General features: G+C 42.3%; 2 protein-coding genes across 2 annotated transcripts; both read right to left on the reverse strand.

Moving 5' to 3' along the window:
- Positions 1 to 36,395: 36,395 nt before the first annotated feature.
- On the reverse strand, positions 36,396 to 40,652 carry LOC139783903 (uncharacterized). Its single transcript, XM_071723064.1, has 5 exons — positions 39,776 to 40,652; positions 39,566 to 39,669; positions 38,887 to 39,423; positions 37,798 to 38,743; positions 36,396 to 37,024 (listed from the first exon to the last, which is right to left on the reverse strand). Exons 1-5 carry the CDS (start codon positions 40,650 to 40,652, stop codon positions 36,396 to 36,398), a joined length of 3,093 nt encoding a protein of 1,030 aa, XP_071579165.1.
- A 9,643-nt stretch (positions 40,653 to 50,295) lies between these two features.
- LOC139783904 (uncharacterized) lies at positions 50,296 to 57,463 on the reverse strand. Its single transcript, XM_071723065.1, has 2 exons — positions 56,047 to 57,463; positions 50,296 to 54,068 (listed from the first exon to the last, which is right to left on the reverse strand). Exons 1-2 carry the CDS (start codon positions 57,461 to 57,463, stop codon positions 50,296 to 50,298), a joined length of 5,190 nt encoding a protein of 1,729 aa, XP_071579166.1.
- Between the last annotated feature and the right edge of the window lie 14,226 nt (positions 57,464 to 71,689).

A 71,689-nucleotide genomic window follows, 5' to 3' on the forward strand; every position in this document is an offset into this window, starting at 1 on the left:
TTTCGATAGGAATTGACCTTGCGTCGGTGAGCATTTCTCAATTGCTCCTTTAGCCATTAACATATCAATTTGCTTCTTAATCAATAAACTCTCCTGATCGGACCAGCTGTGCTCGACCGGGGGACATTCCTGTCTTGGAGGCAATGTGAAGGTATTTTGTAACCTTGAATCCATTTTTGGATAACCGGATCTTTGGTCACTTTTGACCACGCGTTGAGAAAATATTTCAACCTACCCGCTGGTCTACCTACATTTGATAGTCTGTCTATCGACGTCTCCTGTAGTGGCGGATCGGTTCCTTGCGGTGTGATGACTTTTTCGCTTCCGAAATGTTGGGCGATGACCTGCGTTGTTTGCCCGTCGTCGCCGTTTGACCCCTGTATGCCGGCTGGCGCGGCGACCCTTCACGTTTTTTGCATTTTTATGCGGAAAATTCTTCTGCGGAAGTTTCGCCGGAGGTTTCAAGATTTGCAATGTCTTTTCGAGATTTTTTGCCGATTTTAACTTTTCTTCCAAATTATCACCGAACAACCACTCGTCGACCGACGTGTTTAAAAGTGTGGTCTTCAAGGATAAGTTTAGATTAGCCAAAATAATACTTTTTCTAGTCAGAGAATCGTCTCTGTGAATCGAGGCGAGAAGTCTGCCACTGTCGCTTAAACTTTCAAGCAATTCGAGTTTTCGTGGGTCCTCCATCTTGAGTGTGATTGAAATTGCTTTTCCCATGGCACCCAGACATGAAGTAATACGCTCTTGTCTTTCTACGATGCGCTTGTCTCTCTTAATTGCCGACTCCTGTACGGCCGCGGTAATATCTGCATTTAACTTTGGAACCGTGATAAAATCACAATTCTCTCTGGGGTCGGATATTTTTCGAACAATGACTTAACTTCCTCTGGGGGAAGTCCTTTCTTAAAAATTTCTGACCAGCGAAGAGCTACATCTTTATGAACCGCAGCTGCCGTATTTTTGTCCAAATCTAGACGAGCCCCAATTACACTTAATATATCCTGTTGAAGGTCTATTTCATGTTCTGGTATTATCTGTACATCCTCGATCAGAGGCACCGTCGGTAATGTTGTAGGCACCGTGTGATCCGTATGTTCGTCAGGTGCAGTCGCCATTCTGGGCCTCCGCGTGTCCTGGTCTAAATCTGAGGCCATGTTCTTCGGCCGTGCACCACGGAATTCATCCTTTGATTTTGAGGGAGCTAGGATTTGGATTAAGAATTCTATGAAGTACCTGGGTGTCCACATCGACAACAAGTGGGCTTTTAACACCCACTTTAAGTATCTGGCGGAGAAGGTCGGTAGGGTCGGGCGAGCGCTGTGCGGGATCCTCCCAAATCTTAGGGGACCCATCGAATGCAAGCGTCGACTCTATTATAGTGTTATAACATTTATTATCCTGTACGCCGCCCCTATTTGGGCTGACGAGCTGCGAAATTCTGGAAACAAACAACGTATCCTGCAGCGCGCTATTCGACTCATGGCCCAGAGGACCATAATGGCCTATAGGACGGTCTCGTACGAGGCGGCTACTCTGCTTGCGAGAATTCCGCCCATTCATCTGTATGCCTCTTTTATTAGCCGGGTGTATTATCGTCTCAGGGAGCTTAGACGGATTGGTGCCTACACAGTGGATTCTCCGTCGGACGTGCGTACGGAGGAGGAGTCCGTTCTCAGGAGAGAATGGGCAGCACACTTGGAGCGCGACGTATTGCCTGGAAGAAGAACCAGAGATGCGATATTGCCTAACCTGGTTGCTTGGCTTGATAGGCGGACTGGGTTTCTGACTTTTCGTGTTACTCAGCTGTTGACTCGGCACGGCTGCTTCGGGGCCTTCCTTCACAGGATTGGGAAGGAGGAATCCCCGATCTGCCGCTATTGCGACAACAATGTGCCTGATACTTCGGAGCATACCCTGTCGGATTGTGACAGATGGAGTCTAGAGCGTGGCGAATTGACGGTTGCCCTCGGTCAGGATTTGTCCCTGGCAGCAGTCATTAAAGAGATATGCGGCTCGTGCGAGTCCTGGAAGGCCCTTTCGACCTTTGCGGAGAGGGTCATGTGCCGCAAGGAAGAGGACGAGAGACTTAGGGAGCAACAGCGACTTTATCAGGATCTTGCGGCGGAGGACGACGACCCAGACCCTCCGACTTAAATTTGTATTTCCCCTGCGAGATTTATCATTGTAATTCGTTCTTTTGCGCTCTGTAAATGTCTGTTATATCATGCGGCGTGGGTCCTTCGTGGGCTCTCCCGGGTTTTTCTTTTGGGGGGGCGTGCGCCGGTCGTTCTTTGGGCTGCTTCCCTCTCGGGGTCCGATGTGTCTCCTCTGGCGACGTTCCCGGATCTCTGGGGGGGGGGGGAGTTCGGCCCTGGGGCGGCCGGCGGTTGCTCCCTCTGGGATGCCTGGGACTCTGCGTTTTCCCGCGAACATTTTCTCTTGTACCGGGAAGCCCGCCCCTCCTCTGGTCGTGGGTCCTCCCTTGGGGTCGGCCGGCCGTGGGTCCGTCACCTGCCGCTGTTTGGGCTCTGGACTCATTGCTCGCCAAGGGGCTCCACGAGCCTTTTGTGGTGTCGGGGCGCGGTTGGTCGTCCCCTGGGGGGGGGGGGGGATCGCTCGATCTGGGACGGTGACTCTTCGTTGCGTTTTCCTTCGCTCCCTTCTCCCGGTTCTTTTGGGGTCGGGGAGGGTGAACGATTTTGCTGTGGCCGAGCACTGCGATGGTTTGGCTCGGACAGGGTTGGTGTACCTGGTGCCTTCTGCTATTGGTGATGGGTTCTTGTGACTTTGAATTCTTTTGCGCGGACGGATCGATCTTCAATTCGTACTATTGGTGGTGGGTCGTTGACTCTTTTGCGCGGACGGATCGGCTTCGATTCGTGTATTGGTTTGTGAAATTCCTCATCCGGATGAGGAATTTCTGTTAATTTTGTCCTTCGTCCACCTGGTGCACGATCCCGATCCTGGATTTCGTTTTTCACTGGAGGAATGGTCTCGTAACCGATGAAGAGATCCCGCAATGGTGTGGTTACCCGCAGCCACTACCATGCGGTTTCTCCGAGGTGGTCGAATGACGACACTTGTGCCAATGTCATTCGACTAGAGAGCCCTTCCCCCGGGGTTCGCGAGTCTGGTACCGGTAACCTTTCGTTGGTCTTCGTCTGGTTTACGTTTTTATTGTCGCCTCTGCGTGAGGACTGTTGCGTGATGTGAAGTGTACCTCCGGTGTTCCATGTCACGTGACTTGTGTCCCGAGTGCTTTGTTTAAGGAAGAGGATGTTTAGTGGGTGCAAGCCCCACATATCCTGACGGCCGGGGTCAGAAATGCGCGAGGCATTTTACCTCTTCCCACGGAAACAAAAAAAAGGTGCAGTCGCCAGAGCTGCTGCATCGTTCGTCGGCGGGTTGACGAGAGTGTCTTCCGTCTCTAATCTCCCTCGGACACTCGACATCGAGTGCCTCAATAGCGAGCGAGATGACGCCCGACTTCCCGAACCTGAACGACTATTCAATGGGAATTTCGTCGGTGAACGCCTTGGCGAGTAATCCGACGGTGCGTAACCCCGATCCTGCAAAAACCTCGACCGGCCTCCGGTCTCTGCACGTCCTCGAGACGGTGAACTTCTCAACGAAGATCGAGACAATGACCGCTTACCTGTAGATGGATTGATAACCATTAGAATTTTTTATAAACGCAGCGAGCCATGGTAGACCAGACTGAGCCGTCTATCCGCGTGGTATAACCAAAAACATAGGCACAATGCCTAACGAACTATGGGTCCAACCCTAGTCGTTATCACAACACGCTGTTTTTTAACGAAGACGTGCATTCTGGTGAGCGCCAGACGCCCGTGCATAACGAGCCATGCGAGTCAAACTCGAGCCGTCAGCGTGCTGCATTCCCTCGTCAAACGAAGGCATGCATACTGTCCATATCAGGGTGCTGTGTTCCCTCGTCACACAAAGGCGTGCATACTGGTAGGAGCCAGAAGCACACAGCACGTGTTCCCTCATCCAACGAAGGCGTGCATCTGGTAGAACCTAAAGCACAATCAAGCGACGAGGCGTCGCTTGATTGCGGACAGACCAGTGAGGTTAACCTCAGACTTACAATGCTTATCCTTCTCACGATCCAGTTTCCTTTCCAATCGTCGAATCTTTTGTCTTAGTCTGCAATTCTCCTCCTCTTCTTCCCTTGAGCCTGCTCTTCTTTTCCTTTCTTTTCTCATTTTTACCTGTTTACGCAATCTGTAAGTGACGACACTGATACAAAGCGAAAGAATGAAGATGGTGGAGCGAGTACGAGAGAGGCGCGCGGGAGCGGCGCCGCAGGGAATTTTTTCCCTAGCTTTAAAAACTTGTGGCGACACTGAGAGAAGTGAGAAGTACTACATCTATGAACTCGAGAAAGAGGCGCGAAATACAACCGAAGTTAACTCTAAAGCCCAGTTCCACAAACGTCGGTTAACTTTTAACCTTAGGCTAACTCATTCTTCGTCTTTTTCTAAGAAGCATGAGACACTTTTTAATTACCGGTAAGCGTTACTATCTACGGATAACAATAATTTGAAATGTCTAATATAGCATGACACACGTACGCCAGAAACGAGTTAATCAAAATGTCTTGTCAATTTACTTAAGTTTATTTTTACTTATGAAATACAGTTTGGAAGAAATCAAAATGTTATATCAAAAAACTGAAAAATGAAACTATACCTTATATCTATAACGTTTTCGATTTGTCGACTCGACCCGACTCGAGTCAAATTAAAAGTTCGGAAAAATGATAATAAAAAATATGATATTATATATGCCGCCATAATGCTAAAAATATGTGATGGAAGTTAAGAAACGTTTTCTGTCATGATTGTTTAGAGTCATCGAGTTTCAAACTGAACTTTCGATCTGACTCGAGTCGGGTTAAGTCAACAAATCGAAAATACTAATAGTTTCAACGCTGTTCAGTCGAATCGACTAGAGTTGGTCAAGGAAGAGTTAAGCCAATGGTATTCCTTTCGCTGATTGGCTCCGCCATTTCCCGATCAGCGCTTCCGGTTCTTTAGTAGAAGTGAGACAAAGTTATAAGTGGGAGTGAGACAAAGCTACGGTATTGGCACAACTCTACAGGAACTCTAGAATCGACTGTCATACGGCGCCACTCAGTCATGACAGTTTACGAATTAACTTAGTGTTGCCAGCCTAACTTACACGAAAACAAATATACCTGCATTGCGCACTTTTGTCCCACTGCATGCGCACTTTTGCCCCACCGGTGGGGCAGAAGTGCGTTTTTGCAATCAGTTCAAGAAAAGTTTATTACATGGAATGTATGCAAAATATAAACATAAACCCTAGTGAACTTTGAAAGAAAATGTTTGAAGATTTTACAGTTCAAATTTCAAGATTCTAGCTATATCTCAATGGTAGATATATAGGATCAAAAACTAAGTGCGTACTTTTGCCCCACTCTACTCTATTATATTATTACTATTTTCTGTAACATTTTTTTTTTAGAAAATAATAAAATATTAATAATATCACTTTTATATCACTTTTATAAATTTGTTAAAGAAGTGTACTTCATCACAGCATTGTTTTATGCTTCTATTATTTCTATTCTATATTTACATAATTGCTTTATTTAATTTTTATTTATGAAATTGTTATCTACCTGCTTATCAGCGGCTCAGATGTCAAATAAAGAACGTTTGCAACTTAGGGAGAAATTTAGGTCATTTCGATCTGAGCATGCGACTGTATTTGCTCAAGGGAAGCTCATCAAATGATTCATTCGACCGATTTCTAGAAATAGATACGGGAAGTTCATATACATATAAGTATATGTATATTATTATTATACCTATAAATAATGTCTCGCGCGATCGCGGAGAAACGAGGATGCACAACGTTCGCAGATATTCGCGGCACGTCGTTGCATTTCACGCTTGATCCAACGAATTCGTAATGAGGGACGCTGTAACGCCTTGTTACAGAACGACCGATCACGTAACTTTGGCGCATTAAGTAATACCTTGAATTAGACGTTACAAGAGGTGTGCTTTACTTTAGTGCCCACGGGGAGTAAGAACGGCATACCCAGCTAGGTGCCGTCGAAAAGAGGAGAGAGAGAGAGAGAGAGAGAGAGAGAGAGAGAGAGAGAGAGAGAGAGAGAGAGAGAGAGAGAGAGAGAGAGAGAGAGAGAGAGAGAAGGAGAAAGATTTTGTTCGTGTTACGCCAGAAACGGTGTAGTTATATCTGTCAGTCACACCTGGCAGTTCTCTTAGTTACGCGTAATACAACGGTTCACGGAAACAATATATCTGTAATGCTCAAGCGACATTTCGAAATTCCAAATTTACTCGATTAATTTTGTAAACTTTAAGTGCAGTTTCAAAACCGTAATTGATGTCACATCTATAAAATGCTTTTTAGATTAATTAACTATAATTAGTTAATACAAAAATTTTTGTACAACTAAAAAGGAAATTTTGTAATTATATCTAAAGTAATTTAAATTTGCAGTCATAAAATTATTATTCTTGCTTCGTCCATAAACTATATTTTCTAAAAAAAAATTGATTAAATAAAATCTAAACCTTTTTGTATATCAAACAATTTCTCTTTGATAATGCATTGTATCGATTAACGAGAAATAGAAGATATGTATAAACATATATTTAAATCTTAATAGGATATTATTTATAATTTAGAATAATTTTTAGAATAATCAAGAATATTAAATCAATATTGTTTACACTTATTTTTTATATAAATATAAATACTATTAATAAAATAACATTATTGATCTGTTAATAATTACATATTTTTGTTCCTGCGAATTTTGTTCCTACTTGTTAAATAAGTTAAGATTTTTACTATGTTATAAATTATTCAGGCAAACATATAAACTACTGATCTCTTTCTTTTTGCAAAAAAATATTAGATAAATATGTTTCTTATATTTAATATATAAATTCGTCCACTTCGCGACATCGTGACGATATAACTCGGTACGATATTATGTAAGATTATACAGATCGTAAAATTGTGAGATCGTTATGCAATGGCCATTAATGCGTTTAACGACTCTTACATTGTCGTATATTGCGCGGTTTTGAATTTTAGCATTATAATGAGAACCATCGAACATGATGTCGGATTTCGTTGTAAATTGTCACGATCTGCGACGATTTTTTTGCAGTCCGCCCAGAAAACAGGGAAAAATGACGTGGACAGAGAAAAATGACATTATCTTCTCGTCTGGAAAATCGGCGCTTCATGACCGAATAGTTTTATTAGTCTGCGAGATTTATGAATCGTCGAGTAGAAAGTCCATTGTCAAATTGCCACAACTAACAGACAAACTAATTCTTTTAGCGAGGTATTACGAGGTATTATGTACGCTAATTTTGTAACAACATATTTTTCATGTAACATACGTAATCATGATTTATTTCAACCTGTAAATTGTTATAAGTTAGTCAAATTAGTATTGTTTTTATTGGACATTGATAATCGATAGTTGTTTATTAGTTTTTACACAATTTTTATCTGTTTATTATATATTTTAATACAAAAATTTTAGTTAGAAACTTTTAATAGTAAATAATGAATAAAATTATTGACTTTATAAACGGCAAAGCAATATGTAAAAAAAGGAATCGCGAATTGACGAAACAATATCTTAAAACTACTCGTTTTTCAGTAATCTCTTACAACATGGCACATTTCCGTTGCCGCACGTGGCCGTACTGCAACTGCATTGCTGCACCCGACTAATTCAGTGTTCCTCAACTTTTTCTTACAATTTAGAAAATTTTAAATATATATTTATATTATAATTATTCAAAGAACTGTATATTTATGAAACTGTATATTTTCTTTTTATCAAAAGTCGTTTTAGTTTGACTCAACTGGCCAAATTAATATATTATTCATAAATTGCACAACGTTTCGGCCGAATTCCGGCCCTTCTCAAGTGAGCTTCACGCAATCCATCCGCCAAAACCGCATATAGAAATCAATTACGTCGCTGACGTCGTGCCCTGACTACATCATGCCAACGCAAAGCAAAAAAGTCAACGGTTTACAAAAATAATAATCTCGCGATGGTCAAAAAGATAAAATTTATTACGTTAAAATTAGATCAAAATAAAACTAATTAAAAAGGCTTACATATCTTGTGCGTCTCGAGACAAAATATGAGAACAGTGTCGCGTGAAAATAGAAACGTCGCAAGCCATATCTACGAACACGTACGAACCGTGTAACAGTCAAAGTCGTACTGAAATTATCTACACAATCAACGAATGACAAGCTGTGATCAAATGTAAAACGAACAGAACCGAAACAAAAAGTGCAGACTAAGTGACACCGATAACACGGTTGTAGATAGCTGGCAAATTTTCCGTGTCTTTTTGGAGATTAATTGTGCAGTCATACTTTTTGATAAAGAACATCTCCGAGATTTCTCTTTTTTTAAATTGTTTCTTCTTATATAAAATCTTCGGTTGACGCCAATTAAAATCATGATTGTGTGAAACTAATGAGATTTGCACATTTTTGAAGGAAACTAATTTGCAAAGAAAAGTGTGTCTGGCAGATACTAGTGTGGAATTAACTGATATGATGATAAAAATAAAGTAAAGCAATTTCCTTTTTTGTTTTCGTCTTGTTTTTTAAAGAGTAAGCTATTATATTAAAATAAGCTTTATTTAAATACTAAAGTACATTAAAAAATTAAAATTAATGTAAAACGTGTTAATTTATTTTAAATAATAGAATATTTAAAATCAAAATCATATATAACGATAGGGCACAGAGCCGCAACAAGGTGTTCGCGTTAAATTATTTTATTTATTTTTAACAGATATTTTCCAACCATATTAACTGCGCGCTGACTAATTGTCAGACTTGCAATACAGCTGTGATTGGAGTAAAATTCAATGGAATATTTAAACTTATTACTTTTGTACATAAACATTTACTTATAGAATTTAAAATTTGAATACGGAATTTTCTAATTTTTGTGCGATATTTGAATCTTGTTATTCATTTTTTGTTTAATTCACAACTTTTGTATTAATTTTAACGATATTGTATGTAATGTAATTTTTATGATTTTTTGTAATTGGGAGACACTGTGATTTAACCGCACGCGACTCACGCGCTCGAACGCGATACGATCGGTTGTCGATTTGTCGGATGTGTGGAAATCGCTGATGTCTATTCTACGTCATAATAGTGCATCCGGTTGCAGCGGTGTCGAAATTAAATGGGCGCCGCTTGTTACGTTCATTAATGAAAGTCTCGTTAATGAGAACTTCACCATTGTCATCGCAGTTCTATACAAAGCACGACAGTGTCTTATTCTCATTTTTTCTCGAGCTACGTTATTATCTACGATAATAATTCGTAGAAATACTATTTACATAATATTGATGTAATTTATTAATTATTATTGCAATATGACGGCAGAAAAAAATTTAATGACTTGTGGTCATTGCCAACGTTTTTCCAAACGATGCAATTTATTTCTTATAAAAGAAATAATAATATAAATTATGTATATATGCACTCGACTTTTTACAATTATAAAAATTTACAAACACCAACCGTTTTAAATAATTTAAATAATTTAAAAATTTGTAATTGTTTTAATATAATTCAAGTCAAGCTACATAAACTCTAGTTTATATGATATTTTTATCAAGATATTTTGCTTCAGGTAGCAAGCTAATGATTAGTCAACATATATTATTACAATTTCCAAATCAGTAGAAATATTTTGTTTAATTATAAAATTGTTCAAATACTGTTCTTACTTTTTTTAAAAGAGCTTTTTATGACATATATTTATCTTCATATTACAAAAGCATGTTATACATTATTTATACTTGAGTAGATTGAAATATATATGAATTTATTTGGCACAAGTTATAATATTACGTGTTAGAAACAGTGATATACGCGCGCTATATTCCAGTTAATAGTTGCACAATGCCGCGTAATAAAGCGTAGTCCGGAGACCCTATGATCGTTGCATAAGTGCGCGAAAATAGGCGCTTATATATTAACGAGGAGACGTAACACTTCAAACAATAATAAAGCGCAGAAACGCAGTAGAAGTCGAACAAAGCAACAGACAATTTAGTCGGATGTTTCCGTAGAACAGACATTTTATGGCGGATGTCTCCGAAAAAGCCCGCGCGTTTGCACGAGAAAAATCATCTAAATAACGCGCGTTATGCGCTGCAATTAGAAGTAACACCGGAAATGACGATCGTTAAAAATAACGGAAGTCGACACGTGCGAACGCTATGGACGCTCCGAAATGCTTACTCGGAACGGTGATAAAACGGACATATGCAGTTATATGTATACAAGAAGAGATCCTCTACCATAAACTGGGTTAGTTTAGCCTTCCATTAAACCGTCTAAAAATATTCACAGGTTAAACCAATATTCTAGATATTTTTAAAACTCTTTAGTGTTAATGTAGCTTTCTGCCCAGGTATTGACTTAACTTCGTAACAGTGTATATTTTTTCTAAATTAGAGTTGTTCTATCTTTCTCTTTTGCTTTTCATTAAAGTAAAAGTTAATTTATGTTAAAGGTAAGTAAAGTTATTTATTATTAATGTTACGCGCACATGAGATATTAAAATGTGTTTAACCCTCGTTACCTTACGTTTTCACTACCCGTTGTTACCTCACTAGGGTCTGAGAGACCCCTGTCGTCTTCTCCAGCTTGTATCTTTAAGACAAATGCATCAATTTGACGTCTTTTTTTCTAATCGATACATCTTTTAAAGATCTACAAGACTGTGTAAGATTATTCCAAATTAAAAAATGTAAATGTTTAAAAAAAAAGAAAACTTGTTTTTCTGAAGAAGCGAAAAAATTTGCTTTTTTTTTCAAATTAAGGGGTAATGCCACTCTAGCGCCCGGAAAAACAGCCTAATTTTGACAATTTTTTATGGGAATATAGTAAATGGAATACAAAATCTGTTTAAAGGCCTTTATTGTACATACTTTAAAGTGTGTTCACAATTTTTTTCAATTTTTTTTTTTACAAAATGGCGGCGCCAGAACTCAGCAAAGGAAGCCTCTTCTCACGGATAGTGTTCTGCGGCCGGAAAGATTTCTCCTCCAATTTTTGACCTGGAACAAAAAACCAAAAATTTTTTAGTTTTATATAAGATTAGCTCGGGAAGTACGTACGAAAATTAAAAAATATTATTTTTTGTAAAAATGGTGCACGTTTGAACAAAAATGAAACGTTTTTAAAAATGAAACGTTTTGTTCAAACGTGCACCATTTTTACAAAAAATGATATTTTTTAATTTCCGTACGTACTTCCCGAGCTAATCTTATATAAAACTAAAAAATTTTTGGTTTTTTGTTCCAGGTCAAAAATTGGAGGAGAAATCTTTCCGGCCGCAGAACACTATCCGTGAGAAGAGGCTTCCTTTGCTGAGTTCTGGCGCCGCCATTTTGTAAAAAAAAAATTGAAAAAAATTGTGAACACACTTTAAAGTATGTACAATAAAGGCCTTTAAACAGATTTTGTATTCCATTTACTATATTCCCATAAAAAATTGTCAAAATTAGGCTGTTTTTCCGGGCGCTAGAGTGGCATTACCCCTTAACGTAGTAGGGGAGACCGGGGCTATTCGTGACACATTTTTGTTTCAAATTTTTTTCTCGCTTCGTATAAATGTTTAAAAAATTTTTATTAGTGCGATGTAATCGTCCATCTCTCTAGTTTAGAAGAAAAAAAATATATAGGTTTTTCTCTCACGAGTCTCGAAATATATCAAGAAATGTATCGCTGTGTCATGTGTCACGAATTGCCTCGGGGTCGGGGTAATTCGTGACAGGCCACGGGGTAATGCGTAACACTTTCTCTGATTGAACAAACTATGAATTTCTTTCGTTTTTGCAATTTTTATCTACTTTATACTTTGAAAAAGCTTTTATTTGTCAGAATTTACATATTATATGTATAAAAAATTATGAGGAAAAAAGTAACGCCTGTTCCATTAATCGCCCTCATCGCTCACATTCGATTACGGGAAACCATTTCTCGAAGGCGTCCACGGCCCCTGCGAACTGGTTCTTCCTTTGAACGCTTATTCATGGTTTTTTTTGGTTGTCCCGATTGCTCGTGTCACGAAATGCCCCGGCGTGGTTTTTCCTCATTCATGATCCGTGACTTACAGATAAGAAAGAATACCATAAAATCTACTCATGCATTATGCTTAGTGAAGTCGAGTGACTGAATACAACTTACCGTTTCGGATCTTTTATTATTTTATTCGGCGAGAAAACAAATTTTCGGGATTTGAAAAATTTTACTTTGAGCACTTGAACACTAAGAGACATCTGTGATTGATATTACAGGTTTCTAGCAGCAAGCATTTTAAAGTTAGGCCCGCGATAAAATTTCAGCAGTGTCACGAATAGCCCCGGTCTCCCCTACTGACTAAAAAAAGATACAAGGGTTTTATGAACGTTTTAAAGACCTTGCACGTTTTAACAACGTGCTATTTTTTATCTTGCAATATTTATTGGCTTAAACTTATAACGATTTTATTACGCTTATGCACCACAATTTTTACATCGCGATTTTTTAATCAAATGCTTATATAATTGTTGTCGTAATTTCCGCAATTATTTTGAAATTTACATGTAAGCGACGTCTAGTTGTTGGCGACTAGCCATCAATAAAATACCGCGACAACCGTTCGACTTCCACTCGACATCTTTATGTCGTGCGAAATATTCTTAACCGCTTAATGAGCAAGCACCAAGCATATGTCTGTGCTCGCGTAACACATAAAATGCATAAACATTATCGAAGTATAGCCGCCAGAGCCTGGGAAGGCTGTACTACAGAACCGTAATTTAACTTTGTTTTAGAGTAGAAAATAATTTTAAATGGTTTCTCCTTGATGTCTAAGATAGACAAAGAATATTAAAAACAATTTTAATAATAATAGAAATTTTTTAAAGTTAATTACAAACAAAAACAAAAATATATTATAACTAGCTTGATACCCCGTGCTTCGCTACGGTATGCAAAGGATTCTATATATAAATTCACCCCCGAATTTGTTCCTTTAAAACAAAATCATGAATTATGTTTTTAAGCGTTTGTATGGGTATTATAACCTTTGTAAGAAAAAACCAACTCGATATCTCATCGGGCTTAAGGAGATGCTGGAGTGGCAAGAATTACCGACATTTTTTTGAACAGACTAAACTTTGAATTGGCTTTACGGAATTGAAAAAACTTTTTTACAGAATTAAAGTACTGTTGTAATCTAAAATTACAACGAATAATTATTAAATTCATTATGACGAAATTATAGAATAGCCTTTCGAAAGACTTCGAGGAAATTGTCTTTCGAAAGACTTCTCAATTTACGCCAACGCGGACGCGGAAGTTCATCAAGCTTCCGCGTCAATCGAACTATTGCGATATGCGTAGGAATGCGCGACAACGCATTTTGACCATCGCGGAACCGCGAGAGTACAGCGAGATTGCGAATGCGCTCGGTCACTGACCGACCTCATTCGGGGGACCGTCGAACCCGGCGGAAAAGCGCCGACAGGGCATAACGCAAAACAATATAAGGAGCCGCCGAAGAAGCCGCGACGGAGAGTATTACACCCGAGTCTCTGCCCGTGACCGTTCGCGTAAGTCGTGTCGCGTAACGAAGGTATACATTGTAACGAAGTACGAACGAGTAGTAGTGAGTGCAGAAGGCAAAGCCAAGTGTAAACTAGTAAATGTAAGGAGACGCTGAAATAAAGCTCCAACGTAAGGTAACACGAAGTGAAGTTAATTCAACGACGCCTACACCCCGTTCCACCTACGAACCCGAACCTTTCCTAGTCTGCCCGCTGTGCCTACCGAGTTCCAACTCGTACGGTCAATAGATCCCAGAAATAATAAACGGTTTGCCGTAAGCCGTCACCAACCGGCGACGCGGCATAACATAATTTGGTGGCAGCGGTGGGATTGACCGGAGCACCAGGACATCTAGGAAGGATAAATACCCAACGGCAAGCCTGCCTAAGGTACGCAATTAAAGTCTACCAGTCAACACTGAGTACGACCAACGAGGAAGAATCCTGAAAAATTGAGTAAGGTGGAACGTCTGTGGATTGACCAAGAATCAGATCGACCGGCGGAAATTACCAAGGTACAGAGCGACCAAGGTATCAACCACGGTACTGAGCCAAAAGGGATCGATCAAGGCATCCTCAAAGACACCAAAGGGCGAAAATAAAATAAAAGGCCAACACCCAAGGCCAAGTGCAAGCATCCAGAGGACCGGCAGAACGCGCAAATCAGGAACGTCACCCGATCCGGAGCCAACGCAGAAGCAGCGGACAACGCCAAGCAGCGGACAACGCCAACGCAGCGGATGACGCCGACGCAGCGAACAACGCCGAAGCAGCAACCACGTTCGACAGCTAGCATCCTACTTCACGCCAGGGCCAGCCGCAAACAACGGAGCCTGCGAGCGACTATGCGAGCGGTACTTCTAATGTAAGTCGAGAAAACTAAAATTGTACTACGCGTGAATGTCGGGAGAAAATAGTCCTCCCCGAACGCCGATAGCCAATGCGTCGTGGTTAATCAACGACTTCCCACGGATAAATAGTCCGCGCGCGACAACACAAGCAACCTTAGATAACGTTCGTATAGAAACGCGACACTCGGACGGCGAAGCCGAGTTACCGGGAAACGTTGTTACTGAGCGCGAGTTTCCGTTTGGCGATATCGACGAGAGTTTATTCTCAAACGACCCCATTGACCGGACGGACAAAAAACCGCGTAGAAACAGACCATACGTTAGCCGAACTCCTAGCAGAGTATCCTTGCGACGAGAATTTTCATTAACCTCCTACGAGAGCGATACATTCGACCCTAGCGAATACTAACGGGAAAACGGTGAAAATACGCGAACGGAAAATCCCATATTAGAAGAACGCACTCACACAAACCAGCCACAAGCGCAAATTAAGGGAATCGAAATGGCACAGTCACCATCTAACGCGCAGTACGCACCTTTATCCACGGAAACGCACGACGTAGGAGCGATATACAATTTATTACGGGAAATGCAGAAAATGCAAGAGGAATCGCGTACGGCAATGCGTGACGAAGCGCGCGAATTACGAGAACGGTTAATGATATTAGAAAATAGTGCACGAAACGGCGACCAAGTAGAAGCCGGAAACGGAAGATATTCAAGCGAAAATTACGGACGGACGGAACTCGATATAAGAAATCGGCGTAGTTCCATACCGAATTCTATAACATTAAAAGAAGCACGAAGCATGATCCCTGAGTTCGATGGGATATCGCGACAAAAATTACAAGAGTTTATAAACGCGTGCACATATGCGGTACATAATATACAGCCTACAGACGAAGAATCATTAGTACAAGCGATTTTATATACAAAACTAAAAGGAAAGGCAATGCAAGATTTTGAAACGCGAGATATACAAACATTCGCGCAATTAAAGCAGCAATTAGAAGATTGCTATCAAGCCAAGCAGAGCACTACCCATTTGCAAATTGAATTTAACACGCTCAAGCAAAAGCCAAACGAAAGCGCGCACGCTTTTGGGCAACGAGTCGATCTACAGCCATGAAGCTATATGACGCTATGATAGAAGGAGAAGATCACTCCAGTATGTTTAAACGCGCGATCCAGCAAACAATACAAAAACAAGCTTTAATTAACTTCCAGATAGGATTGCGCGACGAATTAAAAATACTCGTACGTTCGCAACGATATGCGACGTTACAAGAAGCCATAACGGGAGCGAGCGCGGAAGAAAAGCTCATAGGGCCGACCGCGACAAAAACGGGCGTCTCGCCATACAAAAATAAGCCAGGATATACGAGACAGCCTCAAAATCAGAGCGTACAATGTTTTAAATGCGGAAAAACTGGTCATTATGGACGGGAATGCCGAAGTCACGGAAACGCATTACCTAAACCTAACAGACCTGCACAAGTAAATGCACTGCAGAAATACTGCAATTATTGTAAAAAATCGGGGCACAACCGAGATGAGTGTTGGACATTAAAAGGGCGAAACTACACCCCCAACAATAAATCCGAAGAAAACAAAAGGGGACTAAACGAAAAAAGACAACAATTGAAAGTGCCGAACCGAAGGAAGAACGCTGACTCTGCAAGCAGCGAAGACGAACAGGAGGAGGCGAGAGGAAACCAACCACGACCTGCCTCAGAATATCGGGTTACACATATCAAAAGTGTGCCACACGGCCGTACGAAGCCAGAATTGTTATTAACAAGATTACCCATACGAGAGGTAAAACCCGGAGCATCGAATATGCTATATGACTCTGGTTCAACAATTTCACTAATAAAGCTAAACGCATTGAAAGATGACGCCCTAGTTTATGAAGACCGCATAGCCCTCACCGGAATCACGGGACACAAACTACACACACTCGGAAAAGTGTATGCAACCATTAAAACAAATAAATTAAAAATTAAACACGCATTTTATGTGGTAGGAGAAGACATGCCCATAGAATACGATGGAATCCTAGGAATAGATTTCCTACGGAAACACGCCGCATCTTGCGACTACGAGCAAATGCAATTAAAGATAAAAGAAGAAACTTTCAAATTGTACCCGTATGGAAAGGTCACACTAAAGCCTCGCAGCGAGACTATAATAGAGGCAATTACGGATAAAAATGAAGAAGGTATCGTACAAGCAAGAGAGATGAAACCAGGAGTCTATATTGGAAACTGCCTAGTGAAACCGGAGAATCATATTTGCGTTGTAAGCGTAATAAATACTACAGACAAGGAAATTGAAATACCGATTCCACAAGTTACGCTGGAAGAATTAGAAACAGATAACCATACAAAAATACATGCGACAATGACGGGTAAGGAAACTAAACCTACTATATCTCGAGACGAACGCATCTGACTAACATTGCATACGCAGCATTTAAACGCCGAGGAAAAACGATCACTCCAACACATATGCGAAGAATATGGCGATTTATTTCATTTAGAAGGAGAGCCATTAACGTGTACTGCAGCAGTAAAACACGAAATAAATACACGCGCTGACGCCGCACCGGTGAATGTAAGACCATACCGACTCCCAAATAAGCATAAAGCGGAAGTAAATCGGCAAGTACAAGAAATGCTAGAAAACAAAATAATTCAAAGCAGTACTAGCCAATGGGATGCACCGTTGTTAGTGGTACCTAAAAAAGCTGACGCAGCAGGAAATCCAAGGCTCCGAGTAGTCGTAGACTTCCGGAAGCTAAATGATCTAACGATAGGCGACTCATTCCCACTGCCGAATATCACGGATATACTTGATCAGTTGGGAAACGCCAAGTATTTTACTACGCTAGATCTGGCATCTGGGTATCATCAGATACCGATGGGCGAACGAGATAAACACAAGACAGCATTTTCGACACCTTACGGCCACTACGAATTTAATCGCATGCCGTTCGGGCTAAAGAGCGCGCCCGCAACGTTCCAACGGTTAATGACGTCTGTACTAACGGGCCTACAGGGAGTTAAATGTCTTGTGTATCTAGATGACATAGTAGTGTACGGATCTAGCCTGGAGGACCACAACAAACGATTAAGAGAGGTGCTACAAAGACTCCGAAAAAACTGTTTGAAATTACAACCGGAAAAGTGTGAATTCTTGCGCAAGGAAGTAATCTACCTAGGCCACATTATTTCAGAGAATGGAATTTCTCCAGATCCGTCAAAGCTAGTAGCAATAAAAGAATTCCCTACGCCAAAAAGAGTGAAGGACGTGCAGTCATTTATCGGCTTAGCCGGTTATTACAGAAAATTCATAAAGGATTTCTCGAAGATAGCCAAACCTTTAACAAAGTTAACAAAGAAAACGGAAAAATTCGAATGGACCACAGAACAAGAAAGTGCTTTTAACAAATTAAAAGAAAAACTAACAACGGCACCTGTGCTTAAGTATCCGGATTTTACGCAAGAGTTTATCATAACTACTGATGCATCCGACCATGCCATCGGAGCAATACTATCTCAAGGGAAGATAGGTGAAGACCAGCCAATAGCTTATGCCAGTCGAATTTTATCACGAGCAGAACAAAATTATAACACCACCGAGAAAGAGCTGTTAGCCATTGTATGGGCGGTCAAACATTTCCGACCTTACGTGTACGGCACCAAATTTAAAATTGTGACCGACCACAAGCCGTTAACATGGTTATTTAACGTTAACGATCCAGGCTCAAGATTGATTCGATGGAGATTACAGCTGGAAGAACACAGTTACGAAATTATACACAAAGCCGGAAAGGCGAATGTAAATGCCGACGCACTGAGCCGCAATGTAAAACGAGACGAAGCTGTCGCAGAAGAAGAACCGAAAATCCACGCGATAAACGAGGATAACTCCAACGAAGAGGAAGCAAGAATATATACAGAAGAAGAAAAGAAGCAGATATTACATGAATACCATGATGCACCAGTAGGAGGGCACCAAGGCGTCGAACGAACAGTAAACAGAATTCGGTTAAATCATAACTGGCGCGGATTGACGAAAGACGTCGAAAAATATATAGCTAAATGCGAGCTATGTCAAAGAAATAAGTTATCGCGGAAAAATAAAGTACCGTTGGTAATTACGGACACACCCACCAAGCCGTTCGAGAAATGTGCTTTGGATATTGTAGGACCACTTACGATTACAACGAGTGGAAATAAATATTTGTTAACATTTCAAGATAATTTAACAAAATATAGTAAAGCGATACCAATCCCAAATCAGGAAGCAAGTACAGTAAGTAAGCAATTTGTGACAAAAATTGTCTTAGAGCATGGAATTCCAGAAAAAATTCTGACCGATCAAGGCACGAATTTTTTGAGTGAGGTATTCAAAAACACTTGTAAACTCTTAAGGATAAACAAAATCCAAACCACCGCGTATCATCCCGAAAGCAACGGAGCACTCGAAAGATCCCACCGAACATTAGCGGAATATCTGCGACACTACATAAATGAAGACCAAACGGATTGGGATGAGTGGATACCGTTTGCGATATTTGCATATAATACAACGCCGCACACAGCGACGGGATATACACCGTTCGAGCTAGTATACGGTCATCAAGCTGAATTACCGACAGCACTGACAAAACCCCCTAAACTCACGTATAACTATGATGATTATGCACAAGAGTTACGGGAACGATTAAGAGCGACCAACAAAGTTGCCAGGGAACACGTACAAGAGGAAAAGATTAAAGCGAAAAAACAGTATGACACAAAGACTAAAGAAACAAGTTTTCGTGTAGGTGACAAAGTACTCATGTACGATGAAACGTTACGACGGGGACGTTCAAAGAAACTTGAATCCCTATGGACAGGACCGTACACAATTATCGAAAAGAATTCGGATGTTAATTATACTATAAAGAAAGGAAGAAAAATAATGCGCCTACATGTAAATAAATTAAAACTTTTTATAGAAGAATAATGAAAAAAAAAAAAAAAAAAAAAGAAGAGAGAGAAAGAAATACACCCTGAAACAGAATGTCTCTGTTACAGAATACTCGCGTGCTGGAGAGGGCGAGCATTAGCCCAAGCAGAAAAAACGGAACCACATTACAAAATCCAGCAATTCCAATATAACCCAGGGATGTATTATGAGAAGCTTGGAAGAATGCACTACTCCCGGAAGACGTGGAAATTAGTCATTAAATTTGATTTAACAACGCTGAATCAAAGACACGAGCAAATTGAAAAATATCTACAGGAAGCAAAGACTACATGCGATAACAAGATTTTAAAATTACTGCATAAGGAAACGTGCGTCACTTTCGAAAATATCGCAAGAAGAGAATTAGAATATCTAACAAAAATCCTCACGCAGATCAATACAATATACAAAACGTCGACAGATGCAAGGAGGGGATTAGTGGACGGAATAGGCTCAATAGCAAAATCACTGTTCGGAACGATGGATGCAGACGACGAAAAGCGCATCAACGAGCAGTTACAACTGTTGGGAAACAATCAACAAACATTACACCACGTAATGCAGAATCAGATCAAGGTGATGAATGCCACTATAGGGCATATAGAGAAAGTAGAAGGCATAATAGAACGAAATCGTAATCTATTAGAAAAACGAATTACAGATTATCTTAATAGGGACGAAATGAAAGAACACTTTGAAATTGGCATAGCGGTAATCACAGATTTAATCCGCGACGTCGAGAACATACTTGAATATTTGGCATGCATAAGAAAAGGAACAATGCATCCGAAATTAATGCCAGTAGAGGATATCACCTGGCAGTTGAAAGAAGCAAGTCAGCAATTGCCACCGGGATCATATTTCCCGTTTAGAGTCAACCTCGAAGACTGGTTTACGATTGAAAAACACACGACAATAAAAGCATTCTACAAAAATAATCAAATATACACCATCTTACTTTTTCCCCTAATCACACCACCGCTCTATGATATAATGAGCGTTATTGAATTTCCTGTGCTCACGCGCAAGAATGTACTCACATCAGTAAGAGTCGACAATAAAATAATAGCAGTAGATAAAGAAAGAGTGACCTACATGCTCTTAGATGAAGATTACCTGGCAAAGTGTACCTCTACCAATCTACAGTACGTATGTACACAAAATACACCGGTATATCGTATAGATGGGAACGCACCGTGCGAGATACAAATGTATATTCAACAGCAACATTATTACAAAATGTGCGAATTTAGGCACACTGTTACAACACGAACAAAGTGGATTGCATTACGACGACCACACGACTGGCTGTATTCAACAGTAACTGAACAACCAATACTTATACAATGTAACGAGCACGAGGAAAAGCAGATAATCAATAACACTGGCAAAATTACGCTGGGAAAAGAGTGTAAGCTAATGACAACCGATATGACAGTACAAGCTGAAGAGACAATATACGAGACAGACATAGAGACATATTTACCCGAAGTAAATATTTCACTTATATATGACCATGAAACGATCACATTAAGGAACGAGACAACGGACGATTTAACTCAGCATCGAGCTGAATTGACAGAATTAAAAACACAAATACAAAAAATGAATACTGACCTAGAGGACGATGACCGAAATTTTTACGTCCGAAAACAATTCGTATACCCAATGACAGCGAGCGGTATAATTACATTAGTCATAGTAAGCATTGTAATATACGTATTAATAAAAAATAAAATAAAGAAAAAAAAGAACCCACGATCACCACTTACATTATACGATGAAGAAAGACCATTTCGACCATACGGATTTCCGAAACCAATTTTAAAACGTAGTGTAAGTACTAGGTTCTAATAGAATAGTAAACGATTATACCAAAATATTGTACACGGGTAGTATAAAATGTAAAATATATATATATATATATATAAGGGAAAATATAGAAATGGGTATACAACAAAGTATAAATTAAAATATATAGCGAAAACTCGCGTACCTCGTTTTCTCTTTTTAACGGGGGAGGGATGTTGTAATCTAAAATTACAACGAATAATTATTAAATTCATTATGACGAAATTATAGAATAGCCTTTCGAAAGACTTCGAGGAAATTGTCTTTCGAAAGACTTCTCAATTTACGCCAACGCGGACGCGGAAGTTCATCAAGCTTCCGCGTCAATCGAACTATTGCGATATGCGTAGGAATGCGCGACAACGCATTTTGACCATCGCGGAACCGCGAGAGTACAGCGAGATTGCGAATGCGCTCGGTCACTGACCGACCTCATTCGGGGGACCGTCGAACCCGGCGGAAAAGCGCCGACAGGGCATAACGCAAAACAATATAAGGAGCCGCCGAAGAAGCCGCGACGGAGAGTATTACACCCGAGTCTCTGCCCGTGACCGTTCGCGTAAGTCGTGTCGCGTAACGAAGGTATACATTGTAACGAAGTACGAACGAGTAGTAGTGAGTGCAGAAGGCAAAGCCAAGTGTAAACTAGTAAATGTAAGGAGACGCTGAAATAAAGCTCCAACGTAAGGTAACACGAAGTGAAGTTAATTCAACGACGCCTACACCCCGTTCCACCTACGAACCCGAACCTTTCCTAGTCTGCCCGCTGTGCCTACCGAGTTCCAACTCGTACGGTCAATAGATCCCAAAAATAATAAACGGTTTGCCGTAAGCCGTCACCAACCGGCGACGCGGCATAACAGTACGCACAAAAACGGAGTGCGTTGCAGTCGATTTTACATCAAAAACGAAAAAAAAAATAGACAAATTATAGTTTTGTTATCGATTTTTGCAGTCGACTCGTGACAACATTTGCTGCACATAAAAATTTCGACTTTGTACGTATAAAATAAGCATGCAGCGCACTCGGGATTACAAAAAAGAACAATGTTGTGCTTTCAGAAATGAGCCTAGAAGCTTTAGTATAAGAGAAAAATTTGTCTGAAAATCTCATATGTATGTATGCGTGCGGAGTAGTATTGCGTGTAGCGAGAGATGGCGCAGCAATCGAACAAAGGACAGATGTCATTTCGTTAGACAAAGACAGATATAGAAAAAACAAAATTAGAAATGTTGACATTATCGACACCGAGGAAGTTCGGCCGTCACTCCAGCATCCCCTTAAGAGATATTGATGAATCCATGAAAACACATTTTACTCCTTTCCACCCTCCTTAGGAGTCGAAAGGATTTCTAAAAATCCCTTCTTAGTGGGTGCTTACGTCATGGAAGGAATATATTCCCCGAATTTCATGTTTCTAGGTTTAGGGGTTTGCGCTGGATGTTGATGAGTTCGCACCATCTTGGGAACCGATGATTTTATTGAAAAATGTTTCAGACAAAAGTTGTATAGTTTGAAGAGGGCCATCAGATAAACTGACTAAATTTTGGGTTCGGCGCCCACTTTGGACCCAATAAGACCCAACTTGATTTTTTTTAATGGAAATCCCAATTTTTTATTGTACCATCTTTTTCTACTAATTAACTTGAACAACTTTTGTCTGAAACATTTTTCTATTTGCCTAATACTTTTTGAGATATTCAAGAAAAACTTGGTGACTTTTTTAATATTTAGCTTAAGATATCTCGACAATTGTTCGTCAGAAGGAAAAGTGGTACAGGACTTTTTGACTTGATTTCGTCTCAAGAATATGCTATTACAATGGTACTCCAATTTTTTTATATTTGTGTAATATGCATCTCCTTGGAGCTTTTATGTATACACAATTACACAATAATTTGTTTATGAGCAATCAAAGTCAAAATCTTCATTTTTTATTCAATCCACGATAACTCAGTAACAAAAAATTGTAGAAACATTTTTAAAAAAAGATTTTGCAAGGAAAACTTCAAGCTTTTCCGTTAGGAAGTCGAAAATTTTCGCAGATCTTTTTTGTGCACGTGACAGGTCCACAAAGTGAGAAAAAGTTTTCTATTTTGTCCAGCTCGTAGTTTTCTATATGCAAAAATTACCAAACTCACAGAAACTAAAAAATAATAGTAACCTTTCGAAAGTAGGGCTGGTGATTTGCTTCGAAGATTTTGATATTCGAAGCTTCGAAGCTTCGAAGTTCGAAGTTAACTTCTTAGCTTCGAAGTTTCGAACAATATATTTGTGCAAATGTCGAATTCATTTAAAGGACGCTAAAAATATTACAAAAAAAAAAGAATTAGTCAATATATATACTTAAAAAATGTGTAATTATTCCTAAATTACAATCTTGAAATATTATAACATGAATTATTACATATTTAAAATAGAAAAGTTTTAAATAAAAAATTAAGTCGTTCTTATTGAAACATGAAACGAGTTTTCGGAAATATTTCTCGTTCTGAAATTATCAAATAACGCATACTGCGATATTTGTCCTCAATATGCTATAGTTGTTTGAAGTATATCTATCACTTAAAAGATTATGTGCGAGAGTGCGCGGATGCGCGATTGATAGCGCGAGGAAGACAAGCACGAGGAGAAGCAGTTCACAAAAACCAGAATAAGTTTACAAAATCCGTGTATTACAAAATAAAGTTTCTACATATATATACAATATGTACAAAGTTCGTCTGTTTCCCAAAGGAAAGAAGCCGTGAAAGCGCGCACAGAAGCTAGTACGGCATGCAAAGCAGCGAAAGCGTGTTCGCGAAGCGCGATAGCGAAGAGCAAACTTAAAGCGGTGTACAAAAGCGGTTTTAACTAGCGGATGAATTGCGAGCGAGAGCCGGTCTTCGACGAAGCAAGCTCTTTTATAAAGGAGCTTCTTCTCGGCAATCACCAATTAAGTTTAAGTGTTGTAGGTGACCTCAGGTCGAAGCGTGCAATTGGCGGCCAAAGGGCCCGACGCGCATTGATTCGCACCTGACATGCGCGAAACGCGGATTGAGACGAGCGATTGGCAATCGGCTGCCTACGTCATCGCAATGTGCCGTCTCGAGACGAAATATAGTTGACGGGCCGTTGACAATTGTTGTTTGTCACGCCAAACATTGTTTATAACGTGGGTTTTTCTATCGCACAAGAACATAAAAACAGCGTTCTGGAAACGTCTTGAAAGTTATCGATTAGGAATGTTCTTGGAAAAGCCCATGTTATAACGCAAAACATAAGGAACTTACATATAGGAATAATCATTTTATTGAAACGATGAACTTATAATATAACGATGGCACACGCATTGTGCTTTTTCGTACGATGAAATCGATGCATTCTACGAATGTAATCGCGATCTCAAACAAATTAATATTGCAATTGGTATTTATATATCTTATTTAAAAAAATATATATTTATCAAGAATAGTTGTTGAGTTATTTATATTTGTTTATCTCAAAATTCGTATGTGTACATATATATAGCGAGAATAGCGCGCGTTGGCTAATGTATAGTTTTTAAGAGTAGAGATCACTTTTAAACTTTCAAAAAATCAATTTTTTTAAAAGTTGAACATTTTATAATATTTTTAAAATAAAACGCTTGTTACAATTTGAAACATTTACCAAGTTACAATATTTTATTGCGTCAGAGATTCAAATTGTGTTATATACTGTCACTAAAACTTTAATCGCGTGTTTTTCGAAATATTTTCGAAAATTCATCAATTAGGTGTCCAAGACATTTTGCTTTTAATCTATATAAAATTTGTTAAGACAATTAACAATTAACAATTCGTTAACAAAATTATTTTTAAACTAAATATAAAATTAAAAAAGAACTAAAATAAAAACTAAATAAAACTAAATAAAACTAAATATTTTTTGTCAAAAAAAAATAAAAGTACATGGCTATAAAGCCAAATTTTTATTACTCTAATAAAAATTTGTTTTGAAAAATAAAAACATTTGTCGAAACATTCTCAGAGGCCATGCAGCTCCGTTGTGGCGAAACGATATTGCCCGCAGTTGAAAAAATTCGCTCTGACGCAACGGATGTCGCGGGAATACATAAATATTTCTTCGCCAACAGAGCCAACTGTGGAAATTTCTTTTCATGTGATTTCCACCATTGAAGGGGATCCATATTAATATCAATTTGTGGCTCACAAAGATACAGTTGGATCTGCTGAGCTGCCGAAGTTAAATGCGTGTTTTCGGGCTTTTTAAAAAGATAGTCTAGTACGCTATTTGACAAGGTTTGTGACGATTCGGATCCTGTTGGAATAAGAGATGTTGCTTATAATTCAATCAGTTCTCTAATCGCTGCCCGTTGCAACATTGGTTCAGCCTGGAGATCTTTATGACGAGGATCTAAAAATGATGCTTTTTGACAAACTGATATATTTTCCTGTGACTCCATTTGGAAACGAATTGATAACGCCTCTGCTAACGTTTTTGATACGCCTTCAGTTCCACAAGAAAGATGATTAGCGATCACAGTTTGAATTACTGGACGTACCATTGATGCTGGAGCTCCGGATAGTACCGTAGTTGCAATTTCAAGTGGTTTGAGAACTGGTATTAAATTTTCAAACATACTCCATTCATCTTCATTTATTTCTAAATTTTTAGCATGCAAAGGAGTTGTCACGGTTCGATCTCCAAGAACAGCTGTTTTAGCGCTACGATTCTCTACAAGTCTTTCAGCCATAAGTAAATCTGTATTCCATCGAGTACGAATACTTTGGATTAATTTCCGTTGAGGTAAGCCTAATTGTTCTTGTTTTTTTGCAAGAGCTTGTAAAGCAATGACGGAATGATGAAAATGGGAAACAATTTTACATTCTTTAGCAAGCACGATGGAAATATTTTTTTTTGTTTCCCGTAGGAAGAGGGGAAATGCCTCGCGCATTCAGCCGGGGGCCGGCCACCCGGGGTATGTGGGGCTTGCACCCACTAAAACCCCTCTCCCTGAAACACAGCACACTGGACACAATTGCGACACGCGGGAATACTAACGGGGCACAACATCACGTATCACAACAACAGTCCCTGCGCAAAAACGCCAGGATACACGTAACATTATTCAAGGGACACATGACAGGTCACATCGAGGGAGGGCCCTTCAACCTCCGAGAGAAATGACCCCTAATCGAATGCCAAGCATGTACGACACAAATGATGTAAACATCCAGGGCCTGGACCGCCGGCATCCGACCGCCTCAGAGAGCCCTCATGATGATAACCGCGGGCAGTCATATCATTGAGGGCTCTCCTCATCAGCTGCGAGATCACTTATTCGAGAGGATCCAAACCTCCCCCACCCATAGATAACGCGTACACAAATTTTTTCGTGCACGGATAAGACGAAACAGGGACGGGAACCCCCGAAGAAGATGACCCCTAGTCGAACACCAGGCATGTGCGACGCCAATGATCACATGATGGAAATATTATCTTCCTTCAACGCAGAACTTAGCGAAAGGCATACGGCGGAAAATTTAGCTGACAGCTTACAAAATGTTGCTTCTGAATGGCAAATTGACACCAAAATGGTATCCATTGTTCATGATAATGCAAGCAACATTGTTCTCGCAGTGAACAGCATGATGAACGTCGGATCCAGCTCTAGTTGTGCAGCACACACGATAAATTTAGCCGTGAGAGATGCGTTGAAGGAAGATAATATTTCCATCGTGCTTGTTAAAGAAAGTAAAATTGTTTCCCATTTTCATCATTCCGTCATTGCTTCACAAGCTCTTGCAAAAAAACAAGAACAATTAGGCTTACCTCAACGGAAATTAATCCAAAGTGTTCGTACTCGATGGAATACAGATTTACTTATGGCTGAAAGACTTGTAGAGAATCGTAGCGCTATCACAGCTGTTCTTGGAGATCGAACCGTGACAACTCCTTTGCATGCTAAAAATTTAGAAATAAATGAAGATGAATGGAATATGTTTGAAAATTTAATACCAGTTCTCAAACCACTTGAAATTGCAACTACGGTACTATCCGGAGCTCCAGCATCAATGGTACGTCCAGTAATTCAAACTGTGATCGCTAATCATCTTTCTTGTGGAACTGAAGGCGTATCAAAAACGTTAGCAGAGGCGTTATCAATTCGTTTCCAAATGGAGTCACAGAAAAATATATCAGTTCGTCAAAAAGTATCATTTTTAGATCCTCGTCATAAAGATCTCCAGGCTGAACCAATGTTGCAACGGGCCGCGATTAGAGAACTGATTGAATTAGAAGCAACATCTCTTATTCCAACAGGATCCGAATCGTCACAAACCTTGTCAAATAGCGTACTAGACTATCTTTTTAAAAAGCCCGAAAACATGCATTTAACTTCGGCAGCTCAGCAGATCCAACTGTATCTTTGTGAGCCACAAATTGATATTAATATGAAACCCCTTCAATGGTGGAAATCACATGAAAAGAAATTTCCACAGTTGGCTCTGTTGGCGAAGAAATATTTATGTATTTCCGCGACATTTGTTGCGTCAAAGCGAATTTTTTCAACTGCGGGCAATATCGTTTCGCTACAACGAAGCTGCATGGCCTCTGAGAATGTTTCGACAAATGTTTTTATTTTTCAAAACAAATTTTTATTGGAGTAATAAAACCATGTACTTTTTTTTTTTTTTTGACAAAAAATATTTAGTTTTATTTAGTTTTATTTAGTTTTTATTTTAGTTCTTTTTTAATTTTATATTTAGTTTAAAAATAATTTTGTTAACGAATTGTTAATTGTTAATTGTCTTAACAATTTTTATATAGATTAAAAGCAAAATGTGTTGGACACCTAAATGATGAATTTTCGAAAATATTTCGAAAAACACGCGATTATAGTTTCAGTGACAGTACATAACACAATTTGAATCTCTGACGCAATAAAATATTGTAACTTGGTAAATGTTTCAAATTGTAACAAGCGTTTTATTTTAACAATATTATAAAATGTTCAACCTTTAAAAAAATTGATTTTTTGAAATTTTAAAAGTGATCTCCACTCTTAAAAACTATACATTAGGCAACGCGCGCTATTCTCGCTATATATATGTACACATACGAATTTTGCGATAAACAAATATAAATAACTCAACAACTATTCTTGATAAATATATATATTTTTAAATAAGATATATAAATACCAATTGAAATATTAATCTTTTAAGTGATAGATATACTTCAAACAACTATAGCATATTGAAGACAAATATCGCAGTATGTGTTATTTGATAATTTCAGAACGAGAAATATTTCCGAAAACTCGTTTCATGTTTCAATAAGAACGGCTTTATTTTTTATTTAAATCTTTTTTATTTTAAACATGTAATTATAACGATGCACCCCTATCGATAAGCATCGTTCCCGGCCACCACCCGCCGGATGCCGCCCGACCGATTTTCCGTCAGGCGAGGATAAGGGCGCGGTGTGCCCACATTTTAAACGTCTCCACATGCACCGTGTGCGCGGGCTAGACCCAGCACGACGCCGACAGGCGCCGGAGGGAGCCGACCCGCGCCGAAGGCGCGAGCGCGCCAACGTACCCTCACGCGGCCCGCCTGACGATCGGCCTCCCTCCCGACGGACCCGCCGCGCCGGGATATTTAAGCCGGCGCGCGCGCCGACGAGAACCGGCACTTCGTCTTCACGATAGCTTCCCGCTGTTCTCGACGAAGCCTTTCCGCTTATCCTAGGGTGACACACCAATGAGGTTCGGAGCTCCGCGCCTCGACTGAGTTCTCTCATGTGTCCCCGAACTCCATCCAACCGAACTCCCGACGGCACGGTTACGCGGGGTCGAGCACGCTCGGCCTCGCAACGAGAGCTCTCACTGCCTTAGCCCCGGGACCCCGGAATTCTCCGGGATGCTCCTCGCGTCCCCGTCCCGCACCGAATACCGCGTTTCTGTACGTATCCTACCGCATGCCGCGTTTCTGTAATCGTAGAGCCGCGTTCCAGTAATCCGCCGTATTACGCCGAGTGCATATGCACTACCGACCGTTTGTATATGTATACCGCGCTCCTGTAATCGTAGACCCGCGTCCCAGTGATCCGCAGTATCACGCCGAGTGCACATGCACTACCGATCGTTTGGATATACCGCGCTCCTGTATGCGTAACACGCGTTACCGTAATCCGTAGTCGCGCGCCGAGTGCACATGCACTACCGACCGTTTGTATATACCGCGCTCCTGTATTCGTAACCCGCGTTACCGTAACCCGTAGTCGCGCGCCGAGTGCACATGCACTACCGACCGTTTGTATATACCGCGCCTCTGTAATCGTAGACTTGCGTCCCCGCAACCCGTAATATCGCGCCGAGTGCACCTGCACTACCGATCGTCGAACTCCCGCATTGTATGCATCTAGTATGCAGTAGTACCCCGCCGAGTGCACATGCACTACCACCGTTTGTATATACCGCGCTCCTGTATTCGTAACCCGCGTTACCGTAGTCCGAAATAGCGCGCCGAGCGCACACGCGCTACCGTCCCGGCCACCGCAGTATTGTACATATATCCTAACGAATAAACTAATAGTGTGCATTGTAAACTGATTGCTGTTTCTGGGCCATCCATCGAACTCTTGATCCGGCGAGCTAGTCCGCGTTCGATCCTAAAGATAGGCCGTTACATGGCGCCCGAACAGGGACCGTTTTGATCGTTTCCGAGAGACAGTAATCAAGGCACACCATGCCGAAATCGTGGATCTATAAATTAGCGAAAAGCCAGCTCATCGCTGAGCTCGAGAAACTGGAACTAGACCCCGACGGCGCGGTCGACGAGCTACGCCAACGCTTGAGCGCCTACATAACCGAGTACCCAGACACGGTGCAATCCACCGTCGCGGGGGGCAGCCAGACGCAGGCTGCACCCACAATCACCGTCCACCCGGCCGAAGACCTCCGCGTACCGGCAATAAATACGCGCCCGCCACCGTCACCGGCATTAACATTTCATACGCCGCCGATAACCACGACCCCGTTCGAGAACTTTTATGCGGCCACGAGCGACCGCGCCGGTGAGACGCCCGCCAGGGTCATGGACCAGATATGTAAATGGGGGTGTCAGTTCGACGGGAGAGACCCCGTAGCGTTCCTCGAGCGGCTGAAAGAGCTCAAAGACGCGTATCGGTACTCCGGGGCGCAACTATTAACGGGACTGCTGGAATTATTTAAGGGCGACGCCCTCCTCTGGTGCCGGAATAACCGACTCAACTGGCAGGGGTGGGAGGACTTCTGCGCCGACTTCCGCGAATACTACTTACCGCGCCGGTATCGCGCCAAACTGGTCCGCGAGATACAAACGCGCCTGCAGAAACCGGACGAGCCGTACCAAAAATTCGCGACGGACATGCTTACGATGATGCGACGGGCCACCGGATTCGCGGAGGAAGACCAAGTCGAAGCGCTATATGATAACATGCACCCGCGGTACCAGATGTACATCCGCCGCGATACCGTGACGCGTACGCGGGATATTCTGCGCCTGGCGGAGGAATTCGAGCATATTGAAGAGCAGACGCGCGCCCGACAAGCCGCCGCCCCGAAACCCGCGGTCGCCGCCACAGCATACGACCGCCGAGAATGCTGCTGGCGGTGCAAGCAGAGAGGGCACACCCGGTTTGACTGCCGACGCCCACCGCGCCGGTACTGCTCCCAATGCGGCAGGGATGGCGTCTTTACGAAAGATTGCCACCCGCCGCCGGGAAATGCCACCCGGGCCGGGGACGAAGCGGCCGCCTCCCGGTCCTCCGAATAACGTATAAACCCCGTCCGCGCCTGACCGTCATAGCGTCAAAGCAACCGTTCGACGCCGGTGTCCCTCCTGGACACCGGGTCCGAAGCCTCGTTTGTCAACGTCCGAACCGCCGATAAGATATCACGCAATTTCCCGATCCAGCCGGTTAGCGGACAAGTGCATCTCGCCGACGGGTCAAGCATGTCCGTCCCGGGACTAATAACCTTCCCCATTACCGTGCAGGGACGGATGTTCTGGCACCGGTTCCAGATCATGCCGATATTAGATTACGACATCCTGATAAGCGTAGACCTCTGGGCGAAGATGGATTTTGCCATACCACCGCCTCCGCCAGGCGCCGAAACACAAACCGCCGCCGTCGAACACGTGGCCGAGGGGAGCGCGCCGACAGAGGAGGAACGCTTCCGCCGCTTCCTGGCCGTCGAACTCGCGAAATTTGAACTCGTGCAGGGCCCCACCGACCGCGGCCAGCACGTGATACGCGTCAAAACCGATCGACCAATCAAACAACGATACCGGCCGCGAAACCCGGCCATGCAAGCGATTATCGACGCGGAAGTCGACAAGATGCTCCAGGATGGCATTATCGAACCATCACATAGTGCATGGAGCTCGCCGGTCGTAATCGTGCGGAAAAAGGACGGCAAGCCCCGATTCTGCATCGACTTCCGCCTGATCAACGAGGTAACCGAGAAAGACGCGTATCCGTTGCCCCACATCACCGCGACGTTGGACAAACTACGGGGGGCCCGATACCTGTCCACCCTCGATCTAAAAAACGGATATTGGCAAGTGCCGCTCGCGCCAGAAAGCCGACCCGTGACCGCCTTCACCGTCCCCGGCAAGGGGCTAATGCAATTTAAAGTCATGCCGTTCGGGCTGCATTCGACACCGGCCACATTCCAACGCCTCCTCAACACGATCTTAGGGCCTGACCTAGAACCGCACGTCTTCGTATATCTGGACGACATCGTCATCATTAGCGAGACGTTCGAAGAACACCTCCGCATTATGCGTGAAGTTTTCCGCCGGCTCCGCGAAGCCCGCCTCCGCATTAACCCCGAGAAATGTCGATTCTGCACTAGCCAGATTAAGTATCTCGGCCACATTGTCGACCGCGACGGGATTCGGACCGACCCCGACAAAGTCAGCGCCATCGCAAACTGGCCCGCACCGCAGAACGTCCGCCAAGTCCGGCAATTCCTAGGAATCGCGTCCTGGTACCGCCGGTTCATTAAAGACTTCGCGACTCTCGCCGCACCGCTCACCGCCTTGATCCGTAAGCATGCCCGGTGGAATTGGGGGGAGACCGAACAGAGCGCGTTCGAAACCCTCAAGACCGTCCTGACCACCGCGCCGGTCCTCGCGTATCCAGACTTTACGCGGCAGTTTCATCTGCAAACCGACGCCAGCACCGCCGGCCTAGGGGCCGTGCTGACGCAATACTTTCCCGAGGGCGAGCGCGTCATCGCCTACGCCAGTCGCACGCTAAATAACGCCGAGCGGAATTATAGCGCGACCGAGCTGGAGTGCCTGGCAGTAGTCTGGGGGATCCGACGGATGCGCGGCTATCTCGAGGGGTACCGATTCACGGTAATCACCGACCACCAGTCGCTGAAATGGCTCCAGAAACTAGAGTCCCCGTCCGGCCGCCTGGGGCGATGGTCTTTCGAACTTCAACAATATGACTTTGAGATTAAGTACCGAAAAGGGGCGCTCAACAAGGTGGCCGACGCGTTATCCCGGCAACCCGAAACTCTCGGCGTAACAAATCCGAAATGCCCCTGGTATGCGCGCATGTGGCACACGACCGAAGCTACGCCCCACGAGGCGCCCGATTTCAGGATTGACCAAGGCCGGCTGTGGAAGCACGTGCTCCACAGCCTTGATTTTAAAGACACCCCATCGGCCTAGCAGTGGAAAGAATGCGTACCGAAGGACCAACGAGCACTGCTCCTCGAACGGTACCACGACGCCCCGACCGCCGGCCACCTCGGAATAGCAAAAACGATCGCGAAAATCGCGCACAGATATTATTGGCCCGGGATGTTCCGCGACATCGCCCGCTACGTCCGCGAGTGCCCGATTTGCCTAGGCCATAAGGTCGCGCAAGAGAAGCCCGCCGGACAATTACACCCGACCGCGCTCGGCCACCCGTGGCAGCAGGTCACCCTCGACCTCGTCGGCCCGCTCCCGCGATCCACCGCCGGCCATATCTGGCTCCTCGACATACAGGACCGCTTTACGAAGTGGGTCGAGCTCCGGCCATTACGACGGGCCACCGCGCCGGCCATCGTAAAACACGTGACCGAAGCCATTATCCTCCGACACGGATGCCCGGACGAAATCCTGTCAGATAACGGCACGCAGTTAAAATCCCGACAACTCGCGAAGCTCCTCGCCGACTGCGGGATCTGCCACCGCTTTACACCGGCATACGCGCTCCATTGTAACCCCGTGGAACGCACCAACGGCGTAATTAAGACCATGATCGCGCAATACGCGAAGAAACATAAAACCTGGGACGAACATCTGCCAGAACTCCAGTTCGCATATAATACCGCAACCCACGACGCGACCGGATACACGCCCGCGTTTCTGAACCACGGCCGCGAACTGCGCCGCCCCGGGGAGGATGCACCGCGCGACGATCCGACGCCGCCATCCCACGTACATCGCCGGCTAGCGGAAGCGTACGAACTAGTAAAAATACAGTTGGCTCGCGCGTTCTAGCACCAGGAGAGGCACTACAACCCCCGCCGCCGAGAATGGAGACCGAGCATCGGGGAATGGGTGTGGAAGCGGGATCGACCCCTATCCAACAAAAGCGCGGCATTTAACGCCAAACTGGCCCCGAAATTTATAGGTCCGCTCGAAATCCGCCGCATCATTTCGCCAGTTATCGTAGACCTCCGCAGTCGCTCGGGAAAGTGGTACCGGCACGTGCACGTGCAAGACCTTAAGCGCGCCCCTACCGACACACCGCCCGGAGTACCTGGTCCAGACCCCGGGGGGGGGGGGGAAACGGGCTCGCACCGGCCGTCATCACCGTTCAAAGCGACGCGATCGGAGAACGCGCGTCGAGACGTAACCGCCGGCGAACAAAACATTGTTACGCGACCTCCGGCGAAACAAATATTGTTAATAGCCGTAAAACACAAATAAGCGCTATGACACCCGGCGTACCGAAGCGCAGGAGAGCCGATCGTCAGAACGATCGCAACGATGGCAGACGACACATCGGCAAAGGAACGCGACATTCTCGCCGAGATCGAGAAACTCCTCGGCGAGGACAACGAGGAGTACGACCCGGCCAACCCCGGGATCCACCAAGGGTGGGCCACCCTCTACCGGGGCGAGGCCGACACGGCCCCGCCGCCGCCGTCAACAGGACCAACGCCGCCGAGGGCCGTGCCGCGGTTCGGCACCGTTATTCAGCGGTCCGACGCGGCCAACCGGGCGAAGCAAGCGTGGCTGCTGGGCACGCCACCACCGCCACTACGACGCCCCCGGCCGCTAGCCGAGGCCCCACGGCGCCCACGACCGGCACTCAACCCCGCGAGGGTCATGGGACCACTGCCGCCCCCGCCAATCCCGGTCGAAGTTGAGCCAGGGGTAATAGTGGAGATACCCCATTTCGCGTGTCACGTCTCCCGGCAATACAAGCCCAAGCTCGGAGACCGCCATTGGCATGTCCGCTTCAACGGGGACGGGTCCGTAAGGTGGATCAAGGACAAGTCCCGCCGAAAACCAGCCTAAGGGACCTCCCAACCGACCGACCGATACTTCCGACCAACCGAGCAATGTGCCTCTTTTTTTTTTTTTTTGTTTCCCGTAGGGAGAGAGAAACGCCTCGCGCATCATCCCGGGCCCCGGCACCCGAGTTATGTGGGGCTTGCACCCACTAAAAACTCTCTCCCTTAAACAAAGCACATAGGACCATAGTCACGGCACGAGGCAGGTCGGAGACATTACTTCACGTGACGAGACAGTCCGTGCGCAGTAGCGCCCGGATACATATATACCAATTAACGAGATCACACACGAAATGATCAACCCTAGAGCGCTTTAACCCCCGAAGGAAGCTGGACCTAGTCGAATGGCGGAGACCCGTGTTCACCGTCATTCCACCACCTTGGAGAACCCTCATGAGAGTGCTTGCGGGCGACATATCATTGAGGGTCTCTTCATCGGTTGTGGGCAGCTCCTCCGAGGGAGTCCACGCCCCAGATAACACATACACAGACGTGTACGAACCAAAACTAACAGGAAACCCCCCTATCCGGAGGAGGGCTCCACAAGAACAGGGTAAACAAAGAACCCACCGCCATGAACAAAGGCTCGAATCCACGAGCCCTTCGGTATCGACCGATCGGATCCGCGATCGTGTTCGCATCAGGTCACCTGACACCCACCCCCGCTCCCCCAATCCCAACGCAAAAGCTCGTAAAAGAGTTGATCCCTATTCCTCTGATCCGAGATCGATTCGATGCGGTGGCGGGAAGCTCTTCCGCATATCCCACGAGGCAAGGCGCGAGCCAACCCCGATCTCGGGGGAACGTACATTAAATAAGAAAAGATAGGGGGCGGAGAGCGGGCGCAGAGACACGCATTAAGGAGAACGCAGGGGATCCCACTCGCCGCGAAAATCCCGGTTCAAAATTATAAAAGGCAAAGGAGTCCCAGCCGCGGGACCCGGGGACCCCCAGGGGACGGCCCGCCGCAGACCGCCACCACAGGGAGGCTACCGATTCCCATTGCGAGCAATGGGAGCGGAGCCCCAAAAGCAGCGAGCGGCAAGCCACGGCCGACCAACCCCAGAGGGACCCGCGGGCCCGCGCCAGGGAGCCCCATAGGGCAGGAGGCAGAAGCGCCACGCGGCAAAGCCCAACAAGGCCCCGAGGGGACGACGAGAGACCGGCCGCCCGCGGGCCACCAAAGCCCCCCAGGGATCCGGGAGCATCGCACCAGCGATGCACCGGACCCCAGGGGGAAGGCGGCCCGCCGCCGGCCGGCCCCCCACCGCCCCACGACGCCAAGCCAGAAGAACGACACCGCGGGCGCCGAAAGGAGAGGCCCCCAGGGCCAAAACCCAACAAAGACCGCACCCAAGTCCAGAAAACCTCTCGCAGCACGTCGCGATCGCACAGACGTCGCATTCTCGTCAACTCCCTCGGAGGTTCTGCTGTCTACGCCGTTCCTCCTCTTCCTTCCTCGACATGACCCTCTCCGCATAAGTGGAGAAGGCCCTCCATGCCGCCGATGAGTCACAGATCGCAGCCACCACCGCGGTGAGGGAAAGGTCCTGGCCAATCACTTCCGTTAGCTCCCCCCTCTCCGCACCCCAGCAAGCACAAGTCGCCAAGGTGTGTTCAGCGGTGTCCTCGGCCAGACCGCAAAATCTGCAGATTGGCGTCTCCTCCTTGCCAATCCGGAAAAGATACACTCCAAAACAACCGTGCCCAGTTAATAGCTGGGTCACGTGAAAAGAGAGGAACCCAGTCGATCTGTCTAGCCACGCGTCGAAATTCGGACCTATAGCCTCCAAGGTCCTCCTGCCCGGGAGCTGCCCCGATCGGATATACTCAGCCCAGCGTCTTCTGAGATACAGACCTTCCTCCGCACGGACTTCTTTAGGAGAGACGGAGGTGAAAGTACCCGCTCCCTTCATTTCGCGTAGACTATTGTACACGCGAAGGCAGTAGTCCGCGTACAAATGTATCGGAGGGACTCTCGCCAACAAGGTGGCTGCCTCGTAAGAGACCGTTTGATATCCCATGATAGTGCGTATCGCTATAAGACGAAGTGCACTGCTCAGAATCTTTTGTTGCTTATGCGAATTAAGGAGCCTATCGCTCCATATAGGCGCCGCGTATAAAATAATAGATGTAATTACGCTGTAATATAAACGTCTCTTGTTCTCTATGGGACCCCGAAGGTTGGGAAGGATCCCACAGAGAGCTCTGCTAATTCTGGCATAACCTTGTTCACCACTTGGGAAATATGGTGGGCGAAGAACCACCTCCGGTCGATATACACCCCGAGATATTTCATTGCCTTGGAGAAATAGGTCTTATGGCCCTCAATCTCAATGAAAGCGTCTCTCGGACAGTTCCCGAAGAAGATCGCCTCTGACTTGGCCCAGGATACATTTAGGCCCAGGTTGCGGATTTAAATAAGGATCCGCTCTAAACATTTGATAGCCAAGGCGCAAACCGTTTTAAAGTTATCGCCAATGACGATAAGCAAGGTGTCGTCTGCATAGCAAACTATTTGGCAGTTTTTAGGGAGGAGAGTCCTCAGGACACAGTCATAGGCCAGGTTCCACAAAAGCGGACCCAAGACCGATCCCTGCGGGACCCCTCTATTAACCCCTCTGACGCAACGCCCTCCGTTCGGTGTCCAGTATTTGACCTTTCTATCACATAGGTATGCCTCTATTATTCGAATGAGATATTTTGGAAAACCCCGGCTGCGCATGGCCCTCTTTATGCCTGTTAGTCTAACGGAGTTAAAAGCGTTTTCGATGTCCAACGAATATGCCATGGCAACTTTTCCGTTTTTACGTGCTTCGGTGATGGTACTCTTTACCAAGAAAAGCGCATCCGTAGTCGAATGAGCCCTCCTGAAACCGAACTGATTCTTTGACAGATCGGCGTCCGGGTTTTCCTCCATGAAATCTGTGAGTCGATTCGCGATGACTCGCTCGAAGGTTTTGCCCACTTCGTTTAATAGGCAAATCGGGCGTGCCTTTGGAGCCTCTCCCAGCAAAAACTCACCCTTCGGGATCAGGATTAATTCCGCCGTCTTCCAGTAAGAAGGAAAAACACCATACTTAAGATAAATGTTAAAGATCTGTGCGAGACGTGCGATCATGGAAGGAGGCATCATCTTCAGGGTGGTGGCCTTAAACCCATCAGGGCCCGGAGCCGTTCCCGAATTCTTCTTTGCCGAGATGGCCGTTTTGACCTCCTCGACTGTAACCGGCAGGCGTCCCTCCTCGCAGTCGCCAAGATCCAACGGCGTAAGAGGATCTCCGGGAGGAAACAATTTATCCAATAAAGTGTTGAGCACCTCAGGCTCCAGAGTAACAGAGAGGCCGGGAGCCGGTTTGCGCAACTTACTGAGCACAGTCTTGTACGGCAGACCCCAAGGATCCTCATTTAAGGTGCCTACAAGCTCGTGCCATGCGTCCGATTTGGATTTCTTGATGGCGTTTTTCAAAGCTTTGTTAGCGGCCATATATAAAGATCTTTTGCGTTCAGAGATATTATGCGTGTCTCTGGTGCGTCCACGCGTCCATACGCGCCTGGCTCCGATTGCCTCCCTCCGAAGTGAGGCAATATTCGCATTCCACCAATAGACCTGAGGGCCTCTTCCGCGTGAACTGACTCTAGGAACCGCCGCGAGGCAGGCATCGGTCACACATTGGTGAATCCATTTGTCGGGCTTCACCCTAGTCATATATTCTTCGCTTTTCGGCGTAACAGCACAGGTCCACTCGATGGACTCCTTAAATAATGATGATCCATTTCTTTAAAGTTCCATCGCGGTAAAGACGTTGAGGGATGTACTCGACGAGTCCCGCCGCGAGGAGGTGCAAGCCGGAAAGAAATATACAGATGGTCAGAGAGGGGTTCGATATCCTCTCTTACTGACCAATCCCTGACTCTGGTGACCAAGTCGGGTGAGACCCACGTCAAATCCACGATTGACGATCCTTGGTGGCCGACAAACGTGTGGGTGTTTCCGGTATTCACCAAACGCAAGTCCAACTGTGCGGTCCAGTCCTCGAGTAAGTCACCTTTACAGTTGGTCGAATTAGAGCCCCAAAATCGGGAGTGCGCATTAAAGTCGCCGCACACTAACAGTCTCCCATTATTAGGAGAGCCCGAACAAGTGACAGATAATTTGTCCAGAAAAGCTGCGTATTCTCTGGCGCCAATGTTTGGTGAGACATAGCAAGATGCTATGAAGACGTCGTCATATTTGACCAACACGGAGCCCGCGCCCTGGGCGACCATAATTGCCGGAGACCTCGCAATACGTGTATTTATATAAACTGCGGCCAAGCCGTTTCGGCTACAGAAGCATTGTTGGGAGTCGGGTATGCGGGCGGGCTCGGATACCACGCACACCGCGGCTCCCAACTCCTCGGAATGTCGAATTAAGAGGTCCTGTGCCTCTCGGTTCTTATTTAAATATATTTGAATAAGCTGGGTGATTTTTGCACACGATTACCAGCAGCAGGTCTAATGTTAGGCCTATTTCCACGATTTGGATCCCTTTCTGAACATCCCGGTAAGGAGCCCAGCCTATGATTGTAAGGCTTACCGGTGTCTCTACAAACCACGCAACAGGGATCCTCCCTGCAGCCTCCAATTTGGTGTCCACTATTCCCGCATTTAAAGCAGTTCCCGGTTCTATCTTCCGGGAAACTGCATGTGTTACGGACATGTCCGAATCTCCAACACTTAAAGCATTGGACTGGGCGCGCCGCGAGTAGTTCAATGCGCGCCACAGTCCAACCAATCCTAAGCTTGCCTGATGCAGCCGCCCTGTCTGCTGCTGCAAGTGGGCATTTAGCCCATACTGAAAACAAACCGCTAGTCATACTACGAAACTGTCCCAGCTTGATGTCTCCTTCATTACAATCGCCGGCAATAGCGATTGAATTTGTCACCTCCAATGGGGAGATCGAGTCGTCCAAGTTCCAGACTCTGATCTCCCCCATGGCCGTGGGTCTAGAAACCCGTGCTGAAGTGGGGTCAAGAACTTTCCTTAACCTGTCGACCAGGACATCCGCTTTGGCAGCGCCATCGTTTCCCGGGATCTCTATGATGACGCCCCCGTTTATGCCTTTTCTAATCCTTGACTGCTCAATTCCGAGGTCCTCAAGTGTAATACTGCTTCTCGCCTTCTTCAAAATGTCGGCGTAAGTAACTTTATTGTCTAAGTTTGTGATGGTAACTGCCGCGGTCCTTGGAATTCTACGGCGGTTAACTCCGCGGTTATTCCTTACGGGTCCATCCATGGGAGGAAGAGGAGGTTCGCGTGGGGTTCCACGGGAGGTTCCCCGAGAAGGAATTTCTCCTCTTGAGTACGCCATGTTTTGTTGACTACGGGCAGGGGTTCCTGTCGGCGGAACGTCGACAGTATCAGATTTTACGGTTCGTTTTAGTTCGCGGCGGCGATCCGCAAGTTTTGCCATTTTTGCCTTAATACGCTCTAGTTCCTTTATGTTGGTGTCGTCCTCCGAATCCTCCGGATAATCGGAGGTGGATAATCCAGAGTATATGCTTGGTCTACGATTTGTATTCGTAAGACTCTGCTGTCTCATAAGAGTAGAGGACTCCGTAACGTTTTCCCTCTCCCCATACAGCACAGAAGCTGCAGCAGTATTGCTACAACGTTGCAACATTGCATATTGCAGTGCAATATTGCAGAAAAATTGCAAAGACAATTTATTGCAATATTGATTCAGTAATGTTGCTGCAATATTTCAAAACAATATTAATTGAAAATAGCGTAATATATTATATCTAGGGGAAAAGTTACGTAATCGCCGCCCTGAGTTAGAATAAATTAATTTATTGGTTACCGCGTTGTGCAGAAGTGTGTGCTCCCCGCTTTACGGCAGTGTTGCGATTTGCGATTCGGGCTAGGCAGCATGGCGTATGCGTGACTTTGTGCCATACGCAGCGGTGGGGATACAGCGACGTGGCACATATACACGTGGCACAGTTCTTGGCTTACGGTACTACGCTTTTGAAGACTCGGCCATAAGAAACTTATTGTCGCGCATCTTTTGATAGTTCTGAAGAGAGTGAACACGTGCGGACAAAAGCATTGCGAAAAAAGGAAAAGAAGCAAGATAAAGGCAGAGAGTAAAGGTATGTAAATGCATTATTATTATAAAACTTAACCTAGACAGCACAGCTACGTCGAAGGAACGTCCTAAAAAAAGACATTCACAAGACATACTATAGGGAACAACATCCCTTGAAGGAATTCGTGCTATCTAAAAATTATGTCTTATAATTATAAGAACATTAGCTTAATCTAATTTTATGTAATCTAACCTAATTTTTCACTGAGTCTCATACAGGAACTTTAATTAAACCTTGTTCTTTTCATTGATAAAAGCCCTTAAATTACTTTGTTTTTGCCATTTTATATATGTAGAAAATACAAACTATTCAAGATATCACGTATTTCACATAATATATAGTATTGCAAAAAATTTCTTTGTATAGTTAAAAATTAAATATATCACACATGATTATTTTACGGACCTATGTATATTAATTAAAACCTTTTTGTATATTTCACAAGTTCATTATCCAGTCGTCTTTACTTTTATTATATATATACATAGTTGATATCTATACTCAGTGTAGGATTCAATTTCAAATACTGTAAGATCTATCATAGGCTGCGATTCACTTGATGCTACAAATGCTTCGAAGCATTCCTCTTCTTCTTTCTTTTAATTAAAAAAGGAGAAGAAGAATGCTTTGAAGCATTTGTAGCGTCAAGTGGATTACAGCTATAAGCATAGATACATATATATATTCTTTGTTAATATTTTCTGAATATTTATCTATATTTGTTTCAGTGTATAAGTCTTTATGCAATTACTGCTTATTATAAGAAATATGTATAATGCACACAAAAGAAGATTTGTTTCCAAGCGTCATAGTAGACGGATTATTGCTAATAATACTGAAATAGACATCGCTGGCTGTTCAGAACCAATTTTAGATTCATATACTGTCAATACGTCCTCTAAACATACTATTCATGAAGATGTACTTAAAGAAACTGTTGCAGAGGTTGATTTTTGTAATGCACATAATAATAACACAATGCATATCGACGCTACAACTTCAAGGGATCATGATAAGTGTCAAGACATTCAAAGAAACAGCTATAATTATCCTGATATAATTAATAATGACCCTGATAATGACTCTGTTATAATTAATTCTATTATTAAAAAAATAGATAAGGCTTCTGACAATAATACTGATGAAAAAACATTAAGAAATGCTATAGCTGAATGGGCTGTCTTATATAATGTTCCCCACAATACATGTAACGCATTATTGAAAATTTTGTGTCAATATACATCATATAACATACCCATGGACACACGAACATTGCTCCAAACTCCAAGACAATTAAATATATTAAAAGTATGTGAAGGAGAATACTTTTATTTTGGTTTACACAATATTATTAAACAGATGGTATTAAAAAATAATGATAAATGTTTTAAATTATTAATAAATATTGATGGTCTGCCAGTAGCAAAATCATCACAAGCATCCTTGTGGCCTATTTTATGCTCAAATACAGTAAATATGACAGTATATCTTGTTGGTGCATTTTTTGGATACAAAAAACCTAGTAATTCTAATGTTTTTCTGCAACCTTTAGTCAATGACTTAATAGACTTAATTAATAATGGTTATATTCATGGCAAGAACGTAATTAAAGTATTATTATTTGCTTTAATATGTGATGCACCTGCTAAGTCTTTTGCACTGTGTATAAAAGGTCATACAGGCTTTTATAGTTGCACTAAATGTTTAGTCAAGGGCACATATACAAATGGTAGAATATGCTTTCCATATGAAAAAAAATATCCTTTAAGGACAGATGAGTTATTTGCAATTAATGCCTATAAAGATTTTCAAATTAGCTTTTCTATTTTAAATAATGTTCCCAAATTTCTACCTTTAACTAATACTCCACTAGACTACATGCACTTAATATGTTTAGGAGTTGTTAAAAAAATAATATTACTTTGGATGAAAGGTCCACTTTATGTACGGTTAAATCCAAGATCTATTAATAAAATTTCACATCTATTGACTTTACTTAGGAATACTACACCTGTTGATTTTGTTAGAAAACCCAGATCAATAAAAGACGTTAAGCAGTGGAAAGCTACAGAATTCAGAAATTTTTTATTATATACAGGTCCTGTGGTATTGAAGAATATATTACAAGAAAAATTATATATCCATTTTCTCACGTTACATGTAGCTATAACAATTCTTATACGTCGAAATATATCTCAAGAACTAATCAATTTTGCTGAAGCTTTACTTCATCATTTTGTTGAGTCATTTGAAATATTATATGGTAAGCGGTATATATCGCATAATGTGCATTGTCTTTTACATATATGTTCTGACGTTAGAACGTATGGTTCACTCGATAACTTTAGTGCTTTTCGATTCGAGAATTATATGACATTTATTAAGAAACGGTTACGGAAAAATGAGAAACCACTGCAACAATTGATTAAAAGGTACAATGAGATTGAAAACTGTAATCTCTTATTTACAGACTATGGTAATAATAATGAAACATATTCATTTAAATATTCGCATAATAATGGTCCAATACCTGATGATGTAGATGTTGAATCGCAGTATCTCATGATATCAAAGGGAAACTTTAATATTAATTGTAAAACTTCTTCTAATAATTGCTGTCTATTAAGAAACGGCAAATGCATTTTGATTGTAAACATTATACAAAAAAAAGATAAAGAAATCTGTCTCATTGGTAAAAAATTAAAATACGTGAAAGATCCCAGGTAGCAAGACTCGTCATTTTGACGTCAATTGACGTCAAAAGTCTGTCATTTTGACGTCTTTTGACGTCATTTGACGTCAAAATGACGAGTGCTTGCTACCTGGGATTTATATAAATTGCCATGTCAATCTGGCGATTTCGATATTAAAGTAATGACAGTATATAATGATAAAATTTATTCTACGCCAATTACAGATGTTCTATGTAAGATATGGAAAATTCCTTATGGGAACGATGCAAACACTTTTGCTATTTTCCCCCTTAACCATGAAATATAATTTTATGCGTTACATAATATACAGATATTTCTATAATATACATATTTCTATAATACACATATTTCTATAATATACATATTTTTATAATATACATATTTCTATAATAAAATATAATTCATATTGTATGACTTCGTGCATTGTGCGATACAGAAAAATGGATAACAAGAAATATATTATTGTGGAATTTGATGACGGTCTGCAGTTGATACCTGCAGCGTGGTTCAACGCAGATACGTTTTCAAGTATTTGGCCTAATCACTTCAAAACAAAACTTCGTATTAATAAAGCTATAATAACGAGGGAAATCCCCCAACAAAGGTCAGATTGGGAGGAGATATCAATAAAGAAAGTGTTTGGCACTGCAAGTAAGTGAATGTAATACATAAATTTGTATTTATTATTTGTATTATTAATAATTTTTATAACTTTATTTATAATTTTATTTTAAATAATTTAGATACTTATGCAGAGGGTATAGAAAAATTAAGTTTAGCGGAAGACACATCAAATGTAGATGAAGCAGGTATATCGTCTAACGAATTAAGAGAACGGGAAAAAAAAAGAAGACGTTTAAACGCCAAAAAAAATTTTTTATCCTCTTCTGAAGACGAATGTTCCAATAAAGAAAATAAAGTTACACAAGAAAAAACAATGCCCGCTTTTCCGCAAAAACAACGTTTTGTGTCAAATGACAAAAAGCTACCGAGTACATCTACACAGGTTTCCAGAAATATATTATGCGAAAACACGTCATTTAAAACAGTAAGCAGAAATGGTGAGCACATTTGTTACAATTCAAAAACATTATACGACATATTTATGAAAAAGTATTAATACTTATTACTACTTATTTTTTAGATATTAGTGATAACGAAATTGTTACTAATGGTAATATATCTTCTATAAAAAATTCTGCGTTACATACCGAAGATGAAAATATATATACTCATGGTAAGTTTTTAAAATATAGTAATACTTTTTTATATATTTCATATACTAAAGAAATATGCAATATATTTGTTACATGATATATGTATTGTGACGTTGCAGTTTCGCTGCATCGTTGCAGCGCCCCGCCGCCGTCACAAGGCGCGGGTTTCGCGACCTTTTTCATGCCCGAGGACGGTGCAACGAATCGATGCGAGATCTCCAGGGGCATATTATAATTGCGTTACGGTATTCTGATCCTTTATTTTATTTTGTATCATTGGCGTGGCGCCTCACCGAGCTGAGACTGGAGTTCCTGAGAGGAAGCGGAAGCGGAGTCGACGAGAAGGATAACGGCGAGAGATCGGACGACGGAAAGCGGATCGAAGCGACCCGCGGGCCGCCGAGAGCGACGGAGCGCAGGAAAACACGCGCACGGCGCGTGACACTGCGGCGGACGGACCCCTAATGGCAGGGCCCCGGGACGCCGGGGCTAAAATCAGCTCATCTGCCCTCCTCACACTGCTGATCGGATTCCGGGATAGGCGGCCGCCATTCCCGAACCGAAAAGGAGGAACACGGAGGCAGACACGTCCCGTCCGCCGCCGGGAAGAATCCCGGAAAATTTGCCACGCGGGCGAAGGGCCGTTTAGCGCCCTGCGGAAAGCCGTAATTCACGGCCCTACGCACGAATCCGCCGCGAGCCTGCGAGCTCACCCCTCATTGGTCCGCGCTCCAACGTCGCGGGGCCGCGTACGCCCGGGGTGGGGTGCGCTATCGATTCCGCCATCGAGCGAAATTTCGGGAGCATTCGTGGATCGTCCTCGATAACCGACGCACGTCAAAGGCCAAGTCGCGATATTCTCTTCGCGTTAAGTCGCATTTTGGGAGCTGAGTACGACGTCCGGCTGCTCTCTTTCGACCCTTGGGACGACGGCGAGGACCCTCGGGAGAGAATCTGCCTACGGTGAGGTTGCCTCGGTAACGTTTTATGTAAAGCCACGACACCGCTCCCCGGGTCGCGCTCTCGCTCGGGAAAATTCGCGATAATTAGCGTATTCGCCGACAAGGCGTATTTAGCGATCGATAGCGAGAGCGAGGGGCACCGGAATGGTCTCGTGGCCGTGGGATCGCGATCGAAATCTACGAACCTCTGGAGATCGCGGTAGGCGCGTCGATGACGACGTTCGATATCGCGAATACGCCATTTCTCGCGCCCTTCACGTTCACGACCGCGTGTCTCGTTATGCGTAGTATTGCGCCCGGTCGAATCTTAGATTCTGCACGCGATATTAATGGCGTCAGAGGGATATTCGCGTTGGTTTAATTGCGTTACTTACGATTCGCGTTCGGGCATTTAGACTATCCTCGCGATATCGACTGCGTTGAGATATTATTCGCGGTAGGATGTGGTTCGCCTTAAGATATCACTCGCGTCGACCTAATGTTGCGTCTCGTTATTACTCGCGGTAATTCCGTGATCGTTCTCGCGTTAATTCGAGTATTTCGCGTTAGGCCGAGTGTCTCGGCGCATCATTTTTCGCGTTGGACGATCGCTGACGATCGCGTGTGTTGCGTTCGATCAGAATCACTGGCGTAATCTCAGTTCTTGCGTTAGGATAAATCGGTCATTTCGCGTTAGTTATAATATTGCTCGCGGTACTTCCGTATATTTTCTCGCGTTAGTTTAGTATTTCGCGTTTCGTCGAGCGCCCCGGCGCCTTATTCTTCGCGTGAGGATATCCCTGGCGATATCACATGTTGCGTTCGTTCCTTCTTGCGTTGGGACGTTACTCGCGTCGCGTTCGTTGCGTTAGTTTAAGATTATTCTGTGCGTTAGTTTAAGATTACTCTTTGCGTTAGTTTAAGATATTTGGCGACAGAATCCCTGCACGGGTTTGGGAACTTGCGTTCACGCGCTCCAAGCGTGGCGCATTATCATTTCGCGGTATTTCGCGCTATTATTTCGCGTTTATCTCCGTTATGTCGTAGTCAGTCGTAATTTGTACCGATATTCTATGTTAGTTGTCCGCGAACTTTTCTACTATTATTAGCTGTGAAATTACGTGATCTCGATGATTTTGTAAGTTTAGTTTTCCTCACACGTTCTCTTGCTCCGCCTTCCGCGCGTTTACTGAGTTAACGTAAGTTTTCCGTTTATGTCTGGCGTCCGCGTTATTATATTTGGTTGTTAAAAATTTGACGCCCGCGTTATCTATCCCCTGTTACTTGCTTTTGTTTTGAAAGCCCCAGTGGCACTCACTGAGTTACGAAAGTTTTCTACAGAATAAATGTTATTCTTTAAATGTTAATGGCTTGAGTTCGTGATCTTGATTATTTTGCGTCACCCCGCCGAATACCGCGCTGCCCTTCATCAACCCCGCCTTGCGATTAGGTCGAGCTAGCCATTCCCTCGCACACCGACTTATTCCGTTTTGCGTCTCGTTTTTGGTTTCTCGCAATTTCGCGGACGCGAATTTACGCGTCTGGCGCCCAACATTAGAATCGTTTCGTGGAGTGTCGGAGGTGCGAGAGAATCACCGGAGAGGCCTACCATCCTGCTCTCCTTTCCCCTTTTGATCCGGCACACGTCCCGGACCGCTCCGGGAGTGAAAAAGTCGTGACAGTATATAGTAAGTATAGTAGTAATATTCATAATTAGAAACTAAATAATAGTATTTTATTCTAGAATTTAAAAAAGTAATCTTGAGAAAGTTAAATACAATATTATACAGAATGGATACCATTGAAAAAAAAATTGAAATGTTTCATGAGAAAGTACAATATTCAAATGAACCTTGCAGTGTACAAAAAAGCAACATTCAATTCCCAATATGTACATTACCAGAATTAACATTGTTTGAAGAACAATTGCAAGATATGAAGTTCAAGGAAGATGTGGTATGACATATATCTATATATATATATATATATATTAAAATTTTTCAATTTTATTGTAAAATATCTCCATGTTAAAAGTATCATTTAAGTGACAAATTCATATTATTATCTTCCAAAATATATCTCCTTTAAATACGTCATTAAATCTTTAACATACCTCCGTATCTCATATTGTTATACACAGAGCTTAAATAGTTTACTTAATTACGAGTCATTAACGAATAAATAGAGAGAGAATCTATTAATATAATGTTATTGATAAAGTTGACAATTTATTTCAGCTTAATACTTTTCATCTCGTTGGTGGACATAGTGCACATATCATGATAAGAAATATTTTCAAAACAGCAATTACAGATAATTTTGCTACACAATTCACTTGGACTGGTAAAAAAAATAAACGGTGTTTCAAAGATTTAGGACTTTCCAAACTTATCATACGTAAGTATTTTATAGTTTTATTCTGTTAATTTCAATTAATTTAGATACAGATTTTGTTAAAACATATATATAGGATATCTAGAATAAAATAATACACACACCATAACTCAAGAACAGTACATTTTTAAAGTCAACTTTGTTTTTTAAATGAAATCATACACTTTCTTCTTATAGCATTAATTTAGTTCTGTAGATAATTTTCTATATATACAAGTACTGCAGTAAAATCATGGATAAGTGAGTACATTAAGAAATATTGTATACCTTATACTTAAAAGTGTGTGCATATCTGGGTAAAATATAAAATATCTTGAAAAATATTTATTTTTTGTTAACTGTTTAAAAACTGTTATTAAAATATTTTTAATATACATAATAACCTGAGGAACCTATTTTATATTGAGAAAAACCATACAATATTGCATATTTAAAATATCAAAGTTGATTTTGAAATAACAGTGGAAACAATATTTAAGTACCATAGTAATATATATTGTCATAAATTTTTTTTAACTATCTGATATTTCTTTTGAAATCTCTTACAATGATTATTTTGACAAATGTTTCTCAACATGTATTCTTTACAAGTTATTTAGATGTATTATTTTATTTGAACACTTTGTACATAGTTATTTGTACATACTTTGTACATGCTTTGACTAATATGTAAAACATATGTTAAATAATATTTGTATATATTTCAGAAGCTGTTCGAATCATCGTCATATAAAGAAATGACGGAAAACGAATTTGCGGAATATGCATCCAAATGGCTAGCACAAGCTACTGTAAGAATTGCAAGGCAAAAAAAGAAGAAAAGCATTCAGATTAATAACAATTGTACGCACATGCACAATCTACATATATATATTTTTCATATATATTTGTTTACTATTTTATATATTCATTAACATATTTTTCGTGTTTCATTCAACCAAAGAGAAAAGAATTTTTGTTTTTATTTTATTCGTATAGTTTATAATATCTAGTAATTTAGTTTATGCTAATGTTTATATATTTTTTTCATATATATTTGTTTACTATTTTATATATTCATTAGCATATTTCTCGTGTTTCATTCAACCAAAGAGAAAAGAATTTTTGTTTTTAATTTATACGTATAGTTTATCATATCTAGTAATTTAGTTTATGCTAATGTTTATATATTTTTTGTCATACATATCTATATATATTATTTTATGTACTACTTCGCATTTTCTCGCATTTCACTCATATATCAACCAAAGAGAAAACAATTTTTGTTTTATATACATATTGTTCGCGAAATCGCTGATTAATCCCGGCGATGGTAGCGGGATGAGAAGGACGCGCGTGGAGGGTGTTAACAAATTCTTTCTTTTGTTTAATGTAACTCAGACCACAGTCTGAGCCGTCTTTAATGCGTCTAAATATATACAATCTGACCTGAGAAATGATGAGCGGTGTATGAATGATAAGTCTTTGATGCGCGAGACAATTATATGAATTGCCTCGCTCGTGGTGATTCGCCCGTGAGCCGTTGAGACACGTGGCGGTCGGCACTCGCGCACGTGTGAGCCTGAGTCGTCGTGTTGATGTACCAGAGCTGGCTGGGGTGAGCGGTCTCTTTACACTTTACAGTCTCTTGGCAGCTTCAATCACTGCGAGCGGCACGGTATGCAGTTCTACGAACAGAACTCACAGAGCACACGTCGTACGTACGATCACAACGCGGACATGTTTCTCTCTGAGGCGAGGGAGAAGCTCGCGATGAGCGCGCCCGTGCTTGCGCAAGCTGCCGCGTCGATCCGGCCTGTCGATACCCGATCGATGCTGCCATCTGATGAGATGGCGCAACGCGAGCGTAATCTCGAACATTCCGCCCGCCATCAGCAACCTTGTTGATGATTCCTTACTCGTGATCCTTTATCCTGATGAAATGGGTAATACGGCAAGCTTGGCAATTGGCCGGGTGAGCATCGTGGTGGCCGTCTTGAGGGTAACCACCCTAGTAAGTCCATCCTTTCCGGGGTGCAAAGCCGTTACTCTTGCGAGTGGCCATTTGCACGGTGGAGAGCGTTCGTCGGTGAGCAGCACGATAGAACCCACCTTGATGTTGTTGTTAGGATGATGCCACTTGGATATCGCCTGCTGGCGTTGCAGATAATGCGCCGACCATTGCGCCCAAAATTGTTGAACATGCTGCTGGATGAGCTGCCACCGAGATAGTCGCGAGGTTGCCAGGTCGATCAGAGATGGCTCGGGTATGGTAGTGAGTGGACCTCCAATGAGAAAATGACCTGGGGTGAGCGCTGAGACGTCTTCAGGGTCGTCGCTCAACGGTTCCAACGGCCTTGAGTTGAGAATGGCCTCTATTTGCGTAAGCAACGTTGTTAGTTCTTCCGTCGTGAGTAGAGTCTCCCCGATGGTCCGTCTCAAATGAAACTTCACGGACTTTACAACCGCCTCCCACTTGCCCCCCATGTGTGGAGCACCTGGTGGGTTGAACTCCCATCTTATGCCGTCAAGTTGCAACACTTGAGCAATCCGTTGATGTTCTTGAGCGTCTTGGACGAACATTTTCTTGAGCGCGGCGTCTGCTCCAATGAAAGTTGTCCCGCAGTCCGAGTACATGGTCTGAGCAATTCCCCTTCTCGCTGCAAATCTTCGGAAGGCTGCTATGAATCCTTCTGATGAGTAGTCACTGACTACTTCGAGGTGAATTGCGGAGGTGGAAAAGCAGACGAACACACAGATCCATCCCTTGTATGTTTTCGCACCTCGTCCCTTCCATGTCTTGATGGTGAGCGGTCCGGCATAGTCGACTCCTGTATGAGCAAACGGACGTGACGGCGTAACCCGAGAGAGAGGTAGTTGGCCCATCAGTTGATGAGCACGGATCCCCCTCTGCCGAGCACACACGACACACCGTAAGATATGAGACTTCACCGGAGCCCGTCCGCCGATGATCCAATATTGTTGCCTGACATGAGCCAATGTCAGCTGTGTTCCTCCATGTAAAGTACGCAAATGGGCGTGGGCGATGATTAAAGTTGAGAACCGTGAGTGGCGAGGTAAAATCGCCTGATGTTTGTTGTCTTGAGCTAGTGCTGATTGGTTGAGGCGGCCGCCAACTCGGATAACCCCTTGAGCGTCTATGTACGCAGTCAATCGACTGAATGCGTGAGTAGGTGGTAGTCTCGAATTGGCCGTGAGCATCTTGATCTCATGCGTGAAGTATGCCGCTTGAGTAGCCTTGATCCAGAATAGTCTGGCCTTCTCCAAAGCTGAGTGCAAGTCCAGTGACTTGGCTCGGCGCTTTCTCAAGAGAGAGATAAACCTGAAACAGAGAGCTGTTACTTTCAATAATTTATTGAGGGTTGAGTACCTATATATGAGGTCCCAGTGGTATTCCAACTGAGATGCCGCTGCATGTAGCGCAATGCCAGGACGGGCCTCACTGCAGCTCAACTCGTCCGACAGCGCGGGTTGTGATGGCCATGCTTCAGGTGTGAGTATCCACGGTGGTCCCGTCCACCATAATGAGTGGCTTTGAAGTTGAGAAGTAGTCAATCCTCGTGATGCGCAATCGGCTGGATTGGATGTACCAGGTACGTATCTCCAGTGTGCTTTTGCAGTGAGATCTTGAATCTGAGAAACTCGGTTTCTCACAAAATCCTTCCAGCGCGATGCATGAGATTTGATCCACGTGAGTGTCACAACAGAGTCCGTCCACAGGTGAATTGCTGTAACGTTCAACTTCAAGGTGGCTTGAACGTATCGCATGAGCCTTGAGAGCAGCAGTGCTGCGGAGAGTTCAAGTCTCGGGATGGTGAGCCGTTTGAGCGGTGCTACCTTAGTTTTGGAGCACACCAATGAAATCGTGGCGCCGTTTGAGCTGCGGACGGTGATATATACGACTGCAGCCATTGCTAGTTGAGAAGCACCAGAAAAGCCGTGAAATTCCACTGACGAGGTACTCCATGTGTTATACCATCGAGGTATTGAGATTCTGCTTAAGCTGGTGAGTTCTTTTCTGATAGTGAGCCACCGTGATGAGAGCTGGGATGGCAGTGGTTCATCCCATCGGAGCTTATGAAGCCATAGCTCCTGCAAGAGCATCTTCGCCTTGATCACTACTGGTGATGCAAAGCCTAGTGGATCGAATATCTGAGCCACTTCAGACAAAACGAGGCGTTTGGTGAACTGAGTGGTGTGCGATGAGATCCTTGTTGAGAATGTGAATGAATCTTCGTGAGGAAGCCAGTTTAATCCGAGGATTTTGGTTGTGCAATCGTCAAATGCAATTTGCGAGCCCTGTTCCTTTTCTGCTTGAACCGCAGTGAGCACATCTTGATGAGTCGCGTGCCACTTTGATAATGGAAAACCGCCCGCCATGCACAAATTCTTCAGTTGCACTGCAATTTCCTTTACCTGCTGAACTGTGTCGGCGCCTCCAAAAGTGTCGTCAACATATCGACCCTCAGTGAGTGGCGGCACTGCAAGGGGAAACTTATGGCCTTCATCCTTCACCAGTTGCAGCAGTGTTCGCACTGCTAAGAACGGGGCACCCTTGGTACCATATGTGACCGTTGTTAGATAATTTTCCACTTCCTTGAGTTGTTTGTCGATCCAGAGAACCCGTTGTAAATTCCAGTCATCCTTATGTACGTTGATTTGCCTGTACATTTTGGTGATGTCAGTTGCCACTAAATGCCGAAACTGTCGAATCCAGAGCAAAACGTCTGTGACGTCTAAATGCAACTTGGCTCCCGTATACATGATATCATTGAGTGAGCGGCCGGATGTAGATGCACTCGAGCCATTAAACACCACACGTAATTTTGTGGTTGCACTGTCTGGTTTGAGCACGCCGTGATGTGGCAAGTAATATTGCGCGTGCTGGCTGGAAACGGGTGAAGCCTCCGTCATGTGATTGAGCTCTCGATATTCTGTCATGAACTGATGATACAGGCGTCGATAGTTGTCATCTCGTGCGAACCTTCTTAGTAAGCCCTGCAGGCATCGATGCGCAGTGTGATACGAATCCCCAAGAGTATCAGGTGATGATTTTAACGGAAGTCGAACCGTGTAGCGACCTGTTGAGTCCCGCGAAACAGTACTCTTGTAATATTCTTCACATCTTTGCTCGTCAGGCGTAAGATCATGAGTATTACTTGCAGGCACTTCTTCTTGTGTCCAGAATTTCGCCAGCAACTCGTCGAGAGCATCTTCTCTCTCCTGAATCGAGGCATGGTGCACTGCAGCAGATGCCGATGATGATGTGTCGACAGGTCCGAGAACGAGCCATCCAAAAATTGAGAGCTGCGCAATTGGCATCAATGGATCTTGTTTGATGATGTTGGGCTTGATGATCTGCCCATATGAGTCAGCTCCAATGATGATATCCACTGGCCGTGGTGTGAGAAAGTCTGGATCGGCCAAGATTAACTTGGTGAGATGCGGCCATTCCTGTGGTGCAGCGTTGAATGATGGCAAGATGTTGGTTAACGTCTGCAGAATGTGAGCTTGAATGATGACGTCTGATCTTGAGTAAAGTGAGCGGAGCTGGAGTGAGGCAACTCCTCGAGTTTGAGTTGACTTTTCGCCCCCAATTCCAGTAATGATGATGACAGAATGATGACGAGGAATGTTGAGCTGACGAATGAGTGATTCAGAGACGAAGGTGAGTTCTGAACCTGAATCGATGAGAAGCCGTACGCGCTGAGTAGTCACAAATGAATTTATCTGAGCCAGGGCCGTAGCTAATAAGGTTGAGTGTGATGAGCGGGCCAAAGAGGAGTGAGCGACGATTGCACCATCTTCCTATTGAGCTGCCGCAGCTGAGCTGGTGCTCGGCTTCGCTGATAAGTTCGCCTGATGAGCTTCATGCAGCATCGTGTGGTGTCGGTTGGTGCACTTCTTGCACCCCCGTGAGCTCTTACATGAGCGGACGTTGTGGCGGCCGAGGCAATTGAAGCAGAGCCTCCGTGAGATGACAAGTTTCTGTCGTTCGACCGGTGAGAGATCCCTAAATTTTGTGCACGTCACAACGAAATGCGTGCCGTTGCAGCAGTCACACGGGTACACCGTGGAGCCGTCTGATGATTCCGTGCGGGCCGGTTGAACAGCCGCACCGGTGAGGCCTGACGCTCTGAAGTGCGCTTGTCGGTCGGCAGCTCGAGTAATGGAGAGGTCTTCCCTCCCGTCCCGGTTTTGGCGGGATCCGTCATGATGAGCCGCCCCTGAGCTGTTCACGATGAGAAACCTGAGAAACGTCGAGACACGTGTAAGAAAATGCTGCACGAATCGAGAACGTTCGAGGAACGCGAGAGAAAGCGCTATGCGAAGCGAGAGTCATGTATTGAGCACGTGATACTGTTTATGTGACACTCGCGAGGGCGCGTACACTCGTGTAACACTCGCGAGCGCGCGTGAGAATGTCTGTCTTTCACTCGCGACAGCGCTACAATGTCCACGTGGCACATCGCGGAGGGCATGCCCCTTTCACGTGATCTGTGTCTGAGTTACACCATAAGTTCCACGCATCCGGCTCGAAGGACCAAATGTTCGCGAAATCGCTGATTAATCCCGGCGATGGTAGCGGGATGAGAAGGACGCGCGTGGAGGGTGTTAACAAATTCTTTCTTTTGTTTAATGTAACTCAGACCACAGTCTGAGCCGTCTTTAATGCGTCTAAATATATACAATCTGACCTGAGAAATGATGAGCGGTGTATGAATGATAAGTCTTTGATGCGCGAGACAATTATATGAATTGCCTCGCTCGTGGTGATTCGCCCGTGAGCCGTTGAGACACGTGGCGGTCGGCACTCGCGCACGTGTGAGCCTGAGTCGTCGTGTTGATGTACCAGAGCTGGCTGGGGTGAGCGGTCTCTTTACACTTTACAGTCTCTTGGCAGCTTCAATCACTGCGAGCGGCACGGTATGCAGTTCTACGAACAGAACTCACAGAGCACACGTCGTACGTACGATCACAACGCGGACATGTTTCTCTCTGAGGCGAGGGAGAAGCTCGCGATGAGCGCGCCCGTGCTTGCGCAAGCTGCCGCGTCGATCCGGCCTGTCGATACCCGATCGATGCTGCCATCTGATGAGATGGCGCAACGCGAGCGTAATCTCGAACACATATTATAGTCTAACATTTATAGTGACATAAAAAGTTTATAGGTGTGAGCTCATATTCATATTATTTTATGTATTATTATAAATAAATAAATATATATATATTATAATTCAGATTATTTTATTTATAGTTAAAATACCATTCAAATTAAATTTTAACATAATATTTATATTATTACAGTATATAGATCAGTATATAACTTTAAATCATAAAATTATAGTACTATTCTAAAACTTTGGATTAATTTTATATATATGTTAAAGCTATTATGCCAATATGTATTATTATGTATTATATATATATATAAACAATTATTGCATATATATTATATTACAATGTTGCTGCAATATTATATCGCAATATTTCTGCAAGCGGACATTTTACTATTGCTGCAATGCCACAGCAACGTTGCAGCAACATTTTGCAATGCTTCTGCAATATTGCAATATTGCAGGAAAACATTGCTGCAACGGTGCTGCATTATTTCTGTGCTGTATGGGTCTTTTCTGATATCTAACACCTTTATCTTACCCGTAAAGGGTTGTACAGTTTTCTTCAGTTTTCCACGAGGAAGTGGAGTACGTTCTTTTGCTGGGGGTTTTCTCCCAGTCCGGGGGTCGCCTCTGTCCGTATTTATTAAGCTTTTTGTTCCGCCTTCTGGCTGAGGTGTATCTCCGAAGACAAAAACGGGTTCATCCACGCGGTCGGCGATTGAGAACGAGGGTGCAGAGTTACCAGACTCTAATCTGGCGACTCTCTCCCTCAGAGCCTCAAGTTCTTTGTGCAGCTTATTGTTCTCTTCTTTAATTAATAGCTGTTCCCTTTTGTAAACGGCTTCTTCCCGCTTAAGTATCCTCAATTGCGCGGTTAAGGCTTCATTCTGGAGTTTAAGTGATGAGTCGTTTCCCAAAGCATCCAATTTTTCAAAAACAATAGAGAAAATCTCGGAAATATTGAGCAAGCCTTGTTTCAGGGAACCGCTCAGAGGTTCCTGAAAATTCTTGCTCCCCTCACGAATCATCTCAATCTTCTTTAACAGATCCGACGTAAGTCCTGCCAACTTTTCAACCTCCAAATGTTTTAGTTCTTCTGTGGGGATAACCTCCATACGAGTCTTGCCGTCTAGAGAGATCGGCGAGGGTGGAGGATCTCTCGTCTTAATTTTGGATGGTTTCGGCCTCTTTAAGCCTCTAAAACCTTTATTTAGAGGTGATGATTCCGCTGAGTTTTGGGAGGGCGAAGACAATGGTAATTCCGCCTTCCTCTTGACCGCTCTTTGGTCTTTGGTTGGAATTTCCTCTTCTTCAGATTGTGAGTCTAAGATTTCTTTGTTTACGGCTGCAAATTTGCATGTCTCTTTCAGAGAAGAGTCTACGGAAGGAGATATTTCTGCCTTCCTTTTAGTAGAGCCTCTAGTTTTTGGAGGCGTTGTCCGAGTGTTATCGTCTGGGTCATCATCTATTTCGATTACGGTATCTGGGTCATCCAGATCCTCCTCCTCCCTGTTAGTTCCATCCTTCGAGGAAAACACGGGTTTATTTACATCCATGGTGGTAGTACCACCATCTTCCTTCATAGCTGATGTGGTCATCTCAAAATCCGGAGTGGTGGACCTCGAATGGTCCATGCGGTCGATAATGCCCCTAGCTAACGCCACACCGCGATCATAGATCGCGCAGGGATCGACTTTATCGGTGGCATCCCCCGCAGGGCGTGACGAATCAAGCGTCGTAGTTTCCTCGGTTGACCGCTGAGATGTAGTTCGCTGGTCAGGGCATGTATTTAAACGTTTTCTGCCCTCTTCCACGGTAGCATAGTCTCCGCCAGCGCCCGTAGGAAACGCTGACGGCCCCTTGCTAGTTGACGACGGCTCCCTCGGGGTAGGAGTGCGCCGGTCGATAGTATCCGAAACCATCGGTGATTTTTCCTTTTCCTTGTTCATAGCCATTGTTGTAATTATGGTTTTTTATCGGGGTGGCCTTCCCCTAGGACTATTGCCCGACAGATACAACTCGTCCACATTGCATCCGATCGTAGTTGATGTTGTAACCACGAGTGAATAACAACTGCGCCATCGGGCAGTACGCAGAGAATATGTATCTTCATTTGAAGATCCCTAATATACCGTAAATTATTTCGTAAATTACAAAATTCGCCGTTACATAATTCGCAATTACAAGACCACATATTCTTTGTATTTCGTATCATTTCTCGTTTAATCATCTGTAGGAGCGCAGGAAACCAAACTAAGCAAAAAGTCAGATGTACGACACTGATTAAGTATCACTCATATATACGCACACATACGCATGGCGAAATCATCAGGAATATCGCTGATGTTTGAACAAGTCCGACTATTCGTATAAATATTTAATTTAGTTTATTTGTACATTGAAGATCCAATCGTAAAATTGCAAATAATAACATACATAGGAAGTTGTCTAAACATGTTTGAAAGACACCAGAAATATATGTACATGTGGATCAACCCTAGTGAAAAGTCCCTAGATCATAACCCGCGGAAAACAGTTAAATATGAACTTTATATGGACCTTAATAAAATCTCCATTTAAATTTTATTTGATTTAAATTAATGCTGAATAACTGCATTAATATGGCTCATATTTGTTCTATATATAAAACTTAATTAAGAATATAAGAAGAAATGCCGATATACATTTCGATTAAAAATCTCGAACATATGAATACATGTCGTATATTCTTAATCGACGTGTATACTCGTACGTATGTTTCGTAGTATACAAAGTATATATACGTACTTCTTACAGTATCATTTCATCATCAAAATATTCGTATTTAATTTGGCTTAATAAGGATTTAATTAGCTAATATATTCAATTTAAATATTAATCTTATTGAAACCATATATGAAATTAATAAGTTGTACATTTTATTCAAATTTCATTAAATTCAAATAAAACTTTTATATGTTCTTAATATGTTGAATTCAAATAAGACCTTTATATGTTCTTAATAAATTCTAAATCTAATTTAAATTTAATTAAATTCAAATAAGACCTTTATACGTTCTTAATGAGGCTTTTAAGGCACAGCGCGCGCGCACCTGGATCCTTGAATTTATTCGCAAGAAAAACGTATGCGGAAATTCTGCTCTTATAAAAAAGTTGCAAGTTGATTAACTAAAAGCCATGCGATCAACTTGCAACTTTTCTGTAAGAGTAGAATTTGCGCATACCTTTCTCTTGCGAATAAATTCAAAAATCCAGCCCTTGTTGTAGCTTGCCGAAATTTTGCGGTTTCAATCAACAGGCAATATTTTTCAAACGTTTTGTAATATGTGTTTAAAACTGATTTTCAAATATTTTTCAAACGTTTAAAAAACATTGTCTGCTAATTTGGATAATAATGGGCTTAGAGAATATGGTATCAACAGAGAATGAGTTATAAGATAAAAAAAACGTTTATAAATTACAATTATTGTGTTTATATTGGTTTGCTTTAAATCCAGTGGTACAAAAAGAAGATAAGTAAACTTCTGATAAAATTAACGAAATGCGCAACACTTGCGCAGTAATCGAATACATAAAAACAAATATTAATCGCTGGCAACAAAAAGATTGATGCAGTTGCACAAAATATTAATCACCATAAAAACCAAGAATACAATTTGCTAGCTCAAAAGAATAAAAATAGAAACATTTTTTATATACTTAATCAAACTGAACCCTTATGGAAAAATACACTCAACTTTTGGTGTTAACCGTTAAAAAAACACCATAGAAAAACTCTTAAAGTTGGGTGTGATTTCGGACCAATTGAAGGTTAACCATCATTTGAAGGTTAATCTTCAATTGGCGGTCCGAAATCACACCCAACTTTAAGAGTTTTTCTTCGGATGATGATAGTTAACCTTCAAGTGATAGTTAACCTTCAATTAATGATTAATCCTTAAAAAATGACGGTATAAACCCTAAAAATATGAACCCTCAAATGAAAGTAACAAATATGGCGTCCCAATAAGAATCTCTTAAGGAGGGTGGTTAGTCAAATCAATTTGATAAGAATTAGTTCAATGGAGAATATTCGTCTATGGGAATCTGTCGTCCATATATGCCAAAGTTGAAGATAATCGTCTGCATGGTTGTCGAGTAATTAATTATTGAAGTTATACTCTTGTCTCTCTCTTATACACGGGCGACACAGCAAAAATGTTACCTAACCTGTAATGTAACTCTCGAAGCATATTAAAAATGATAAGAATTTAGTGAAAATAGGTGCAAATAACTCTTTACATATTTAGGAAAAACTTTCTCGAAGACTGAAATGATTCGTCTTTATAGTTATCAAGAAATTGTAAAAATAAAAAAAACAGGACCACATTTATTATTTCCACATTTCAATGTGGATAATAACGTATTTGGGTTTCAATTGTACAAACAACTCTTTTTAAACCTTAAGAAACAGCAATTAAATGCATTCCACATATTTATTTGCTAAAATTCGTTTATTTCACGCGACGAAAATCTAACCTATATGCTTTCCCCCTGCCGCGCCAGCCTGCCTCGCACCGAGAACTAACTAACCTCCTTAAGGACTCCGCTCGCTGAACCGGATTTCTCGCCTCGATCCTCCCTCTCGGACGCTAGCTGCCGCAGCTCTCCCTTTCCTGGCGGTGAGCTCTCCCTGGTGATCCGACTCTCGCTCGGTTAGTCTCCAGAACACGCGCCGCAACGATCAATCCGTCAAGAAAGAAATAACGGACTCGACACGTTCGAAGAAACGCAAGCAAGTGCGGGCATGACACCTAACGAGTGAGGAAGGAGGCGGGGGCTCTTTGAGAGTGGCGACTCGCGCGTCGCGCCATCTAATGTGAAACGATCGGGCGTTGTAAAACGCGAAAAGAATTCGAGCGCAATATCTGAACAAATTATTTAATTTTTAATAAGTTCAATTATTAATATTTATTTTCATAATTGAACTTATTTTTTATTTTGATAAATGTAAATACAAATATCTTATTGTATTAATATTTAATATTAATAATTTAATTAGTTGCTTAATTTAACTTCTTGTTTAATAAATGAGCGGATGTAGTACTGAAAATGTACCTATTATATAATATTTTAATTTTCAAAATTGTCAAATTACAAACAGGAATTTTGTTGTGACTTTTACAGTTATAAAGTAACTATTTAATGGAAATGGAAGCCTAAAAAAATTAATATTGTAACGCAATTATTATAATGCTCAAATTATAAAATATTTACATTATCCATGTCTGCCAATACAATATAATTTTTTATTCATATTGCATTCTATATAATGGTAATGTTATTATATATTTGACAGGCAAATCAAAATAGCTTTGAATCGATATCGAAATGATGAAATATCCATGTCTTAACAGAAAATACATAATTTGCCTGTTTTTCGATACATATATATTTAAAATGATTAAAAACTCACATAGCATGCATATCAAAAAGACGTCCCAAAGATATCCCGAGAAGATATCCTATCTCCTAAATATATCTTCGGGATATCTTCTGGACGTCTTTTTGATATGCATGCTATGTGGGAAGCCAATGACCTACATAACTAAAACTGAAATTATAAAATATATGTACGATGTAGACAGTATAAAATAATTAATATAATTAAACATGCAGATTTGTGGTTGATAATGACAAAATTCAATAATAAACCTATAACCTAACAGACTACAACGCAAGACTAACATAACTCGCAGGTTTATTAAAATCTTATGAATCACAATTTTTGATTAAATATGAATATATGATGGGTCAATGGGAACACTTTCAATTAAATAAAAATTTAATTTCGGTGTTAATTAAAATTTTATTTGTTTCAAATACAAATAAAATTTGAACTCAGGATGGTTAGATGCTTATTAAATATTAATATGATCCATATATGCGCCTGGAAAAGTTAAATCCAATAGCAAGATCTTATTTAAATTTAATTTCGATCCAAATTTGGAACATATTTAAATTTAATTACTTTTATATGCAATATTTGGTTTTTATTTGAGTTTAATTTCGTTCATATAAATGACTAATATAAACCATATTTAAAACATATTTAACTCTTTTCCGCGGGAAGGGCTTCCCTTCTATGTACAAACGTGTATATACATAGTCAGAAGAGCTCACGCGCGCAGTCGATCTTTATAACCTGTACGCGCGTGTGTTTAATGATAAGAGTGTAAACAATCACCTACCGTAATGACAAAATAATCAGTGAGGTTCGCATAAAGGACATAGGTGCATACATATGTAAATGTGTATATAGAGTAATGACAGAGACATAAAACACTTAACAGCACTTAACAGCAAGATCCAAATAACAATAATAATAATGTGTATATTGTTAATACAATAAATAATTCAGACAAATATTAAGGTCATGATTATATTTGTTTATTTCTTCCTGTCCATGATCCTGTAATTAAAGTGATAAATATTAGTGGTACAACTCTCTACTCACGCGTGGCAGTTGACGATTGATAGTATTGTAAAATATTGAAATAAATCTGTCCACGCGTAAGCAGCCGTGCAGAAATACATCCTGGATCTCGCCGTATTAAGACAAAACACAACAATAATACGATACAATATTTATTGCAGGATACAGTATGTATAATACGTGTGTATAACCTATAAAGTCAGCATATACCAGTGTATCATATGATTCTCTGTACACAAACATAATTATGCAGATGCAAATAAATATTTATATGCAACAAATACTAACTCTAAGTCAATGTAGTTTGCCCAATTATACTTTCGGGCAAAGAGTTATATTCCAACGGTGTTGCATAATAAAAGGTATCATAATCAATCTATATATATAATTTATTTATTCTTAACCAGCAATAAATATTGCCACAATAGGGCAACAGACAGTACACTCCACCAAAACATATACATTTGTCAGAACACAGACACACAGTTCACTTGAAGGACAAGAGACAAAATACACATTTCGCAGATCTTAATCAAGACCTTAATTAATTACGAAATAGTGGCAGCGCAGTTTATCCTATAAAACAGGCCTGAGGTTAAATATGCGCCCGTCTAATGCATGAGTAATATAATTACTCATAAAACTATTTACAATATTTATACGATCTGAGGCGGTATAGATATCGATAAACTTAGTAGATTAAACTAAATGTAAGCACGAATTTTTTAAACAATGTATAAATCGTTTCAGTAAAGCTATATATGAAAAACTAGGACCGACACAGCGTAGATACGATAAAATAAATCTAAACGGAGGACACTTCCATATATGATATGCCGACGCCTCGACAGGCCACGATAACGTAAGGGCGGTGGCCGGTCAAACAACCAAGTCGGCCATTATCGCGAGAACGACGCGATACACGGCCGCAAACGACTCGCACAGCCATGCTTAGCTCGATTGTCCAAAGAAACCGGCCATTTTCACAAGTTCCACGTACGCGCACGAGGCCGATCCATCTTGGTCTTTCCAAAATGGCCGAGTAACGGCACATATAGTGAACATGAAAATTAAAACGTACATATTCCACACACGAATAGTCCAACTCACCGAGAAATCATTACTAACGAGTAACGCGTCCTTCTTATAATAGCATAAGGTCCATTTGACATAAATAAAGGTCCATCATCTGGCTAAATCCCTCCAAAATTTATGACCATGTTGTGTGATGTTAACTGATTCGTGTTGCGCCAAGTGAGAATAGAGATTAGGTATGGCAATAGTTGACAAGGTAGATCGCAAGGACGACAGGAACGTAGAACGCAAGGATGAAAGGCGCGCAGATCACAGGAACGTAGAACGCAAGGATGAATGGCGCGCAGAACAAGGATGTCTAACGCGCAGATCACAGGAACGTAGAACGCAAGGATGAATGGCGCGCAGTACAAGGATGTCTAACGCGCAGATCACAGGAACGTAGAACGCAAGGATGAATGGCGCGCAGAACAAGGATGTCTAACGCGCAGGTCACAGGAACGTAGAACGCAAGGATGAATGGCGCGCAGAACAAGGATGTCTAACGCGCAGATCACAGGAACGTAGAACGCAAGGATGAATGGCGCGCAGAACAAGGATGTCTAACGCGCAGATCACAGGAACGTAGAACGCAAGGATGAATGGCGCGCAGAACAAGGATGTCTAACGCGCAGATCGCAGGTATATCAGGAACTTAGAACGCAAGGATGAATGGTGGACAGATGATCTCGTTGAGCTGAGCGGTTATCAAGGAAATAGCGGTAATCTCAAAAGCGGTGTATCAAATAGTCGCGGGTATCAACAGAATAGCGTAAGTCAATGGTCGCAGTTCTCAGATCAGAGTAGCGTATGTCAACAGTCCTTCGAAATCTCGCATACAGCCTCGTGCTGTTCATCACCACGTAAAAGGCCTGAATTCTCAGCTAACCCCGCGGTAATCCTGGCTGATCGCAAAGCCCTCGCGGTAATCTCGCAACATCGTGTTGCCACGCATTGCATCAACTTCGTGTTGATCGCAAAGCCCTCGCGGTAATCTCGCAACATCGTGTTGCCACGCATTGCATCAACTTCGTGTTGATCGCAAAGCCCTCGTGTGTGAATCTGCGGATATCTCGTTCGAAGCAAATCTCCGTTCTTCTCACAACCTTCTCGTCAGTATACGCAAGGAATCTCGAATTACCGTGAACAGCGCCGGGATAAACATGTAACATTCGCAAGAGATAATTAACTCACGTTCGTTAGCATATGAAAATACTCGTATATGGTGAACTTCACGCAATGAAAAATAACGCAATCGCCTGCATAGAAACAATGTCAAAAAGAAATAATGCACGTACGCATAGGGAACATACCGGGTCACTCATACATGAAATTGAACATTACAACGCGGATATCGTATTGAGAGATAAAGCAATGTAGAACACTTCACGCAGATGTGTAACGAATAAAATGGCGAAAATGACCGCACAAAACTGCACATAATACCGCGATTAATAATTCGAATGAACAATATCACAACCGGCTACGGATACCCCGCAAATTAGCGGGGAAAGAAGACCCTGTTGAGCTTGACTCTAGTCTGGCACTGTAAGGAGACATGAGAGGTGTAGCATAAGTGGGAGATGGCAACATCGCCGGTGAAATACCACTACTTTCATCGTTTCCTTACTTACTCGGTTAGGCGGAGCGCGTGCCCCGAGGGCTTCGTGCCCCGGCGGTCACGGTGTTCTAGAGCCAAGCGTGTCAGAGTGGCGTGAGGCCTCGCGGCCGATCGCCGTTAATACTCCCGCGTGATCCGATTCGAGGACACTGCCAGGCGGGGAGTTTGACTGGGGCGGTACATCTGAGAAGAAACTGAGATCGTGCGCGCGAATATTTAGCACCACGTCGACCACGTAGCCGACGTAGCCGCGCGGTAAATAATTGCAGGACCGCCGCATAACCGTCACTCGAATCACCGCAGCAATCGGATCGAGCAAATTAAACCTGAGGCTCCTCTCGAGGTCGGAAGCAACGATGCTAGAACTCTTGGGCGTCTCGATGTCACATCAGTTAGGAGTAATTAGGCAGGATGTAAAAGTCGGGGGGTCAGAGCGTCCCGTCCGGCTCCGTCGATCCCCGCCGCCACGGTTCCGTTGAAACTCCGTCCTCCGCTCGATGATTCCAAAAGCGTCTCCTCGCTCCGGGATGCGAACAGCACAATAAACGTCACGCGCACTCAATCTATATCGCCTCACTCCCTTTTCTTTTTCGATGTCGATTCCAAAAACTCGCGAGAACGAACACGATCAGGCAACTCAAGAAGAAGATGACGAATAATAAACAAGAACGGTTGCTAGGGCCGATGCTTCACCGTTGTCGCGCTCGCTGACCGTTGCGCTCTCCCCGATCGCGCTCGCGATGTCTAAGCCGATATTACGGCGCTTGTTTTCAAATCGTCGCTGGCGATGATTTCGAAACAGACCATCATGTGCACGATCACACGTGGCAAGCGGTACATCGTCCTTCGAATTCTTCAATTTCAGAGAGAAATCGATGGTAGAAAGCAAAAATATATATAAAATGTCAATCACAGGTGTATCAGAAAGTGATATAAGTCGAAATTTTTTAAAAAATCTTAAGGATTGATGAAATATCCAAGAATCTCTGAGCCATGTATGACGTGTTATATAGTACATGGACATGCTCGTATAAAATATTGAAAAGTTAATATTTTCCACAGTTTTGCAAAAGTTGTTGAAATTTTTTCACAGTTCTGCACAGAAAATCAGCGCGAATCACCGTGTAGTGAAATTTGCCGAAAAGAATCAAGTATAAAGAATCACTTTCCACACACTTATACGGAGCTCTTGCGGGACACGTCTGTTCCCATCCAAGGCCCCAGCCAGACCGAGCAATGTGTCTCTGGGTTCAGGCACCTTTAAGAGGGGGGGTGGTATAACGATGCACCCCTATCGATAAGCATCGTTCCCGGCCACCACCCGCCGGATGCCGCCCGACCGATTTTCCGTCAGGCGAGGATAAGGGCGCGGTGCGCCCACATTTTAAATGTCTCCACATGCACCGTGTGCGCGGGCTAGACGCAGCACCGGTGCCTTCCCGCACGACGCCGACAGGCGCCTAAGCCGGCGCGCCGACGAGAACCGGCACTTCGTCTTCACAATAGCTTCCCGCTGTTCTCGACGAAGCCTTTCCGCTTATCCTAGGGTGACACACCAACGAGGTTCGGAGCTCCGCGTCTTGACTGAGTTCTCTCATGTGTCCCCGAACTCCATCCAACCGAACTCCCGACGGCACGGTTACGCGGGGTCGAGCACGCTCGGCCTCGCAACGAGAGCTCTCACTGCCTTAGCCCCGGGACCCCGGAGTTCTCCGGGATGCTCCTCGCGTCCCCATCCCGCACCGAATACCGCGTTTCTGTACGTATCCTACCGCATGCCGCGTTTCTGTAATCGTAGACCCGCGTTCCAGTAATCCGCCGTATCATGCCGAGTGCATATGCACTACCGACCGTTTGTATATGTATACCGCGCTCCTGTAATCGTAGACCCGCGTCCCAGTGATCCTCAGTATCACGCCGAGTGCACATGCACTACCGATTGTTTGTATATACCGCGCTCCTGTATGCGTAACACGCGTTACCGTAATCCGTAGTCGCGCGCCGAGTGCACATGCACTACCGACCGTTTGTATATACCGCGCCTCTGTATTCGTAACCCGCGTTACCGTAGTCCAGAATAGCGCGCCGAGCGCACACGCGCTACCGTCCCGGCCACCGCAGTATTGTACATATATCCTAACGAATAAACTAATAGTGTGCATTGTAAACTGATTGCTGTTTCTGGGCCATCCATCGAACTCCTGATCCGGCGAGCTAGTCCGCGTTCGATCCTAAAGATAGGCCGTTACATAATAATTCATGTTATAATATTTCAAGATTGTAATTTAGGAATAATTACACATATTTTTAGCATATATATTAACTAATTCTTTTTTTTTACAATATTTTTAGCGTCCTTTAAATGAATTCGACATTCGCACAAATATATTGTTCGAAACTTCGAAGCTTCGAAGTTAACTTCGAACTTCGAAGCTTCGAAGCTTCGAAGTTGTCAAAAGTAACAGCCCTATTTGAAAATAGAGGTTTTAGCTTTAAATTTAAATTTCGTTCATTTTTAACAAAGTTACAGCTGCTTCAATTTTGCCTATTTTTAAAGATAAATTTAGTGTTCCCTCAATTTTTGTGAGAAGTGTATAATTTACTTGGATAAATACGTTTATTGACTCCCCTCAGGGTTGCAAGGCGTTTTGTAGGGACGTTCCCAACCCTTTATTCCATTCTCATCCAATGCTACCCTTTCTCCTCTCACTTAACCCTTTGGACCAACGGCTTAACGTCTCTTTCCGAAAGACAGAGTCCAGTTTGCTCCGCACAAGAGCCTATCTTGTACGGCGGGCGCAGTTTTTCGGAAAAAACTTTCCATGTTACATGGCTCTAGTGGACTCGAACCTGGTTCCTCAGATTAAAAGTCTGGCGCTCTACCACTAGACCACACTGCCGCCTGTGTATAATTTACTTTTACTTATATATTATCAATTTTTATGTAATACACGTCAAACGTCAGATTCGAAAAGCATTTCTTAAGGAATGTAATTTGTTCATACATTATCTTTAATTTCTGTATTTGGGCGTACTTTTTGCACTTCATTATTTATTCTTTGTAGAGCTTTATTACGTAAATGTTTATTATGGTAATTTGGTTGTTTAACAGCATACAGTGTAGGTTTATTTTTATACGCTTTTATTAATACTGTTATTTGTTTTTTATTTCATAACATTTCGAATCTGACGTTTGACGAGTACTACGAAATTAGCACAATTGAAATTTTTTTTCCTGAAGATGCTGTCGATCGTCTGCTCGATCGTGACTATTTTCAATGTTTGGTGCATGCAATGAAGCATGCCAGCGTGCCTGGTTCAATGCATGAATATGTCTATATGCATGCATCAAACTCATCAGAGCATGCATAGCAGCATGCCTATCATTCAAAAAATCGTAAGTACTTCGTGTGATTTAGGCTTTATATAAATTAATCACAGAATCGTATTAGCATCTTAAGAGTCTTAAGACATTACTTAAGACGGTCTTGGGTTAGATTCCGATAACCCTGGCGCCTTAATTTGACGATGGTTTCTGGTAGTACTTTTAATGCTGAACAAAAAATTATATAAGTCTTATAGGGCTAACTGCTCTGGTTTTTGAGATATACAGTGTTAAAGTTGGTAAAACTTTAGATTAAGGGCGACCTCACCGATTTCAATGACCTTGATATATGTTATCGATATGAAACGAGGTGCCACATGGGTTTGCAACTTTCCATGCGTGGAAAGCCCACGCATGTACTTTGACACTGTTTTTACACTTTCCACGCGAAACGAGGTGTCACGAGGTGCCACTTTTCAATATCCTAACTATTCTCTACTATAACAAATTATTTCTGTTACAGATATTAAATATTTTTACACAATGCAACTTTTCATACGAAGCGACGAAAGAAGAAAAAACGGGTTTTTAACTTTTCACGCGAACCGAGGTTCACCCCCACCCCCCCTGCTTGCGGGGGAGGGGCGGTAGCCCCTCCCCCGCCTACGTGTGTACTGTTTATACACACACAATTAAAGTATTATTTAAAAATGCATATTATTTATTTTTAACTTTAGCACTGTATATCTTTAAAACCAGAGCGGTTAACCCTATAAGACTTATATAATTTTTTGTTCAGCGTTAAAAGTACTACCAGAAACCATCGTTAAATTAAGGCGCCAGGGTTATCAGAATCTTGCCCGGTCTTGAAATAAGAACGGACTATGAATACAGGCCTTAACCTGATTTGGCAGCTAAACCAATGTATCTTAGCAAGCAGAACTTATTGTCATATTATATTTTGTTATAATTTTCTAGTCATATGTAACATTATGTAACGATAACATATTTTTTGTGATGATAAAATTTGATTTTTTTATTTTAAGAGTTTTTTTCCACCATGGATACATTTTTTTCTCGAGATTTAATGTATGTTTAGAATAATTCCATAGTTTTGTGTTAATCTATTTTGACGTAGAACTACGTCTTTCCCGGAGGGGAGGGGGGTAACTTCGGGTGCACGACTGCAACGTTTTCTTGCAACGTTTTTGACGTAGAACTACGTCTTTCCCGGAGGGGGGGGGGGTAACTTCGGGTGCACGACTGAAACGTTTTCTTGCAACGTTTTCTTGCAACGTTTTCTTGCAACGTTTTCCGCGAACTACTCATTACGGATAGTTCTGTCGCGAAGCGGGAAATTTCAATAATTTTTGTTCATATATCCCCGGTTTACAGTACTGTCGTCAAAGCGTCTTTCGATAAAATAAATGCAGATAGAAATGTGAAGACATTCCCGCATAGTAACAAATTTTCCGGCTTTCAATCAATAGAGATAAAGAAGAGAATCACTATAGTGTCGTTTTACCTCAAAACATCGTTTAGCGAGAAGCCACTACAGTGTAGTTAAAAGGTTAAATATTGTTTTATGATATAGCAACGCTTCTACCAATTTACAAGCACTTTTAAGTCAGCATTAAAACAAATGTATTTATCACAAAAATTTTTTTTAAAAAGAAAAATTAATAGATAATAATAATAGAATAATATAAAAAAACTAAGAAATTATAATTTACTAATAATCATGATGTATTAGCACAATTCACTGTCAGGGTTACGACACGGTGGAGAAAAAGGTTCACATTGCTAAAATAAAAAATCGCCGATACGAATTCTCTCGATAGGTATTAATCTTCTACTCTATGCTGCAGTATATGTATCAGCTAGAATCTAGATTAATCGATAAGTAATCAGTCTGTTAAATTGTAACTTTGCAAGACACAATACTTGTGTTTGTGTTGACTGTGTGTGATAAAATTGCCAATGGTTCCGCTTTAACTTTAGCGAAAGTATCTAATGGAAAAATTATAGAATTTTATGTGACTTTAAGAAGCTAGACTTTAAAACGTTAGATCTTGGATTTGAAAATTAAATTACTTTTTCGGAATTTTTCTCAACAAAATAATAAAAGCAATATAAACTTAATTAAATGCATCGAATAGATCGTACGTTGAACTACAAAATCAATTTTTATTTTATAAATATAATTTATTAATTTGTAGCAATTATAATTCTCTTATGAATTATTTCAAATGGACCGCCTTGGTTCTTATCTGAAATCAAATTTTACCAAAGAGATTTATATTTGAGACACTTTTGTTTATATTAATTTTGCAAAGGACCCCGCACACATATACCTTATAGAAATTGGCTTTCAGTAAAATTTGCTGAAACTTTGAAAATAGATGGTTTATGTAATGCTGATCGAAAGTTAGAATAGACTACATAGATTTACAATAATCTATCATTTAAGCGCTATATGAGCGTTCAAAAGTCAAAATAAAGAGTTATTTTGTACTATTGTGGAACAGTGGATTACAATGTATTATTCTGAAGAATCAGGCAACTTATTTTTTTTATTAATACAAAAATATATGTATTTATGTGAAAAAATATGTACATGTATGTATACAGGATGTCCAATTTTAACATTCGCATCGTAATATCCCGGGAACCGATGATTTTATTGAAAAACGTTTCAGACAAAAATTGTGGAGTTTGGAGAGGCCCATCAGCTGACTAAATTTTGGGTCTGGCGCCCACTTTGGACCCAATAAGATCCAACTTCATTTTTTTAAATGGAAATCCCAATTTTTTATTGTACCCTTTTTCTACTAATTAATTTGAATAACTTTTGTCTAAAACATTTTTTATTTGCCTAATACTTTTTGAGATATTCAAGGAAAACTTGATAATTTTTTCAATATTTAGCTTACTATATTTTGATAATTGTTTGTCGGAGGGAAAAATGGTATAGGGCTTTCTGACTTTATTTTATTTGAAGAATAGTTATTGCAATATATAGTACCAATTTTTTTAAATATTTGTGTATGCATCTCCTTAAAGCTTTTATGTAGGTATACACAAATATTAAAAAAAATTGGAGTACTATTGCAATAGCATATTCTTGAGACAAAATCAAGTTAAAAAATGTTGTACCATTTTTTCTTCCGGCAAACAATTATTGAGATATCGTAAGCTAAATATTAAAAAAGTTACCAAGTTTTCCTTGAATATCTAAAAAAATATTAGACAAATAGAAAAATGTTTCAGACAAAAGTTGTTCAAATTAATTAGTACAAAAAGATGATACAATAAAAAATTGGAATTTTCATTTAAAAAATCAAGTTGGGTCTTATTGGGTCCAAAGTGGGCGCCAGATTTAAAATTTAATCAGCTCATCTAATGACCCTCTCCAAACCTTACAACTTTTATTTGAAACATTTTTCAATAAAATTATCAGTTTCCGGGATATTACGGTGCACAAGTTAAAATGGGACACCCTGTATACATACATGTACATATTTTTTCACATAAATACATATTTTTGTATTAATAAAAAGAATAAGTTGTGATTCTGCAGAATAATACATTGTAATCCACTGTCCCACAATAGTACTGAAATAACACCTTATTTTGACTTTTGAACGCTCATAATGCTTAAACGGTCGATTATTGTGAATCTTGGC

This window comes from Temnothorax nylanderi, unplaced genomic scaffold (assembly GCF_030848795.1).
Source record: "Temnothorax nylanderi isolate EJ_2023f unplaced genomic scaffold, tnyl_v1.0 TNYL_tig0557_pilon, whole genome shotgun sequence".
In the NCBI taxonomy this organism is placed as follows: domain Eukaryota; kingdom Metazoa; phylum Arthropoda; class Insecta; order Hymenoptera; family Formicidae; genus Temnothorax; species Temnothorax nylanderi.

What these genes read in the sequence shown, in the direction of transcription:
- LOC139783903 (XM_071723064.1), bottom strand. Translation starts at nt 40,652, where the DNA reads ATGTTGCAACGTTGTAGCAATACTGCTGCAGCTTCTGTGCTGTATGGG. An exon ending in AGACAGGGCGGCTGCATCAG is followed by an intron (nt 39,670 to 39,775) that starts GCAAGCTTAGGA and finishes TAACACATGCAG; the next exon opens with TTTCCCGGAAGATAGAACCG. An exon ending in CCAGAGTCAGGGATTGGTCA is followed by an intron (nt 38,744 to 38,886) that starts GTAAGAGAGGAT and finishes TCATTATTTAAG; the next exon opens with GAGTCCATCGAGTGGACCTG.
- LOC139783904 (XM_071723065.1), bottom strand. Translation starts at nt 57,463, where the DNA reads ATGGCTATGAACAAGGAAAAGGAAAAATCACCGATGGTTTCGGATACT. An exon ending in AACTGTACAACCCTTTACGG is followed by an intron (nt 54,069 to 56,046) that starts GTAAGATAAAGG and finishes TCATCGATTCAG; the next exon opens with GTTCAGAACTCACCTTCGTC.